The sequence below is a fragment of the Phacochoerus africanus genome, chromosome 11, assembly GCF_016906955.1.
Source record: "Phacochoerus africanus isolate WHEZ1 chromosome 11, ROS_Pafr_v1, whole genome shotgun sequence".
Taxonomy (NCBI): Eukaryota; Metazoa; Chordata; class Mammalia; order Artiodactyla; family Suidae; genus Phacochoerus; species Phacochoerus africanus.
The window spans coordinates 119,062,390-119,134,478 of NC_062554.1; the positions used below are offsets into that span (position 1 = coordinate 119,062,390).

General features: G+C 46.6%; 1 protein-coding gene across 1 annotated transcript; it reads right to left on the reverse strand.

The window, feature by feature from the left end:
* Positions 1 to 2,349: 2,349 nt before the first annotated feature.
* SEC16B (SEC16 homolog B, endoplasmic reticulum export factor) lies at positions 2,350 to 52,642 on the reverse strand. The gene is given in 27 exon segments (XM_047753201.1): positions 2,350 to 3,469; positions 3,472 to 3,508; positions 4,453 to 4,551; positions 6,476 to 6,555; positions 6,691 to 6,802; positions 7,189 to 7,287; positions 7,471 to 7,623; positions 14,251 to 14,321; positions 15,161 to 15,463; positions 16,748 to 16,820; positions 18,214 to 18,333; positions 19,520 to 19,660; positions 21,403 to 21,508; positions 23,404 to 23,515; positions 25,017 to 25,134; positions 30,161 to 30,242; positions 32,356 to 32,453; positions 37,432 to 37,662; positions 38,388 to 38,523; positions 40,084 to 40,145; positions 40,810 to 40,961; positions 41,609 to 41,753; positions 43,218 to 43,326; positions 44,386 to 44,497; positions 45,556 to 45,659; positions 47,244 to 47,600; positions 52,518 to 52,642. Coding segments are annotated over 26 exon segments (3,297 nt in total). The 5' UTR covers positions 47,540 to 47,600; positions 52,518 to 52,642; the 3' UTR covers positions 2,350 to 3,323.
* Positions 52,643 to 72,089: the final 19,447 nt, after the last annotated feature.

Here is a 72,089-nt window from a genome sequence, read left to right on the forward strand (position 1 = left end):
TCCAGAGAAAACTATAATTCAAAAAGATACATGTACCCCAATATTCATAGCAGCACTACTTATAATAGCCAAGACATGGAAATAACCTAAATGACCATCAACAGATGAATGGATAAACTTGCAGTACATATATACAATGGAATACTACTCAGCCATAAAAAAGAATAAAATAATGCCATCTACAATAATACGGATAGACCAAGAGATTATCATACTAAGTGAAGTCAGTCAAAGAGAAAGACAAATACCATATGTAATTTATACATGGAATCTAACATGTCACAAAAGAACTTATCTAAGAAACAGAAATAGGAGTTCCCTTCGTGGTGCAGTGGTTAACGAATCCGACTAGGAACCATGAGGTTGCGGGTTCGGTCCCTGCCCTTTCTCAGTGGGTTAACGATCCGGCGTTGCCGTGAGCTGTGGTGTAGGTTGCAGACGCGGCTCGGATCCTGCGTTGCTGTGGCTCTGGCATAGGCCAGTGGCTACAGCTCCAATTCGACCCCTAGCCTGGGAACCTCCATATGCCGCAGGAGCGGCCCAAGAAATGGCAAAAAGACAAAAAGAAACAGAAATAGACTCACTGACATAGAGAACAGACTTGTGATTGCCATGGTGGAAGCGGGGTGGGCAAGGATGTAGTGAAAGTTTGAGATTAGCAGATTCAAACTATTGTATATAGAATGGATAAGTAACAAATCCAACTATGTTCAATATTCTATGATAAATCATAATGGAAAGAATATAAAAAAGAATATGTGTATAGTGTATGTGTACATATGTGTATGCACATTTTATTTTCTATACATATATATATATATCAATTTTCTGTAAGTCGAAATTAACACAACATTGCAAATCAACTCTACTTCAATAAAGTAAATTTTTTAAAAAGAATGAAAAATCCGCAGTTTAATCTGGTAGGCAACAGATAAAGCAATTTTACTTATTAGATTGTATACTAATCATTTTTTAAAACACACACATATAATGCTTAGCACATCCTGGATTTTTCTTTTCTTTTTTTTTGTCTTTTTGCCTTTTCTAGGGCCGCTCCCACAGCATATGGAGGTTCCCAGGCTAGGGGTTGGATCGGAGCTGTAGCCGCCCACCTATGCCAGAATCACAGCAACTCAGGATCCAAGGCGCGTCTGCAACCTATACCGCAGTTCACGGCAACGCCGGATCCTTAACCCACTGAGTAAGGCCAGGGATTGAACCTGCAACCTCATGGTTCCTAGTCAGATTCGTTAACCACTGCGCCACGACAGGAACTCCCATCCTGGATACTTTTGTAAGAGCTTGACTCGTTTAATTCTTGCCCTGTCCCTACATGGTAAGTACTATTGTAATCACCATGCTCATTTTATGGATGAGGAAACTAAAGCACAGGACAGTTAGAAAATCTTGCCAGGATTACAAGGTGAGCTGTAGATGGGCCAGGTGCCTATGAAACTCACAAACTACTGACAGTGGGGGTCAGCATACCAACCTGATGGGGCTGCAGTCTTTTAAGGAAACTCACTGAAGGTCTTCTAGATCAAGACACTTGGGCATACACTTCCTAATCTAACCTGACAGATGAACAAAGTTTTTTTTGTTTTTTCCGTTTTTTTTTTTGTTTTTTTTTTTTTTTTTTTTTTTTTTTTTTGGCTGTACCCATAGCATAAGGAAGTTCCCAGGCCAGGGATCAAACCTGTGCCTCAGAAGCAAATCAAGACACTGCAGACACAACTCCAGATCCTTAACCGCTGTGCCACAGTGGGAACTCCAACTTTTTAAAGAAAAGAACATGCAGTGTTTAGTTAACAGAGTAACTAATTTGCATCAGCGGAACTTTTGTCCATATTTTTTTAATTGAAAAAGTAATAGTAGACTTGGAAGTTAAAAGGATCAGTCCCTGGGAGTTCCCATCACCACTCAGCGGGTTACAAACCCAACTGGTATCCATGAGGAGGCGGGATGGATCCCTGGCCTCACGCAGTGGGTCGGGGATCGGGTACTGCCATGAGCTGTGGTATAGGTTGCAGACTCAGCTCGGATCCGGCATTGCCATGGCTGTGATATAGGCCGGAGGCTACACCTCTGATTCGACCCCTAGCCTGGGAACTTCCGAATGCTGCAGGTGCAGCCCTAAAAAGAAAACAAATAAATAAAATATAAATAAAGGCTATGACATTCATTTAAAAAAAAAAAAAAAAGAGGATCAGTCCCTAGATCCTTGGTAACAAAAGGCTTTTTCCAGCTGTTAGCACCTTACCACACAATGAAACCATTATTAGAAAGACTTCAGGGAAGAGACCACTCAGTGTGCTCTCTCCCTCTGCAAAAATCAGCCAGAGACAAGCATCTGCTATAACATTTTCTGGTTTAATCGCTCTCAACATCAGAACCATAGTACATTAGGGTACAGAACCTGTCTGTACAATTACACATACAAAAAATGTTCTTTGTGAGGAGCAAATTTTCAGCAAATCTGACATACGGCAAGAGTCATTCCTACTGGAGGGTTTGAAAGGAGAAATGGAAATTTCCAAGCTGTCCCCCTCCTCCCTCTGGCTCCCATGACCCTCCAAACGTCAATTTGCAAAGGCCTGCAGGAGGAAGGGAGGTATTAAAAATCTCAGGCACTCATGCCTTCTCCCTTATGGAAGGGGTGAATTTTTAGGAAACGATTTCCATCCTTTATTATACTGATGTTCCATCCATCTGCATCATTAGGTTCAGCAGTTACCATGACAATATGATGCCTACAGCAATCTAACTTGATAGCCAGATGCCAGAATGTGAAAAAATAGGACCAGCTAAGAAAGGGAGAGAAATATAATTAATCTGAACCATGAAAAAAAAAAATTGTGCAGAAAACTAAAACCAAGAGGGAAACTACCAAAATGTCACCGAAGAGGGAACGAGGATGGGAAACAACGATTCACTTTCAGTATAAAAATCTTTCGCTCACTAGAGCCAGGAACTGGTCCATAACTAAGGCTGAGGACGGAGTCAAATTTAGTCTAGACTATTGGTCCCAGTGCCCCTCCTCCAACAATTTCCTCCTGCTGAACCCGGTGGTGTCATCGCTGATTCCAGCAGGGGGATTTTTAGGCCCTGACTTTTCCAGGGATCTGAAGCCACATCCTAAGTGCTGCTGCCATGGCGTTCTCCTCACCTCCAGTCTGCTCTTCTACCAGCTTTTCCGTCTGACGAAGTCATCTCCACCATCATTCCAAAGCCAATCTTAAGAGAGGGAACTGAGCTGTATCCTGGGAGACCCTGTCCCCTCCCCCTGTCCTCTCTGTGCCCCGTGGAGGTGATCGGGCAATGGACTAGCACAACCCTCTTGGGAGCTCCCATGTGACAGAGGGGCTGGGAGCCTGAGAAAGGAAAGCAACATAAAAGCTGTGCTTCAGGGAGACCAGTCTGGGGTGGGTGGTGATTCTCGTCATGGCTGGGTTGGATAGCGGCGCTGAGCTAGGCGATTTGGCCGGTTCAAGCTGGTAGCCATGGAGAGCTGGAAAAGAACACACGTGGCAGTAGGTTACGGCCCCAAGCCTGACTCCACCCAGGGCTGACTGGCTGGATTGAGCTCGGGCTTCCCGAAAGTCTAGAACCCTTCAGCTGCACGTGGCTTCCCGTGATGGGGTTCTCACTATTTCCTTTCACTCAACACCTTCACCTCTTAAATAAGGAGAAAGAAATTCCATTTTACAAAGAAGGGAGGCCAGTGATGCATCGGAGGGATCAGTCTGCCCCAGATCACAGGGAAGCAGGGAGTTTAGCTTCTCCCAAAGTTTGCAATGATCCCCTCACCCCCAGGACACAGCGCCATTGCAACCATACCGTTGACACCAACTGTCTCTCTTGAGTCTCAAGACTTATGAATGGTTGGGAGTTCCCACTGTGGTGCAGTGGAAACGAATCCGACTAGGAACCATGAGGTTTCGGGTTTGATTCCTGGCCTTGCTTAGTGAGTTAAGGATCCAGCATTGTCATGAGCTGTGGTGTAGGTTGCAGACGTGGTTCGAATCTGGCATGGCTGTGGCTCTGGCGTAGGCCAGTAGCAACAGCTCTGATTGGACCCCTAGCCTGGGAACCTCCATATGCCGCCAGTGCAGCCCTAAAAAGACACACACACGCACACACACACACACACACACACACACACACACACACACACAAAGACTTATGAAAGGTCAAGAGCAATATGAACAATAGTGACATTGACTGAGCCTAATCCAAGCACCAGGCCCTTCGCATACCTACTCCCACTTAATACGCACGACTACTCAGTGAGATAGTTACACTAGCCCCATTTTACAGATGCAGAAACCAAGACTTAAGTTAGTCAGGGCTCAAGAACTCATGCACAGTAAGTTGTTAGAAGTAAGTTATAAACCTGGATCTCCTTCATCCAGAGCCTGTGCGTCTAACCCCTCTCCCTCAGGGCCTCCTTACCTGGGGAACCTGAGACGGGTTGTAGAGAGGAACAGCCCCATTCATGGAGGGTGGAGGGAGCAGAATCCCAGAGCTGAAGTAGGGCTCAGAGGGAACACCCTGGGATGGAAAAGAACAGAAAATCCTATTAGGCATCATTTCACAGATGCCAGAAGGTCAAGGGCTTCCTTAAGGGTCAGCTTTGGTCAAGAGATGCTGATGTGGTGAAACTCAGGGAATCGCGAACAAACAAGCATGGTTCAAGGGGGCACAGCCAACCCCAGGGTGTGGGATGGCATTGCAGAGGCTCGGGTGCTGCCCGCCTGGAGCCCATGAGAAGAAGAGCCATAATAAATATATTAATAGCATCATAAAAAGTAACCTCATCCTCTTTGAAAGGCCTGAATCCCGCACGAGTGCTGTAACCAGGCCATAAGAAATAAAAACGTTTTCCTAGCAATTGATATGAAATCCATACTGGTGTGGACAATTGATTAAGAGTTTATTACAGCCCTTGCCAAGGATATTGGTGAACTCTGGCTCCAACTGGGACAGGAAAAGGGGCCATTGGCTAGACACCACCTAAGGAAGCAGTTATGGGCTAACTCATGCTCCCCCAAACTGCATATGTTGACATCATAACCCTAGTATGTCAGTATAGACTTGGAAATGGGGTCTTTAAAGAGGTGATTAAGTGAGCTCATTAGAGTGGGCCCTAACCCAATATGACTGGTGGGGTTTTCTTGTTTTGGGGGGGTGGGTTTTGTTTTGTTCCTTTGGTTTTGTCTTTTTTAGGGTTGCATTCTCAGCATGTGGAAGTTCCCGGGCTAGGGGTTGAATTGGAGCTGCAGCTGCCAGCCTACACCACAGCCACAGCAACGCAGTGTCCAAGCTTCGCCTGCAACCTACCCCACAGCTTGCGGCAGCACCAGATCCTTAACCTACTTAGCGAGGCTAGGGATCAAACCCACATCTTCATGGATACGAGTCAGGTTCATTACTGCTGAGCCACAACAGGAACTCCCAGTATTCTTATAAGAGGAAATTTGGACAGAGACACATACAGAGGAAAGACCATATAAAGACTCAGGGAGGAGTTCCTGTTGTGACTCAGCAGGTTAAGAACCCAACACAGTATCCATGAGGATGCGGGTTTGACTCCTGGCCCCTCTCAATGGATTAAGGATCCAGCATGACCAAAAGCTGCCACGTAGTTCACAGATACAGCTTGGATCCCATGTTCCTGTGGCTGTGGTATAGGCCAGTAGCTGCAGCTCCAATTCGGGACCCCTAGCCTAGGAACTTACATACACTGCACGTGTGACCCTAAAAAGAAAAAAAAAAAGACTCAGGGACTAAATTGCCATCTACAAGCCAAGGAGAGAGGCCACAGGAGAATCCCACCCACCAACACCTTCATCTCAGATCTCTGCCCTCCTGAACTGTGAGGAAGTAAGTTTCTGGTGTTTAAATGGCACAGTCTCCATAGAAACAACCTAAATGGCCATCGGCAGAGGAGTGGATAAAGAAGATGCAGTACATATACACAATGGAATAGTACACAGCCATTAAAAGGAAGAAAATAACGGCATTTGCAGCAACATGGATGGACCTAGAAATTACCATGCTAAGTGAAGTTAGTCAGCGAGACACCATCATGATACGTTATCACTTACATGTGGAATCTAAAAACAGGACACAATGCACTTCTTTGCAGAACAGATACTGTCTCACAGACTTTGAAAAACTTAGGGTTTCCAAATGAGACAGGTTGAGGGGCAGGGGGATGCGCTGGGGGTTTGGGGTGGACGTGCTATAAAACTGGGTCGTGATGATCATTGTGCAACTATAAATGTAACACAATTCATTGAGTAATAAATAAACAAACAAACAAACAGCACGGTCTCTGACATCTTGTCACGGCAGCCCTAGCCGTCCTCCCCATGAGCCAGGCCCTCACAGGGTGGCACCTCCAGCCCACAGGAAGGTTCACTGAGCATGCGGGAACCTGCTGGGGCCCAGGCTCCAATGGCAGGCTGCTCACCTCAGGCCCTGACAAGCCTCCATGTCCAGGGCCCTCAGCTGTCCCCTCACTGGATGCTGATCCTCGGACTTCACCCCCACCTAGAAAGCGATGAGTCAGAGGTATCTGCACTGCTCAGGATGGAGAAGATACCTCTCCCAGAAGGCACCCCCCTATCCCCCTAGGGAGCACAGAGAGGACCACAGGAGGCCCAGAGGACACAGGGTTGGCAGTACCTTCGTCGCTGGAGAAAACACTGGTGCCCGGCAGAGTCTGGGGCTCTGGGGCAGGTGTCGGTGGGAGGCCCAGGACAGGCTGGGTGGGGGAAGATGCCCGGGGGGTCTCCTGCTTGGTGGAGAAAGGAAGGTGGGACTGATGGTTAAGGATTCCAGGCCACCGCTTGTACCCCTGCAGTGCCCACGTGGCGGCCTCCGCCCAAAGGCAGATGCTGGGCTTCTCTCCCAAAACTCTTTATTTTCTTCAGGCCACTCCTCTGCTCAATAATCCGAATTACTCCTGGCCCTCTGATGTTAAAATCCTTCCTCCTGACTCTTAAGGCCTTTCATCATTCACCATTTCCCTCCCTGGACCAATTTATTTCCCACAGTCTCCCATCACAAGGCATCTGCTGCATCCAGACCAGGGTAGAGGTGCCAGCTCCGGGGCCTCCCAGGGCTGAGGACGCTTCCCCAGAAGGGCCCACGGAAGCTCCCGTGCCCTCCCACCGAGGTTACCTCGGAGTCGGGACTGTCAGATGAGTCTTCGTCTCCAGAGGGGGATGCGTTGTCGGTGGGCTTGGAGCGAAACCAGCTGAACCAGCCAAACCCCGAGCTCTGGAAGGGAAGGGGGAGCACTGTGGTTGGCAGGTCACCTCGTCCTCTGAATGTGAGGTCCACCCACCCACTGCGACAGCACTAAGACAGGAGGGGAGGGGAGGGGACAGGACCACAGCCCCAAGGCCCAGCTCTGCTCCACCGTCTGGGAAGGGAGCCATGGGAAGAGAAGAATCCCGCCACCTTCGTATTCTCCTTGGCCTCTCCGGGCCTTTCTCTCTGGGCAGTACTTTGGGGAGACTTCTTATCTGCCTCATCGGAGGACCCCTCCTCATCGTCCTTGTCTGAGACAGCTGAGCTCTCAGACACACGTCGTGCTCTGGGAAGCTGGGGCACCTGGAATGAACAAAAAGAGAACATTTTTATGGCACTCGCCAGGTGAGAAAGGCATGCTTACCTGGACTCCCTCACCTGACCTGCTCAATAAACCAGTGGGACAGCCTTGCATTTTACTGATGAGGAACTCGGGCCGAGCCATGAGAAATGATTTGCCGAAGGTCTCAGGAGAAGGCCTGGGCCCAATCCCAATCTTCGGATGTTTCCTAAGCCTACAGGGGGTTGGCCAATGTGCTTCTTCCCCCAGAAAGATCAGGTTTCCAGAACTATGACCAGGCCTGGAACAAGGGATGGAATGCTACTGCTGGTGATGAAGAGAGCCAGGGAACTCCCTCAGGGACCCACGAAGCCAAAGGACAGGGAGTGTGACAACCACCAAACAGGACAGGGAGTGGGACAACCGCCGAGGGACAGGGAGGGACAACCCACCGAAGGACAGGGAGTCGCCGAGGGACAGGGAGTGGGACAACCGCCGAGGGACAGGGAGTGGGACAACCGCCGAGGGACAGGGAGTGGGACAACCAAGAGGACAGGGAGTGGACAACCGCCGAGGACAGGGAGGTGTGACAACCGCCGAGGGACAGGGAGTGGACAACCGCCGAGGGACAGGGAGTGACAACCGCCGAGGGACAGGGAGTGGACAACCGCCGAGGGACAGGGAGTGGGACAACCGCCGAGGGACAGGGAGTGGGACAACCGCCGAAGGACAGGGAGTGGGACAACCGCCGAGGACAGGGAGTGACAACCGCCGAGGGACAGGGAGTGGGACAACCGCCGAGGGACAGGGAGTGGGACAACCGCCGAGGGACAGGGAGTGGGACAACCGCCGAGGGACAGGGAGTGGGACAACCGCCGAGGGACAGGGAGTGGGACAACGCCGAGGGACAGGAGTGGGACAACACGGGAAGGGTGTGACAACCACCGAGGGACAGGGAGTGGGACAACCACCGAGGGACAGGGAGTGGGACAACCGCCAAAGGACAGGGAGTGGGACAACCGCCGAGGGACAGGGAGTGGACAACCGCCGAGGACAGGGAGTGGACAACCGCCAAAGGACAGGGAGTGTGACAACACCGAGGGACAGGGAGTGGGACAACCGCCAAGGACAGGGAATGTGACAACCACCGAGGGACAGGGAGTGGACAACCACCGAGGGACAGGGAGTGGGACAACCACCGAGGGACAGGGAGTGTGACAACCACCAAGGGACAGGGATGGACAACCACCGAGGGACAGGGAGTGGGACAAGGACAACCGCTGAAGGACAGGGAGTGGGACAACCACGAGGGACAGGGAGTGTGACAACCACGAGGGACAGGGAGTGGGGACAACGCCGAGGGACAGGGAGTGGACAACCGCCGAAGGACAGGGGTGTGACAACCCCAAGGGACAGGGAGGGACAACCACCGAGGGACAGGGAGGGTGTGACAACCACCAAGGGACAGGGAGTGGGACAACCACGAGGGACAGGGAGTGGGACAACCGCTGAAGGACAGGGAGTGGGACAACCACCGAGGGACAGGGAGTGTGACAACCACCAAGGGACAGGGAGTGGGACAACCACCGAGGGACAGGAGTGGGACAACCGCCGAAGGACAGGAGTGTGACAACCACCAAGGGACAGGGAGTGGGACAACCGCCGAAAGGCAGGGAGTGGACAACCGCCGAAGGACAGGGAGTGGGACAACCGCCAGGGACAGGGAGTGGACAACCGCCAAGGGACAGGGAGTGGGACAACCGCCGAGGGACAGGGAGTGGGACAACCGCCGAGGGACAGGGAGTGGGACAACCCGCCGAGGGACAGGGAGTGGGACAACCGCCGAAGGACAGGGAGTGGGACAACCACTGAGGGACAGGGAGTGGGACAACCGCCGAAGGACAGGGAGTGGGACAACCACCGAGGGACAGGGAGTGGGACAACCACCGAGGGACAGGGAGTGTGACAACCACCAAGGGACAGGGAGTGGGACAACACCGAGGGACAAGGAGTTGTGACAACCACCACGGGACAGGGAGTGGGACAACACCGAGGACAGGAGTGGACAACCGCTGAAGGACAGGGAGTGGGACAACCACCGAGGGACAGGGAGTGTGACAACCACCGAGGGACAGGGAGTGGGACAACGCCGAGGGGACAGGGAGTGGGACAACCGCCGAAGGACAGGGAGTGTGACAACCACCAAGGGACAGGGAGTGGGAACAACACCGAGGGACAGGGAGTGTGACAACCACCAAGGGACAGGGAGTGGGACAACCACCGAGGGACAGGGAGTGGGACAACCGCTGAAGGACAGGGAGTGGGACAACCACAGAGGGACAGGGAGTGTGACAACCACCAAGGGACAGGGAGTGGGACAACCCACCGAGGGACAGGGAGTGGGACAACCGCCGAAGGACAGGGAGTGTGACAACACCAAGGGACAGGGAGTGGGACAACCGCCGAAGGACGGGAGTGGGACAACCGCCGAAGGACAGGGAGTGGGACAACCGCCAAGGGACAGGGAGTGGACAACCGCCAAGGGACAGGGAGTGGGACAACCGCCGAGGGACAGGGAGTGGGACAACCGCCGAGGGACAGGGAGTGGGACAACCGCCGAGGGACAGGGAGTGGGACAACCGCCGAAGGACAGGGAGTGGGACAACCACTGAGGGACAGGGAGTGGGACAACCGCCGAAGGACAGGGAGTGGGACAACCACCGAGGGACAGGGAGTGGGACAACCACCGAGGGACAGGGAGTGGGACAACCGCCAAAGGACAGGGAGTGGGACAACCGCCGAGGGACAGGGAGTGGGACAACCGCCGAAGGACAGGGAGTGGGACAACCGCCGAAGGACAGGGAGTGTGACAACCGCCGAAGGACAGGGAGTGTGACAACCGCCGAAGGACAGGGAGTGGGACAACCGCCAAAGGACAGGGAATGTGAAAACCACCGAGGGACAAGGAGTGTGACAACCACCAAGGGACAGGGAGTGGGACAACCACCGAGGGACAAGGAGTGTGACAACCACCGAGGGACAGGGAGTGGGACAACCGCCGAGGGACAGGGAGTGGGACAACCGCTGAAGGACAGGGAGTGGGACAACCACCGAGGGACAGGGAGTGTGACAACCACCAAGGGACAGGGAGTGGGACAACCACCGAGGGACAGGGAGTGGGACAACCGCCGAAGGACAGGGAGTGTGACAACCACCAAGGGACAGGGAGTGGGACAACCGCCGAAGGACAGGGAGTGGGACAACCGCCGAAGGACAGGGAGTGGGACAACCGCCAAGGGACAGGGAGTGGGACAACCGCCAAGGGACAGGGAGTGGGACAACCGCCGAGGGACAGGGAGTGGGACAACCGCCAAGGGACAGGGAGTGGGACAACCACCGAGGGACAGGGAGTGGGACAACCACCGAAGGACAGGGAGTGTGACAACCGCCGAAGGACAGGGAGTGTGACAACTGCCAAAGGACAGGGAATGTGACAACCACTGAGGGACAAGGAGTGTGACAACCACCAAGGGACAGGGAGTGGGACAACCACCGAGGGACAGGGAATGTGACAACCACCGAGGGACAGGGAGTGTGACAACCACCAAGGGACAGGGAGTGGGACAACCACCGAGGGACAAGGAGTGGGACAACCACCGAGGGACAGGGAGTGGGACAACCACTGAGGGACAAGGAGTGTGACAACCACCGAGGGACAGGGAGTGGGACAACCACCGAGGGACAGGGAGTGGGACAAACGCCGAAGGACAGGGAGTGTAAAAACCACTGAAGGACAGGGAATGTGACAACCACTGAAGGACAGGGAGTGGGACAACCACCAAGGGACAGGGAGTGTGACAACCACTGAGGGACAAGGAGTGTGACAACCACCGAAGGACAGGGAGTGGGACAACCACCAAGGGACAGGGAGTATAAAAACCACCGAAGGACAGGGAATGTGACAACCACTGAAGGACAGGGAGTATGACAAACACCAAGCCTAACTCACCCTCAACTTCGCTTCCTCGAAGACTTGCTCAAGATTACATGTGAACAGATGTGCCAGAGGGGAGAAAAACACACTCACATTCCTTTATGTTAGTGTTGTGTATACACTAAAATATACACAGCATAAAGCTTATCCGTGTAACTATTTAAGGGTGCAAATCAGTCCCTAGTATATTCAGGATGTTGTACAGCCACCACCACTATCCATCCATTTCCAGAACATTTCATTGGCCTCAACAGAAACTCTAGTCCCGTTACACCCACCTCCCCATTTTCGCCTCCTCCTGGCCCCTGGTAACCTCTATCTACTCTTTTTTTCTCTATGAATGTGTCAATTCTAGGTGCCTCATAGAGGTGGGATCAGACCGTGTTTGTCCTTTTATGTTATATATACATTTCGCCCTCCTTTGAAAAATAACCTTTGAAAAATCCTTTGGCAAACACAGAAAAAGCTTTATTGTTTTATTCTAATGAGGACAAAATGTACTTCGTACCACGTGCTATTTTAAACACTTTATATACAGTGATTCATTTAATCCTGACAACTGTCCTATAATGTAGGGACTATTATTATCATCCCATTTTACATATGAGAAAACTAAGGCACAGAAAGGTTAAGCAAGCTGACTGAGATCACACAGCTAGTAACTGGCAGAACAAGGATTCAAACCTAAGCCATCTGACTCTCCTTCTAGGAATTTTTCCTAATCAAGTAATTCAAGAAATAGACAAGGGCTTAAATACTAGAATGTCCATCACAGCATTTTACATGTGAGGGGAAGGGAAGAGTAGTGAGAAAGAATAGGAAAGAAAAGAAAAAGAGACACACTTGAAGGGTTTAGCAATGTGGGAAAGACAAATTAAAATCTGAGCTCCTACCAAGCCCTCCAGGACCCTGCCTCTCTCTGCCTCCCTGGTCTTGCTTCTCAGCCCCCTCTCCTGCTGCTCACTTGGGAGATACCATGATTCCACAGTCATCCTGACCGCACCAAGTCAGTCCCACTACAAGGCCTTTGCTCTTGCAATGCCCTCTGCCCAGAACACTTGTTCCCTGAATACTTGCCTGGCTCATGCCCACCCTCCATTCCGACCTCAGAGATGCCTTCCCTCCCACGCCAGCTAAAGTAACATCCCTCCAGACTACAGTGGTTTATTTGTAGTCACCTTGACTGAACAGAAGCCCCATGAGGGTTGGCTTTGTCTGGTTCCCTATGAATTCCCCAGCGCCTGCAACAGTGCCAGGTACACTGAAGGACCTCAGCATTCGTGAATGAAGAAATGCAAAAGGGATGGTGTTTTCCTACCGTGGATTTTATCACACCGATACAAAAACATCTTTAGGAACGGCATGGAAAATCTCATTTTATTGTACTAAGCAAATAAGAAATAAAGCTTCATCTACATGCTCTTAGCCATTTAAAAACACAGGCCTATGTATATACATTTATATACACACATATATACACAGACAGGTATCCCCCACTTTATGGAAGTTTGTGTTATGCCACTTTGCTTTTACCAAATACCTACATTAGTGCCTGTATTCACTAACCAAAAAAAAAAAAAATCCAAAGACGATTTTTGCTTTTACAAAAAGAGGCAAAAATCAAAAATAGCACTCAGTGTTTGTTTTGCAGGAGCCATGATAGAGGCAGCATGCACCCCAAGCAGTGAGCACGGCACCGCCAAGCTCCTTCCCGGAAACTACATTCAACAACTCAGCATCAAGCTGCCATAGCTTTGAACTGTGTCTGCAAGCATCTGTGCTTTATCTCGATTTATTTTGTGCATCATTAACAAGATGTGTGCTAAGGTAATTGCTTCTTCCCTTTATGCCATTTAAACTTATGAAAGGTTTCATAGGAATTCTCTGCTTTCAGAGAGCAGGAGCAATGTGTACATAGAAAAAAACATTAGAAGGAAAGAACCAAAATATTTGACTGTGGGCTTCTGAGTGATGTCTGTTTGATTCTTTATAGGATACTTTTTCTTCACTTTTCAAGTTTTCTATAGCAATACTGTACTGATTTTTCAGTCAGGAAAAAAAGTCAAGCATAAAAATGTTTTAAGGCTTGTAGCCCGGTTACTACTTGAGAAAGTTAATCACCCTCCACCAGGCAAAGCTAGACCACATCTGAAGTTCAGGACTAGTGATGCCCATTGTTGGAGGAAGGGATTCATTCATTCAGTAGCTGGATGGATGATTGACAAGACAGGGTCACCTCTAAGACCTTACAGCCCACCTGAAGAGGAGCGACACAGCTGCCATAGGTCCTTCTTGGGAATAAAGCAAGGGAAAAAACTAAAAGAAATATCAAGAGTCTTCCATGGCAGGGCATGGCAAGTGTTCGGTATGACAGTAGGAAGAGGGCATCAGACGGAGCAGATCTGTGAGACCAAAACTAAACCCAGCCCTGCTGCCCTTGACCCCATGGACACAGGTTGGTGGAATGGGACATAAACAAGAGCAAGCCTCCTCTCCACCTCTCAGAATCTGGTGCAAAAAGAAAGAAAGTGCATCACGGAGGAAAGGGCTGGTGCAAGGCACAGGAAGGCATCTGCATGTGGCTAAGTAACCAGGGCACCAGGAAGAAACCGCAGCTCAGAGAGGCACCCATATCTTCCAGGCTTGGTCCTCTCACCTGTGGTTTGAAAACAACCTTCTGACCATCAGGAGGCTGGAAGGTTTCTGGAGACACCACCGTGTTCTCTCCTACGGCACAAAAAACAACAGATATTGTGAGGCAAGGCTGTGCCTTTTCCATCTCTCCCGGAGAAGGGTAATGGGGACACAGTCGGCTTTCCTCATTGCAAAGCAGCTGGAGCTCCGAGCCCATAGCCCCAAGTGCATGGCAGTAAATGCAAAGTCCATTTGCACAGCCCTCTTAATTCCAGCCACCCCAGGACATGCTGCTAACCAACCCCCACCCCAAAGCAAGGTCATTCCTCAGAAATACTAGAAATCCGGGCCACGCTGAGCTGGCTCACAGGGCCTTCCCCTCAGTGTGAGTTTCCCACCTTGAACGGGACCTTATCTTAGAAAGTCTAAGACCTGATCCTTTTATTTGATTTCCAGCACTTCCCTGGCATTGCTCACCATGGCTCACTCACCCTCAGCCCCCCATGGTCAAGGCCTGATGCCACAGGATAAAAGCACAGGGCTCTGCCCGTTGTCCCGGCACTGATGATGTCAGAAAGAGGACTTGGCCCAAATTACAGCTGGAGGCACATGTAGCCTTCCCTGCCTTCGCCTGCCTCTGCCCTAGAGACTACAGACTCCAGGGGGAGAGTAGCAGAGGCTGCTGTTGGCCGCACTATGCCCATCCCAGTCGAGAGGCGGGCTGGAATGGACGAGAGGCATCCCCCTTGGATGTTCACGAAGGACCAGCCTCAGGCTAACACACAAGAGGCCCTCGATCATGTGCATACCCACCGGTCAGATCTTCACTGGCTCCCTCTCCCCACACGGGTCCCTACCCCTCGCTCATCTGCTTGCTTGCTCCTTTCCACACCTCCTCACCTGAGGCTCCCTGACTCGCTGGCAGGTCTTACCAGGTGGCGGGTGCATCTGCTGGGCTTCCTCCCAGGCCCTTTCTCCAGGAGCCCCTGTCACTGCCACACTGCCAAGAGTCCCTGGCAGATGGGTCTCTGGAACTGCGTAAAGAGGCACTGGGACCCCAGTCTGCTGGGAACCTCCTCCTGCTGCTGGGTAGGAGCTGGGCTGGAGGGCAAAGAGCTGCTGTGGACTGAGCTGGGCTGGGCCCGTCTGCTCTGGCGTTGGCCACTGGGCTGAGCAGCCCCCAAGGGCTTCCGAGTTGCCTTGATGTCCAGAAAGATCCTGGTAGAAAGTGTGTTCTAAGGACACAGGGCAGAGGTAGAAATGAGATCTGAAACGTGACATTTGTGTGGACTGATGACACCAGGGACATTCCAGCCCATGTGTTCTTTGAAAGCAGCCCCAAGGACAGGCCTGGTGTGGCTGCCACTCGTGTGATGCCAAGCACCACACAGCAGTGACTGTAACGCGTCTCACCACCCGTGACTTAGAGTTTACAAAACCATTTCCCTCACTACCTGGTGCAATCGCAGAGCCTTAAACCCAGGGGGGTGGGAGCGCAGAAACTGCTATCTCCTTTAACAACATATTTTTTGGTTTTGGATAAACTTTCTCCTTTAAGGATTTCCTGGTGGCCCTGGGCATCGGAAACTTAGAAAGTCTCCAGTTAAAAGCCACATCAGACTTCGGAAATGAGAGCTTTGCTTTTCAGGAAGCAGAGCACTAGCTCTAACAAGGGACCTTGGCAGGATTCCTTCTGGAGCTATTATTTTGCTGATGAGATGACCAAGGTGCGGACATGGACAATGTCTGGCCCAAGGTTGTGGGACTGGTGTGGTCAGCTGACCCCCCTGCTCAACTGAGTGAGAGGAGACACAGCTGCTTCCTAGAGGAAGTGGCTATTCAGAAACACCCAGCCTGGTGCTCCTGCAGCCCTTCGCCCTCACAAATCCTGAGACACAGCAGCAAAGCTGGGAAACAGAAACCAAGGCCTACACTTCCTTGCTGTCCCCTTGCTCATCCCTGAAGGAAGCACAAAAGGCTGGGGAACAACCGCAAGAGATGAGGGCCCGCCCTGACCCCACCAGGGGGCGCTGTTTGGGGAAAGGGCACAGAATTAACTGGGGTGATGATGCCTGCCCCACCCAACACTTGAGGCATCCTGAGAGGAGAGGAGAAATCTCCTGAAAACACTTTGAGACCTATTTCACGTGTGTGGCAGTTAAATGCTTCCTATGTCCCCACCACTGACGTGAAACACCGGACAACCCACCAGCTCTGGCCTCGAGAAAGGTATTCAACTGGGGAGACGCTACTGACACAAATGAAACAATTCGATAACCACACCACAAGCGTAACAGCTGAATGGGAAACAAAAACTCTAATCATGCCAAAACACGTGTCAGGGATGCTGTAGGCAGCAGACCTGTGTGGAGAGGGGGCCCGGACCACTGGGTTACATTGATATGGGCAAGGAAGGTGCTCCAGGAAGGGAGGTGGGAATGTTTTTTAAGTTGTGTTACCTCATGTAATCAGATCCTGAGAGTCAGAAATTTACACGCTCAGTTCATTGGTTTGGGTACCTGTTGTTTTTCTGGCTCCAGAAATATCCAAACGAGCAGGATGAGGATCCCCAGTGTCTCCGGCTCCCTTTTGCTATTAAGATAAAGTAAAAGCCTCTTAAACTACTCCATATAGAAGGGATGAACAAGAAGGTCCCCCTGCAGAGCACAGCAAACTATATTCAATATCTTGAGATAAACCTTTGTGGAAAAGAATATAAAGAAGAATGGGAGTTCCCGTCGTGGCGCAGTGGTTAACGAATCCGACTGGGAACCATGAGGTTGCGGGTTCAATCCCTGGCCTTGCTCAGTGGGTTGGGGATCCGGCGTTGCCATGAGTTGTGGTGTAGGTCGCAGATGCGGCTCGGATCCCATGTTGCTGTGGCTGTGGTGTAGGCCAGTGGCTACGGCTCCGATTCGACCCCTAGCCTGGGAATCTCCATATGCTGCGGAAGCGGCCCTAGAAAAGACAAAAAGAAAAAAAGAAAAAAAAAAAGAAAGTATTTTCATAAAAGCCTCTTAAGCAACACAAAGAAAAACAAAGACAGGAGCTCCCATCATGGCGCAGCGGAAACAATCCGATGAGGAACCATGAGGTTGTGGGTTTGATCCCTGGCCTTGCTCAGTGGGTTAAGGATCCAGTGTTGCTGTGAGCTGTGGCATAGGTCACAGATGTGGCTCGGCTCCTGTGTTGCTGTGGCTGTGACATAGTCTGGCAGCTGTAGCCCCAGTTGGACCCCTAGCCTGGGAACCTCCACATGCTGCAGGTGTGGCCCTAAAAAGACAAAAAGACAAAAAAAAAATGCAAACAATGAACCGTGGTTTAAAATTAAATCAAAAAGAAACTTGAGAGGTGACAAGATAAGGGAGGCTTGGTTGACTGCTAGGACTGGAGGCCGGAGGTGGTGGGGCTGGGGCAGCCTCCGGCCGTCCTACCCCCCAGCTCTGCACAAAGCAGGCAGGGACCGGGAGGGTCATCCTTTCCCAGAGGAAGGGACAAAAAGAAGGAAGTAAACCATGGGCCCCAGAGTGGGCCGTGTGTACCTAAAAAAAAATCCCCCTGTGCTTTCTCAGAGACACAGGGAAAAGAAAATAGAGGAGGCCCTGTTCCAATTACTGTTCCAATTACTGCCAGCCGCTTCTGTAATTGTCAGAACAAAAAAGGAAAGGCCCGGAAATCTTTTAAGCAATTGCCCTACAGTACATGAAAGTGACACGGGGCCACAGTGAGCCATCATTCCTCCCAGAGAGACGGATGCTTTGAAGGTCATAAAATGTATTTTCTGAGACGGCAGGGATGGGTGGCAGGGGGGATTGGGAAGAGGGCCCCCCCATCGCACACACAGACACAGGAAAATGAGGCAGCAGCCAGGAAGCCGAGAGCTACCCCTTCCCCGGTCAGGCTGTGCCTCGTGGGTGAAGGGACCCCATGGCCCTCCCTGGAGTTGGGGACTTGCCGGCTCCAGGAGCCACCCCCTCCCCGTCACCTGCAGCTCCTTGTGCCGCCCCCGAAGTTGCAGCAGCCAGTCTGGCTCCAGCTCCCTGTCTCCTGGGCGGCGGTGGCGCTCTAAAACCAGAGGGTCCGATAGCTTCAGTCTCTCTGCCAGCTGTGCCAGGTTTCCAGACCGTCGGGGCAGGAGGAGGAGAGAAATGAGAAGAGAAGTGGACAGGCCAGGGGGAGAGGCAGTAAGAAAGAGGAAGAAAGGGAGCCTTCACTCACTTGTAAACCACATCACAAAGAAGAATGGCCAGGTAGCAAATGCAAAGGTATCTCCCCCAAATCGCAACATAAACAGTCAACCCATCTTGGTGGTAGATACTTATATAAAATAGGAGGAGAAACTATGATTCTGCTTTATGTCTCTGCACAGCTGGCCTCAGGAACAGTGCTTCTCAGACTTCAGGGCTCCCAGGAATCACCTGGAACCTGGTTAAAAATGCCAATTCTGATCCCAGAAGTCCGTGGGGCCTGAGACTCTGCATTTCTAACAAGCCCCCCTACAAGGGGAGGCCCACGCTGCTAGTCGAAGGACTACTTGTATGGCAAGACTGTTTCATCATTAAGTCTCCAAACTTTCCTATACCTCTATTCTGGGTCCTGAGCTTCCCTCAACCATCATCCTACTGGCAGAAATTTGCCAGGGAAGGGGGCTCAGCACCACCAATTTTCTTGGTTATGGACTCCAATACTTGGGCCTCATCTGAAGCAAAGCAAAAACTGATATTAAGTTGCCTTTTACTCTCTGCTAATGGATTTTTCTTCAATTCATCGGAACAACTATTTGCCTGATTGTTTTCTTTCTTAGGAACTAAAAGTTGCCCTGTTTCTGTTTTCTTTTTTTTTTTTTTCTTTGAATGTATCTCACATGTAATCAAATATTCCATGCATTTAAAAGCGTTTTAATAAGGACCATCTCCTGTTTTAATCACTAAAATATATTTTCTAAACCCAGTTTTTATCATTAGAGCGGTTCACTGTTAACATGCAGTTTTAACTGTACCAAAACAGCAGATGCAAAAATGAATTTCCTGCATGGTACCCGCCTGGTTTCCAGTCCCCCGATTTCACTGCCTCCACACCCCCCACACCCTCCTGCCACAGCATCCTTCTTTGTGCAGTGTCAGGCCGCTGCTTATCACATCTGGGCATGCATATGTGGTCAAAGACAGCCATGGGCTCCAATTTTACAGCATGTTCAAAGGAGATGAAATGGGGAGTCTGAGCCGCTTTACAATAGTTTTCTCTGAACACTGAAGATAACACACCTGCAGAGAACCCTTTGAGAAGCTCACCTTGATGAGTTCCACTAATAGCAACGGGTGACTGCTCTCCCCCTGGCTCAGGAGGGCTGTGCTGATGGCTTCGCAGTAATGCAAGGCCTGGGACGCAAGGCCGTAATCTGCCAGACGGGAAGCATAAAGGAGTTTATACACCTGTGAAAGGAGCAGAGCCAGTGATGAGTCCATCCAGGCAGGGAATGAAAGAGGGACATGGGAGATAAGACTTCTTGGAAGTCAGCTGGCTGCCAACTTCCTCTAACTCTGGATCCAAACATTTCACGAGGGCCTTGTGCCACTGGGGGCATTCTATCTGTGTTCACATGGGGTTCCAAATCCAGCCCACAGTTCCTGCATTATAGAGAAAGGGATGGAAGGCACATCGGCTGAACCTCCCGAGGCTCTGGTCACCATGGCAATGTACCAGTCTTCACTCCTTATTGGCAGCCCACATCTCTAGGAAGCCTGGTGTATACCGGGCACAGGACAAGGCATGGGCCAGGGATGGGGGTGGGATTGTATAAAAAAATGAAAAAAAAATGACTCCAGTGCAGTAAGATACAAGTAAGGGTGCAGAGAAGCACAAGGGACCGAGCCAGATGGAGCATGAGGGCTGGGAATCAGATAGACCCAAGTTCAAATCCAAGCTCCATGCCAGGTATGGGACATTGAGCTACTCACCCCACCTCCCCTCTGTGCCCTGGTTTCCTCACTATACTAGGGGGATGATATACCATCTCCCCCTTGGTTGTTGTGAAGATGCAATGAGATACTAAGTCCTTGGAACAAATGGTACCCAAGAGATGTGAGCTGATAGCATGGAACACTTCTGAACCTCTTTTGAGAAAGGAGTGTAATCACACCTACCTCACAGGATCAGAAATCATTCAGTCAAACATCACAGCACAAAAAAATAAATGAAAACAAAAGTAAAAAACCTCTTCTAAAAAAGGGGGGGGGGGCATCATAGCACAGTGCCAGGCATGTAGAACTCATTCCCCAACACCAGCCAATCTTATTGCTTTCAGCACAAAGACAGCTGAGAGGTGGGATGATTAAAGAGAAATAAAGAGACTGAAGACCTGTGTGGATGCAAAGGAGCTGGTCGAGCAGGGCTTTGATGGAGGAAATGGGCCTTTGGTAAAACTCTTTAAAAAGATACTCATTGGGTCATTTCCCTACAGATGGTAATTCATTCATTTCCAAGCCTTTGTTTGTTTTGTGTTTCACTGTGTGTGTGTGCGTGTGTGTGTGTGTGTGTGTGTGTGTGTGTGTGTTGCACTCTCAATACAGACACTGAAGCGGGCTTTATGGATTTCAGGGGACAACAGGGCATCCAGTAGAGAGATTGAGATGAGAAGTTGGAACGTGGAGGCGGAACCACAGCTGCAGCCCTGAAGGGAAGAAAGAAAGGTGGGGGCCAAGGACAGACAGAGCAGGGAGGAAATTCCAGAACTGAAGATGGAGATATCCAAGAGAGATAGGCGAGGCAGGCAGAAGGAGAGGAAAAAGGGTAAGCGGCCCCGAGAGGCCTTCCTGCCCCCACTCCCTGCAGGATGGCCATGGAGCTGAGCGGAAGGTGAGGTCCTTTGGCGGAAGGAGCCGCAGGGCAGGCGTGAGGCGATAACGCCAGGCTGCCACCGATTCTCATTCACCAAGAGTGAGATGGGAGCCTCCAGCCAAGAGGCCACAGCAGTGTTCTGCCTTTCCATCTTAAAATGTAGACCCTTAGGGGGCCTAGAAAGAAATCCTAACCCTTCCCACACTCCAGCTAATGAGGAAAAGTCCAGGGGATGACTCAGCCCGGCCCCTGTGTGCCAGATAGCAAAGCTGAAAATCCAGCCGCCCATGGCCAAGGGGGCGCAGCCAAAGTGGTGGCCTGGCGAGGGTTCAGTTACCTGGAAAGAAGGGATGAAGGATTTGGGGCGGCCCAGCATCTGACAATATTCGAAGATTTCCGTCCTCTGGATGGCCTCAGTTGTTGCAAATTTCAAAAACTCTTGACTAAAATCAGGGAATAACAACAAAAGAGATTGAGGTGGGGGCGGGTAGGGGGCGGATTTCAATCCTAGCAGAGAGCCAAACACCAGCTGCACCCATTCGCGGTAAAGCTTCTGTCCTGGGCTGATCCCTGGGGCAGCTCCAAGAGAGAAAGAGAATCTGTGGCCCCATAGGCTCTAAGGGGAGGGAGGTCCCCTGCCTTCTTCACTGGAGGGTCCCTTAAGGCAAGCTGCCCTCCCTCTTCGCTGGGTAGGGCACTGGGTCGGGCACTGGGTCGTCCCCCACCCCCACCCCCATAAGCACGCTGAGGGCCAGACTCAATGCAAGAGCCCAGAGTGGGCATCTGCGAGAGGCCAGCCTGCAGAAGAGCAGAAAAGATGGAGCGAGGTGAGAAGGTGACGTTTCGGAAAGAAGGCCCGGCAGGCAGAGGGCGACACTGCTGAGCCAAAAGTCAAATGCGGGTCCCTGTGTTGGACGGTCCTTCTAGTGAGGAAGCCAACTGGGTGAACGTGATCAGAGGGCCCTGGGAGTCCCCACGGGCCCCCAGACAGCTGCCTGGTTTGAAATCATAATCACATGGGCTACCCCTGTGGTCAGGACTCTATCTCCAGAAACATCCTTGTACAATGTAAACCTAGGAGGGAGACATATTAACCCATTTCTCTTACTGTCACATCTGGCCAGGATGAGCTTCTTTGATAAGCTATGTCCCATCGGAGAAAATGACCTTAACAACAGGCCCTGGGATGAGCGTTTCTACAAAGAAGAGCCTGACAGTCTGGATGCCAAGTCCAACCTGAGCCCACACTAGCTGTGCTATCTTCGACAGGTTACTCAACCTCTCTGTGCCTGTTTCCCTCCTCTATAAAGTGAAGATTAAAAATATGCCTTCTTGGACTTGGAACGCAGACTTGTTTGCTGCGGGGCAGAGTGGGGGGAAGAGAAGGGGATGGACAGGGAGCTTGGGGTTGGTAGATGAAAACTATTTCATTAGAATGTATGGGTGACGGGGTCCTACCCTACAGCACAGGGAACGAGTGTCGAGTATCTTGGGTTAGAACATGAAGGAAACTTTGAAAATAATGCATGTGTATGAGTGGCTGGTTCACTTTGCTGTGCAGCAGAAATGGAAGGAATATTGTAAATCAACTATACTTTAATAAAAAAAATTTTTTTAACTCAAAAAATATATATATGCCTTCTTCCCAGGATAAATGCGTGATGATAAAAGGAAATAGTGCAAATAAAATGGATGGCTCAATGTAAGAGCATAGGAATTCTTAACTGTTACAGGGAAAGAGAAAGACCCAGAATGCGGGCTGGCTAGAGAACAAACAGGTCTATTGGTCCATTTAGTCGCTCTCTGAGAGCTTATTAAGATCCTTCCGCGTGAAAAGCCTAATGCTACGGCCAGCAGGGAATAAGCGACAGGCAGGACTGAGTAGTTTGTGTTAGTCAGTGCAGGTTGTGGCGACTCAACACAAACTTCTTCCACTTTCGGGTTTGGCCCAAGGCAGGCTCTGAAAACAGTCCCGGGGCGGCCTAAAGCAAAGAGCCTCCACCTGCCCCAATCTCACTAGCGTTTCGCAGGAGTCCGTCTCTGGTCGTGGAGTCAGGGCGCCACCGAGTGGCCAGAGCGGCACAATACAACTCACAGGCACCGGCTCGCCGCTTCCCCGAGCAGCGCCTGGGCTCGACGCCCCCTGGCGATGTGATGCGGCACCCACTCGGCAGCATCTCACCCAGAACCCACCTGTGCCCGAAAATCATCCCAGGGGAGGGGACCAGCAGTAGCTGAAATTCACACAAGACGATGGAAAATGGAACCATGAAGGCCCTTCAAACAATCCCCGGAATGACGTCCTTCCCACTCCCTTTCCCCCCAAATTATGACATACCTGTGGCTACTGCCCAGCAAAGCCAGGTGGTCTGTCTTGACGGTGTAGTATCCGAAGGGCACGTGAGCCATGAGGTAGCAGAAGTGAGCTGCCTCCACCAGCCCCTTGCCAGCTGCAGGAGGAGAACAAGCCTGGGTTATGGGACATGCCCACCACCCACATAGGAGGGAGAGGGCTGGAGAGGGGGCTCTGAGGTCCTAGCGGAACCTCATGAGAACAAAGCCTCGAGCTTTCCACACCACGAGTCACGGACTCCAAACCCCACTCCCTCTCCGACCACATTTTTTTTTTGTCTTTTGTCTTTTTAGGGCTGCACCTGCAGCATATGGAGGTTCCCAGGCTAGGGGTCTAATCAGAGCTGTTACTGCCGGCCTACACCACAGCCACAGCCACAGCCACAGCCACAGCCACGCCAGATCCAAGCTGCATCTGTGACCTACACCGCAGTTCACATCATCGCCGGATCCTTAACCCACTGAGCGAGGCCAGGGATCGAACCCTCAACCTCCTGGTTCCTAGTCGGATTCGTTTCCACTGCGCCACCACGGGAATTCCTCCCACCGGATTTTTGACTTCTGACATTACATTTCACTTCGCCTCTGCCAGCATAAGGCACTATTTCCCATTCTCCCTAATGGATTTTTGATGAGGAAGTTTCTAAGCCTCTGAGTCCTTCCGGAGGGGAAAAAATGAGTACAGATACCTGCACCTGAGCCGGGAAGCAAGCGGGCCGTTGGGGGTGGCAGGTTTTTAACTAGGCTTCTTGGGGCACTAATGCCTCCCCTGCTGAAATCCAACAATAGAAGGCTTTTCCCAGCGCTCATAAAAAATCACATTCATTACCAAACCATTCCCAGTTTTAAAAGGTTCTCCCATACATTTTCCATTACCTCAACATTAAATGAATTCAAATAGATAAAGCAACAAGCACAGTGCCTGGTGCCCAAGAAGGTTCCACAAAAGTTAGTCCTCTTTCTACCCAGGTGCCCAAAAAGCTGCCCTATTTGAGGGGGCACCACCTCACACGTAGCTATTTTAAGTTTCACAGAGCAGCAGTTCACCAAGTTCCACAAAGTGAAGATTTTCAGACGTTCTTCCAAATCTTGACCAAATCGGAGGACCACTGATCTGGAATATTCAACAGCCCCTAAGTGTTTACAAGGCCACGTTCACAGAGAGATGATAGAAATAAAGACGACACAATTACCCAGGGTAGGTCAGGCAAAAATAGGTTTTCCTATTGGGTTGAGCTGGGTCAGGGCTGGACTAACAGCAGCAGTGGGGAAGATACCCGTGGGTTAACTCTGTCTGCAGGGGAGTCTGACCCGAGGCTGGGAAATCAATGACTTAGGGCAGCCTCGGACAGCAGCAGGACTCCAGAGTCTCAGGAGCCTGGCCTGCACTGGCTCACAGCAGAAATCGGGGAGATGGCAAGGCAAGGACATTCCTTTCCCTGGAGTTTCTTCCTCCGAACACTGAAGCTACTGGGGGAAAGGAAAGGCTGAGGCAGAGACTGGGGCCCAGCACAGATCCTAAGACTCTACGCCCAGTGTGTTTAAGGCTGGCCTGAGACACCGGAGAGGAGAGGCGGGCGCGGGCTGGTTTCTGCTTACCCAGGGTGTCCCCCATGGTGACGATCGTGCGCTGATACAGCTCCGGGTCCCCACCCTGATTCGACAGAATCACAGCCAGGTGAGGTCTCCAGTCTCCCCACTGCTTGTCCCCACAACACTGAAAAGCAGCAGAAAAATTGAACGCTAAGTATAGGCAGCCCCGACGAGAATGTAGGTAAGGAATCTTGTCTATTTCCTGGTTTGCATGAGACACGCATTATTCTGCCAGTGATGCAGTCATTCGTTGATTTTGAGTTCTCTTTTTATTTATTCTTTTTTTTTTTTTTTGGTCTTTTTGTCTTTTTAAGGGCCGCACTCGCAGCATATGGAGGTTCCCAGGCTAGGGGTCTAATTGGAGCTGTTGACACCGGCCTAAGCCAGAGCCACTGCAATGCCAGATCTGAGCCACGTCTGTGACCTACACCACGGCTCACAGCAACGCTGGATCCTTAACCCACTGAGCAAGGCCAGGGATCGAACCCACAACCTCAGGATTCCTGGTCGGATTGGTTTCCACTGCGCCACAATGGGAACTCCAGAGTTCTCTTTTTAAAAAAGAAGAGCTCCTAGAAGAATGATAGGCAGACAGACAGAAAGACGGACACACACACACACACACACACACACACACAGGGATATCGGTAGGTAGATAAATAAAATGACACTATTGGTCACTAATTTCTTCCTGGTGGTGCCCCTAACCCCAGTACCTAGGGACAATTTAAAAAACAAAAAAAAAATGATGTTTTGATGGGAGAAGTAAGATCAGTACCCTTGGTTCATGAGAAGAAGAGCTCACATTAGCCAATTAGAAGCAGGGGAGCACTGGGCTCCTGATACCTTACCAAATGGCTAACATTTTCTGGTTTTACCATGTCTGGTCCCACACATCTCCTGTAATATTGACAACAACCCTGTGACATTTAACTCCTATTGCCCCAATAACAGTGAGAAAACCAAGCCAAGTGGCCCAGCCAGCACGCAATCCCCATTCATCTTCCTCTGGCAGAGGGCTTTGTCCCTCCCTCGTGCGACAATGCAGGAGCAGCAGAGCTCCACGAGGGGGCGGTAGAGGTCAAACAGAGACCTGGGGGTGGGTAGAAGCTCAACACAAAGGATGGTCCACTCTTCTCCAGAACGAAGGGGAATTTGAGGGCAGGAAAGATCCACAGAGAAACAATACAATGTCACAAAAACAACATGGAACCTGGATCCAACTGGAGTCCTGCCTCTTGGGCAAGTTTCTTTGTGTCTTTGAACCTTTGTTTCCTCATCTCTTAAACCGAGATCATGCTATCTAACCGACAGGATTATCGTCGATAGATAAGAAGAGAGGTGAAGCACATAGCACAGTCCCTTACACTTGGTTTGCACTTAATACACTACTTGTAGGTTTAAATGCACACGTGTGCACACACGCGTGCACATGCACACGTGCACACAGGGAAGCCCAGCAAAGGAAAGAGGTGATCTGCAGACCATCTCCAATTTGTTCCACAGAATGGGTAGAGCAGGAGATTGACAATAATAGCTAAGATCTCGAGGTCAAAACAATTCACAATTACTTGGTATTGTCTTTGTATTATCCCGCAGAACAAAAGATGCTTTATCTAAGTCCTTATCTGGGCAATGCAGTGGGACTGAGGACAACGATGATAACAAATCACAATATCAACAGCAATTGTCACTTAGGGCGCTCTGACCATGGACCATGCCCCAGGCTAAGCATTTCTCCCCGCAACAATCACATGCATTGGGTACTATTATTATCCTCATTTTAACATCTAAGCCAGGCTCTTTCTTGTTGGAACTAAAGGAACTAGCAAAAGAAAAGCCTTGCTAAAAGAACAAAAATCCAGAAGTAATTCTTCTGCCTCCTGCCCAGATGATTTGGAAAAAAAAAAAAAAATCACTGTAAAGCAGATCTATGGAGAGAGGGAGAAAAAGAAAGAGAGAAAGACAGAGAACACTTATTAACCAATTTCAATAGGCCAAGCATGGTGGTTGACATATTTAGATAATCTCTCCCCTCTAATGTTTACAGTAGCTCTGTAAAAATGCCCACAAAGATGAAAAGCTAAGGCTCTGAGATTAAGTAACAAGGCCCGGTTCGCACAGCAGTGAGGAGCAGCATCTAGGTTAAGCCTACGACAGAAGCCCACGTCTGTGTTTTCCAGCTGCCATGCTTTTTCCACTCCACCTCTTGGGGCAAGTACTAAAGACTAGCCTTTTACTGAATGCTATGATGCTCAAACACTAGGGTCAAAACCTGTACTGATACATCCACTCTGGTTCCTCAGTTTTCTCACCCAAAAGTGGGGAACAATTAGCAAACTCTCCCACTGCAATGAGACCCAATGGACGATGTGTTGATTACATCATTTCCTGCATTTAGTGCTTTGCAACATGATGCAATTTCACTGCAGAGCACCGGCACTTAGCAGAATTGTGAGGTGTGCCCCATGTTCCAAAAGGGCCACTTGGCTTGATGACAGGGCATGACAGTCATCATTTCTCTTTTCTTTTCTTGAAATTGTCCACAAGGAACAAGTACAACAAAAAAACAAAAGCATTTAAAAAAAAAAAAAGTCCATGTTCATTAAAACTAGATGTCAGCAAAAATACAAGCCTCTAAATACAAGGAAAGGCTTCTAAAAGTAATGGAGATTGAACAGCGGTGAGTTTAGGAGGCAGAGAGAGAGAGAATGTATGACAGAGGGGATCCCACAGCCACCTCTGTTGACTGGGAACCCAGAAAACCCAGGTCCTGTGGAAATGCCAGCTGACCCCTCCCCAGCTCAAACCTCCCGTAAGTAACAGTCCAGGGAAGACTCAAAGCCTGTGAAGGAACAAGTACAGAATCTGTACAGATATACCATCAAGATAAAAGGCGGGGAGGACTTCCCATTAGGGCTCAGCGGGTTTCAAATCCAACTAGTATCCATGAGGACACAGGTTTGATCCCTGGCCTCACTCAGTGGGTTAAGGATACCGCATTGATGTGAGCTGTGGTGTAGGTTGCAGACATGGTTCAGATCTGGTGTGGCTGTGGCTGTGGCTGTGGCGTAGGCTTGCTGGAGCAGCTCTGGTTTGACCCTTAGCCTGGGAACTTCCATATGCAGCAGATGCAGCCCTAAAAAGACAAAACATTTAAAAAATAAATAAAAAGAGGGGGGGGAGGTGAAGAGACCAGAAGAATGTGACTGCAACACAAAGAATTGTCACCAAACATTTCACCATAAATTTAAGTAAAATAAAGCAATGAAGCATTTTCCTCTATGAAGCAAAGGCCTAAGGCTAAGTTATAGGAGCAGAGGAAAGAGATGGTGGACAAGAGAAGGAGGTAAATGTGACCAGCAGAGCTCAGGAGAAAAGTGGTAGAAAAATCAATGAAATAAAGACAAAAATTGAGACAGCCAAGAGACACTGATGAAAATACAGTAAGGGACACACAGGATGGAAACAGGGAGAAAAGCAAAAGAGAAGAAAGAAAGAACTGGAGTTCCCTGGTGACCTAGCAGGTTAAGGATCTGTTGTCACTGCTGTGGCATGGGTTTGATCCCAGGCCCAGGAACTTCTGCATGTTTTGGGTGTGGCAAAAAAAAAAAAAAAAAAGAATGAATTAAAACAAAGGTGTTTTTAATTAAAGGGAAAATTATGTACATAATTCATATATGTATATATGTAGAGTTCATTCATATATATATGAAATATATTATGTACCAAGGGAGCTTCTGAAAAGAAAACCAAAATAAGAGGGAAAAAAAAATACACAGCAGAAATGAATCTGACTAGGAACCATGAGGTTGTGGGTTCGATCCATGGCCTCACTCAGTGGGCTAAGGATCCAGCGTTGCCATGAGCTGTGGTATAGCTCACAGACGAGGCTTGGATTTGGTGTTGCTGTGGCTGTGGTGTAGGCCGGCAGCTGTAGCTCTGATTCGACCCCTAGCCTGGGAAACTCCATGAGTACAGCCCTAAAAACCAAAAAAAAAAAAGGGAAAAAACAAATATTAAAGGATATAACCCAAGAAATTTCTCCCAAATTTTAAGATATGGATCCACATATTAAAAGTATGCTATATCCCCAAAAAACTGACACAGGCGGTCAGAAACAGATATATCTTAGTACAGTTATTGGATGTCAAAGAAAAGGAAGGAGGAGTTTCCACTGTGGCGCAGTGGGTTAAAAATCCAACTGCAGCTGCTTAGGTCACTGTGAAGGCACAGGTTCAATCACCAGCCCAGTGCAGTGGGTTAGAGGGTCCAGATTGCCACAGGCGCTTCCACACCTGGCCCAGGAACTTCCATATGCCATAGGTGTAGCCATTAAAAAAAAAAAGGGAAGGAATACCTTGTGGCAAAAAGATCAAGTCATCAATAAGTAACAAGGACCTACTGTATAGCACAGGGAAATCTACCCAATATTCGGACAGCCTATATGGGAAAAGAACCTGAAAAAGAAAGGTTATAGTATATGTATACCTGATTCACTTTGCTGTACACCTGGTGCTAACACATCACTGTAAGTCAGCTATATGCCAATGAAATTTTTAAAATAAACAATTAATAAACATCTAAAAAAGATCGAATATCTTATCAAGTTGGCCTCAGAATTCTCGGGAACCCATGCTGAGGACACATAGAATCTAAGGTGACCCCCTTTGAAGGGTCCCGGGCAGCGGTGGGAAGGAAGGCAGGCTGGCTTGTGGGAAAGAGAGAAGCCGCCTGGGGTTGTCTCACTATTGGCCACACAGCCGCCTGGGGTTGTCTCACTATTGGCCACACAGCAGGCAGCGGTGGGACTGTGCAAAGGGCATGAACTTTGAAGTCAGACAGACCTGCACTGATCCTGACTCCACTAACTCCTAGCTCTGTGATCTTGGGTCCTTTTACACCTTCGCCTCTCAGTTTTCACGTCTGCAAAACAGGGATAATAGTTTCGATCTCTCTGTGTTAAATGAAATAATACACATCACAGCGCTTTGCACAGGGCCAGGCACGTGGGAGGTGATTAACGAACAGTTATTATTGACTTTTCATCTCTAAAGCCATCAGCTCATTCCTGAGCAGTTCCCACCCCCTAAACCTTTAAGGCGGGGACAGGTGTTGGTGTTGCGGGGCGGGGGGGGGACCGAGCTTACCGTGGCCGCCTGGGGGATCCTCCCCGACATGAGCTGGAAGAGGGTCTGCAGCGGGTCGTTGAGCGCCAGCGTGCTGGTGAAGCTGCAGAGAAAGGGGACCTTCCGTGGGACCCAGCCAAGACAGCCTTCTCTTCGAAGATGACTTTGGCTTGGCTCTTTGGGTTTGCCTCTGCTCCATCCCACTTTCGGATCTCCGTTCCACCCCACACACCCCCCAGAGAACTCTGTTGCGGGCGATCTTCTGCATCTTGGCACGCATGCCCCAGCTCTCGAGGAACCCTTTCTAGAGAGGCCTTGCTTCATCACAGAGATGAGCCACCAGCATTTCAAACACCCCTCGAGGGCCCGCCCAGCGGTTAACCGAAACCTTGTCTCTGTGGGCCCCGCCTCCCCAGCGCCCCTCCCCCTCCTCCAGCCAAGCCCGCAGCTCTCAGCGCTGCTGCTCAAGCTCATCGCCAGTCTGGGTCTGTAGTGCTTTTACTCACAAGCACGGAATAGTCATTTTCAATAACCAAAGAGGCGTAGAGCAGGGACCAGAAATGATCCTGCTGATGACGAACCATGGGATCTGCTTAACAAGGACATAATGAGCTGGATGGCTGATTTGGGACTTAAGCATTCTCAGCAAGAGAGATTTTTCACGAGTCACTGGGCCCCGTCAAACATCAATGGCCCAGGGCAAAAGTCTGTAGCGGAGACTGACGCTAGCTACAGTGCCTGGCTGTGGGATGTCCATATCCAAAACCCAAGGGAAACTCCTCAAAACACCGTTTTGTTTGTTTGTTTGTTTTTTGCCATGCCAGTGGCATGTGGAAGTTCCCAGGCCAGGGATCAAACTACCACAGCAGTGACAAGGCCAAATGCTTAACCACTAGGCCACCAGGGAACTCCTGAACACTGTCTTTTTTTTTTTTTTTTTTAACAACACCCTTCTGTCTCTGAACTCGATGAAGCACGGTGGTGTTGCTAGTTCCCAGGAAAGCCGAGGATCACAAGACCGGGCTCGCCAGGAATGTCCCTCCCACTAAACTTAAAGGGAGGGTGTCCATCTTCTCATCCAACTCTGCCCAACTTCAGGGACGACCCATTTAAATATAAGATAGGCAGAGAAGGTAGCGTCACAGCTCTAACCAACAGGAGAAAGTAAATGCTGAGATAACATTCTTCTCACTGCTCCTTACAGGACGGCGCCTGCCCGCCCCCATCGGTGCCCGACAACCCACGGATGCTAAGTGCAGCCTGAAGGGCTGACTCCAGCACCCCCGTAGCCACCACCTCCATTTGATTCTGAGTCGCTTTCACTGTTTCATCGCCCTTGTTCTAAATTCCTGCCCTTGTACTCACACCTCCATTCCTATCCCGTCCTGGTTTGGGTCTTCTTCCGGGTCCCCCCACACCCTGGTCCTAGATGCCAGCGTGTTTCTGACTAAAGGCGTCCCTTCAGTCTTGGCATTGCCCACTAGTCGAAGACTTCTGGCTCTAGTCCCCAGGACTACAAACCCCTTTTCCCACCACAGCTCATGGTCCTGCAGCCCCATATCCCTCCCTACTTAGCACCCACACCCCCACTGCAGGACTAATCAGTAGACTCTCAGTCCTCAGGCTCTGTAAGCTACCCTAAGTGATCACCTATCCTCTCACTGATGGAACTCTCTAGAACAGACCATCCCAAAGAGAGAAGGCTAATGCAATGTAGAAACCCACTTAATTTTTAGAAACTCTGACCCTAAGAAATATTAATAAAATGTTTTATTCAACTTAGTAACGAGAAAAAAAAATGTGTCTGTATCTACGTTGTAAGAATCTGGAGAAGGAATTGTGGCTCAGCGGGTTAAGAACCTGACATAGTGTCTGTGAGGATGTGGGTTCGATCCCTGGCCTCGCTTAGTGGATTAGGGATCCAGCATTGCTGCAAGCTGTAGCATAGGTCACAGATGTGGCTTGGATCCTGCATTGCTGTGGCTGTGGCATAGGCCGGCAGCTGCAGCTCTGATTTGACCCCTAGCCTGGGATCTTCCATATGTCACAGGTAAAAAGAAAAAAAAAAAAGAATCTGGAGAAGAGAAATGCTACATCCAATTTAGAATTAGAGTAGACCTTCTCAGAACATCTTGCGTTTCTCCCCACCCTCATCCCTACCTTTAGGGGTAAGGACCCTCTGCTCCACTGGTGTCCTTTGCAAGCCCCCAACTCACCTACTCATGACCCAGCTGTAGGTCCTTGAGTCCATCTTGCTGGCAAGGAACAAAGCGTGGCCCCACAAATGGTTCTTCATGGCCCACTCCAAGGCTTCCTGAAAACACAGACCTCACCTTCAGTACCGCCTTACCTTCTCCTAATAACAGCAAATGACTGTGCTCAGGTACTGCTGTTCCCTGAGTAGTAGAGGCTGGACCTCCAGGAAGACTTGCGGAGCCTCGAACGTGAATTTGAGAAAGGAATAGCAGGGAAATGGCTTCAACTGGCATGCATTTCTTCCTAAGTTGTCCCCTTCTCCAGCCTTCACTTTATCAAAACCCACTATGCAATTTCATTAACTCCCCCTCAAACATGATTTCCACTTTATCTCTCCAGAAAAAGTCACACAATACTCTTATGAACCTAAGCACCAAAAACAAGCATCTCAGTCCAAGGATTACGTCAAATCCTCAAAAGGCAAGTTGCAAGATGGCACTCATGAGGGTAGAGGAAGTGTCTTTATTATGGACTGTGGCAGAAACCACCAATTCCTCACCAAATCTAAGCTCTCCGTCCTGGACCAAGAGCTTAATGGCATTTCCTACCTCCCTGGCACCCAGGTGTGGCTGAGTTCTAGGCTATCTGATGGAAACAGAAGCGATGCTTCAAGATCTGGCCCACGGAACCCCCCTTGCTTAATCTTCCATGGCCTCTTCCCCAACTGGCTAGAATGAAGATGGCATCTGGAAATTTTAGAGCCTCTGTGTTGAAGATGGTGGGGCCTCCTACAGCTGAGTCCCTGAATGACTGCATGGAGGAGGCTGCCCCATCTTGTAATCACCCGCCCAGGACCCTTGCACAAAGATAAAGAGGCTGCTATGATGTTTATGCCAGTATAGACAGCAGATAACTTACCCCACATCATACTGTAACTAACTGCTTGCTATCAAGTACTTGTTAACTATCAACTTCATAGGGCCAGTTAATGACACCATTAACTTGGTGACATGGGTTAGAAACTGCAAATTTTAAAACATACACATACATATTCACCTCTTCATTGAATTTTCAGAACTACTTAGTAAGGACTTAATTCATATATGAGGTTTTGACCTGGTATGAATAACTTCCTTTGTGCCTCCCAGATAATGGGATTTTTGGACAGGAAGTCACTAAAGAGATTTTCCACCTCTGAATGAAAATTTATTTGATTATCCCAACATCTCCCATGTTATCTTATTTGAAGAGAGAATACATACTCCGCCATTAAAAGGAACGAAATACTGGCATTTTTAGCAACATGGATGGACCAAGAAATTATCATGCTAAGTGAAGCCAGTTAGACAATGAAACACCACCATCAAATGCTTTCACTGACATGTGGAATCCGAAAAAAGGACACAGTGAACTTCTTTGCAGAACAGATACTGACTCAACAGACTTTGAAAAACCTGTGGTTTCCAAAGGAGACAGTTCGGGAGGTAGGTGGTGCGCTGGGGTTGTGGGATGGAAAGCCTATGAAACTGGATTGTGATGATCATTGTACAACTATAAATGTAATAAATTCATTGAGTAATTTGAAAAAAGAAGGAAATTCAGCCTCACATACAGTACAAGTAAAAATGATATTAAGCTTTACTTTTTTAGAAAAAGAAAAGAAGATTTTTTTTTTGCTATGTTAAATTATTTCACAATGGCGTTTTTTCAAAGGAGTTAAATGATTGGTTGGGAATTACTAGTTAAAAATCTGTGTCCCTAAAAATATGATATAGGAATAAGAAATTGAGAATTTATATCATGAATAGCAGTCCCACACAGTGCCAGAAATCCCAATCAAGTATTAATAAAGGTTTTATTTATTTATTTTATTTTATAGTTTGCTTTTTAGGGCTGCATATGGAGGTTCCCAGGCTAGGGGTCTAATCGGAGCTACGGTTGCCGGCCTACACCAGAGCCATAGCAATGCGGGATCCAAGCCACGTCTGCAACCTACCACAGCTCACGACAACGCCTGATCCTTAACCCACTGAGGGAGGCCAGGGATCGAACCCACAGCCTCATGGTTCCTAGTTGGATTCATTTCTGCTGCACCACAACGGAAACTCCAATAAAGGTTTTAAAGATGGGTGGTATCCAGCTCCTCATAGATCAGCCTGAGCTCCTTGTACCCTATCTATCCATCACCTACCTTTGGGTCAAGGTACTACAAGTAATACGGTGGGTGGTTACAAGCCCAAGCTCAGGCACCAGGCTGCCTAGATCTAAACCCTGGCTTTGTCACTGACTAATTTTCCTCATTTGCAAATACAAAGAACCTAACAGACAGGGTTTCTACCAAGATAAATGAAATAATGCATGTAAGGTGTTAAGTGAGTATCTCGCAGATAGAAAGTATATTTCTTTGTCTTTTTTTTTCTTTTCTTTTCTTTTGTCTTTTGACCTTTTAGGGCCGCACCTGCAGCATATGGAGGTTCCCAGGCTAAGGGTCACTCCAGAGTCACGGCAACACCAGATCCGAGCCGTGTCTGCAACTCGCCACAATGCCTGATCCTTAACCCACCGAGCAAGGCCAGGGATCGAACCCACAACCTCATGGTTCCTAGTCGGATTCGTTTCCGCTGCACCCCAATGGGAACTGCATTATTTATCATTCTTAAGGAAACGTAGTATCACTGATTTATCTCTGTACCCCCCCCTGAGTTCAATGCCTTAGAAGTAGTGGCTGCTTAATAAATGTCTACTGGATAAATGAATCACTGGTGAAATAGCAAGTCCCTATTATATAATGAATATATATATATATATATATATATATATATATGCTGTTAACACACTATAAATTGATCTCAATAATTTTCACTAAGTATCACATCTAGCGCTTATTTAAAAGATAACATCAGTGGGGGAGGGGAGATTGGAAGTTTGGGATTAGCAGATACAAATATATAGAAAAGATAAACAAGGTCCTACTGTAGAGTACAGGGGATTACATTCAATATCCTTTGATAAACCATAATGCAAAAGAATGTGACAAAGAATGTGTGTGTGTATGTACACGCACACACACACGTACATAATATATATACACATATACATAACTGAATCACTTTGCTGTACAGCAGAAATTACCACAATATTATAAATCAATTCTTCTTCAATAAAACTTTTTTAAAAGTAAAATAAAAATAAAAGATACAAACCCATACCACAATTAAAGATTTAAATGTAAAGGTGAAGTCACAATAGCGCTTCAATTTTATTCTCACAAGTTAATTTTGAAACAGGAAAAGTCTTTCTAAATATGTCCCCCCCAAGAAGCAATTTTGGACAGAAAAGCCTAAAACAAGGAAAGAGCTCCTAGAAATCAGTAAGTGCAAATTAAAGACCCAACAGAAAAAATGTGGAAAATCCATGACAAAAAAATATTCAGAGATTAAAGGCAATTCAGCTTCACTTAAGACGAAATGCAAATAACTACACTATTTTTTTTCACCTCTCGGATTGGTACATAGCAAAAAGTTTGGAAACACACTGGGCTGGAGAAAGTGTGGGGAGACAGGCACTCTCCTACATTGCTAGCAATCTGTACAACCTCTGAAAAGGTAATTTTTCAATAATCTATCAAAATTACAAACCACAGACCCTTTGACCCAAAGCTTCCACTTCTAGAAACTTTCCAAATATACATGCTCTCCGACAGCACAAAATGACAATGCTGCAACATTCACTATAACAGCACAGGACCAGCAGTGATCTAGATGTCAATCTTTAGAGGTGTAGCTGAATCAATTACCATTTATATATTTGTCGTTTTTATAGAAACCTATACAGCCATAAGAAATAATAAGGCAGCCATTTATAGATTATAAAGAATAGGAGTCAGCAATTTGTGGCCTGAAGACAAATTCAGCCCACTGCCCATTTTGGTATAGCCCAGAAGTTAAGAAGCATTTTTACATTTTTAAATGATTGGGGGAAAAAAAAGAAAAATAATGTTTCATTATACATGGAAGTGATTCATTATTCACATTTCTGCCCATAAATAAAGTTGTATTGAAACACAGTCACATCCATCTATTTACAGATTGTGGCTGCTTTCACCAAACAAGAGTTGAGCAGAGACCCCCTGGCCTATGAAGCCTAAAACAGTCCCTGTCTGTCCTTTTACAGAAAAACACTGCCAACCCCAACATGGAGTGTTTTCTAAAATATTTTGTTAAACTGATAAAAGGAAGGTCAAGAAATGTATATAGTATGCTCTAAGGGAAAAAGGGAGAAAATAAAAAACTTTTGACTTTTAAATCAAGTTGATTCAAATTGATTTCAATCATATATTCAAATATACAAAGTTTAAGACTTTTGTAAAATGTGAATTCAAAATTAAACAAGACATAAGATAGGTAAATATGTAAGGTGATGGATATGTTAATTAACTTACTGGGGGATATCCTTCATAATGAAATCTTTTCATAATCCTTTCAAATCATCACATTTTACACTTTAAGATTTTATTTGTCAAATATGCCTCAATTTGTTGTTGTTTTGGTCTTTTTAGGGCCAGGCTCATAGCATGTGGAAGTTCCTAGGCTAGAGGTCAAATCAGAGCTACAGCTGCTGGCCACAGCAATGCAGGATCTGAGCCACATCTTCGACCTACACCACAGCTCAAGGCAACGCCAGATCTTTAACCCACTGAGCGAGGCCAGGGATGGAGCCGCATCCTCATGGATCCTAGTGGGGTTCCTTAACCGCTGAGCCACGACGGGAACTCCCTATAGTCCATTTTTAAACAGTACATTTTAATGCATGAGACTATTTCACCACAAAATCTTAAGTGGAAAAAAATGCATATGTAATTTCATTTGATCTTTAATATATATGCATAGTAAATATTAGAAGGAGAGCAATTAAAATGCTAATGGGTGTTATTTTTTAATGGTAGGACTGGGGGGTTTGGTTTTGTTTTTGTTTTCTTTGTACTTTCCTGAACTTCTTAAGTGCTATAAAACGAGTATGTTCCCCACATAATCGGGGGAGGGGGAGGGGGGGGGATGCCGATCACTTTTTTAAGCAGGAGCGGGCCCCACACTTGCCTTCTTCCTTCCGTAGTAGAGCAGCTTCGTGAACTTCTCCACGATCTGCGCAGGCGTGTCCATGCTGGGCGGGATCTCCCCGGTGAGCAGGTTCCGGCTCCCCGAGCTCAGCACTGGCCAGTCCTCATCCGTCAGGCTGATGAGGTTGGCCACAGGCGGCTGCCGCTTGTACTTCTCCAGCTTCGTGCAGTCTTGCATCAGCAGCTCCGCGATGTCAGACCCCACCATGGACTGCAAGGCAAAAAGGGCGGTCCTGAGGAAGAACCCTATTCCTCCGCTTGTTTGGCCGCCCAGGCCGAGGAAGGAAGCCCCAGGGCACCTGCCCTCTTCGGGAGGAGGCAGACCTGCAAACACAAGACGGTCCCTCGTGTGTCTTTTCTGCTGCCTGTCAGGAGCCACGGAGATGACCAGAAATGTGCACGCTCTCATAGGTGAATTATCTGCCTGGCGCAGCAACCCAAGAACTGGCCGGTCACCCCAGGCTAGTGGACAAGGACACTAACAAGCCGGCATTGCCATCTGAGTTGCCATCTGAGCAGTTTTTCCTTTGAGGCCATTTGCAGCTTCTTTCATGTTACTTTTTTTTTTTTTTTGGTCTTTTTTGCCTTTTCTAGGGCTGCTCCTGCTGCATATAGAGGTTCCCAGGCTAGGGGTTGAATCGGAGCTGTAGCCACTGACCTACCTACGCCAGAGCCACAGCAACACGGGATCCAAGCCGCGTCTGCAACCTACAGCACAGCTCACGGCAACGCCGGATCCTCAACCCACTGAGCAAGGTCAGGGATCGAACCGCAACCTCATGGTTCCTAGTCGGATTCGTTAACCACTGCGCCACAACGGGAACTCCTCATGTTCCCTTTTCTAATCGTGCCTTACCTGAATCTTCTCTCTCCCAAGAAAGACTTAAATTCCAATCCAGCCTGCACCTGCCCACCCACCAGCGCGGTAATACTGACCCCGTTCTGCCGACAAAGGAGAACCAACAGTTGCCACAGCAGAGCCGAGTCTCTGCTCCCCTGTGTCTCAGATCTGCGGCTCTGCGCTGCTTTCTGCTGGCAAAAGGTCATGATGTCCACCTTGTGTACATCTTCCCTGTGGAAAGATTTCAGGGAGCCAAGAGTGAGGGGCAGACTCCTCCCCTCTGTAGGACCACAGGCCCCTCCCACAGTGAGGGGCTGGGGCTGGGACAGAAGCCTGATGACCCAGGACCCGGTAAGGAGTCTGTAGCTACAGGAGGGTTGTTTTCTTGTGGAGCACAAAGGGACCTCCCAGTCCCTTGCCCACCCTCTCCATTTTACAGAGGAGGAAACTGAGGCCCAGACACCTGAAATCACTGTTTGGGTGGCAGAGGAGAGCACAGACTTTGGGGTCAGACAACCCTGAGTTTAAATCTAACCTGCCACTTCTCAGCTTACCCAGGTTTATCTCCCCTGATCCCTGCTCTTTCCCCTAAAATAGAGATATTTTTAAAAAATCTACCTCCATGCAAAAAGAAATTAGCCAATTATGTAGGGTATATAAGTGCTCAATAAACAGGAATGATTAGGAGTTCCCATCATGGCTCAGTGGAAACGAATCCGATTAGGAACCATGAGGTTGCGGGTTCGATCCCTCGCCCCACTAAGTGGGTTAAGGATCTGGCATTGCACTGAGCTGTGGTGTAGGTCGTAGATGTGGCTCAGATCTAATGTTGCTGTGGCTGTGGTATAGGCCAGCATCTGTAGCTCTGATTCGACCCCTAGCCTGGTAACCTCCATATGCCACAGGTGTGGCCCTAAAAAGCAAAAAATTTTAAAAAAAAATTTAAGTACCCTAGTGTCCAAATATTCAACTCAGGGTTCTACCCCACCTCTGTATAGCTGTGTGTGAGAAATAGAGACACTCATTTTTACATGAAGGAACTGTCAAAAGACTATAGAGTTTTTCTCGGAGGGGGAAGCTTGGGTGAGGATACATTTCCATAGCAGTGATGATCTTGAAAGGACTGAGATGTGCAGCATCTCACATGAGTCTCACAGAGCCCACCTGAGTAGACACAGCTTATGTTAAAGCATTTTTAAAAGGAAAACGAATGCTCAGAAAGGGCTGCCTAAGCTGCCTGCCATGGACGCCTGGGCCTAAAACCCAGGTCCTCTGACCCCAGCCTGGACTTGTCTTTCCACAGCAAAAAGCACCTTGACCATTTATCAGAAACAGACTAGGAATGTGGAAGCAGTTCCAGCTCCATCCTGCAGAGGGCAGACTTGCACACTGTCCAGCAACAAATGCGGCCCATGTTCCTTATGGCTCCAGAAAATTTTTTTCCATATGATCCACTTGCCTGTGATTTCCCAGGCTGTGCTCCACTTCTCTATCAGCTTCAGTAGCATTAAGTACACAGGACACTAAAACCTCCTCCCATGCAGCCTTTGTAAAATAGAACTGATTTCAGACTTTTAAACATTTCATTTCTCTTTCTGCCTCTCCACACTCAAATTGCTTGTCAAAAGGACTCCGGCCACATTTGGCTCCAACGTGTAGCACAGAGAAGCTACTCTGATGGGATGGACCTTTTCTTTCAAGGAAGCCAAGAACACATCCCCAAAATGCTGACTCAGATCAGAGCAGGAAGATTTCAAAAGCCCTTATTTGGCAGCTCTCATGGTAATTTACCTGACCAAGGGTCCCGGGAAAGTCCTCATCTCTTCTTGCTCCTCAGAATCATTAAGAATAACCTGGAACAAAAAACTCAAAATTGGTCTTTAAGACTACGTCCACCCGGAGCTCCCGTCGTGGCGCAGTGGTTAACAAATCCGACTAGGAACCATGAGGTTGCGGGTTCGATCCCTGCCTTTGCTCAGTGGGTCAAGGATCCGGTGTTGTCGTGAGCTGTGGTGTAGGCTGCAGACGCGGCTCAGATCCCGTGTTGCTGTGGCTCTGGCGTAGGCTGGCAGCTACAGCTCCGATTAGACCCCTAGCCTGGGAACCTCCATGTGCTGCGGGAGCGGCCCAAGAAATGGCAAAAAGACAAAAAAAAAAAAAAGACTACATCCACCCAACGCCCCTTTGGGTCTAGTCCCATATCAGAACCCAGAGCCATGGTCCCAGGACATGGCTCAGGGCCTCCTGGAGAAAGCAGGACAAAAATGAGTTCTCTGGTTGCTGAATCTGAGCCAAGAGTATCTCAGGAAAAACATGAAGTCTAGCATCACTTCTGTCAGAGAGGAGGCCCATTCATTCCTTCACACACACACACACACACACACACACACACACAGAGACCAGTCCACGGAGTGTATGGCCCAGGTCTCCCACCCTATTCCTGAAGATGCCTGGTCTTGGGCAAAGGGAAGCAGGGAGCAACGTGCCGGCCCTTCGGGGACACAGAATCTTGTTTACCTCCATGCTGTGCAGTTCAACAAGGGCCGTCTCTCCATCCCCGGGACAGCTGGGACCCACACACACCAGCTGACCCCCTGGCCCAAAACTCACAGGCATGTGAGGGACGTAGAACTTCATGGGTGCCTTGGGACCAGCCGCCGAGACATCCTCTGACCAAGAGACACAGGAGGGCACTGTTAGCATAACTGCCCCTGCTTTGCTTTACTTGAGAAATACCCCATAAACACATTTCTTTCCAAATTCCACCTGGGTCCAAGCTAAGAATCTAACTGAACTACAGCATTAGAAGAAGCCCATGCCCGAGGCCAGCGTGGAGCCTCTGAGACTATGTCCGAATGTAATGCAAGCAGTCGATGGTTTGGTCCAAATGACAACGCACCGGGCCCAGAGACCGTGATGGGGACAGGCCAGGGGCTCTGGCTCTCACGGCCCCAGGACTCAAGACAAGCCTCCTACATCCAGACCTTCGTGATCTGCCTTCATGCTCCCAAAGTGAGCCTGGCCTTTACTTTCGCCACCTGTTACCTAACAGCTCCTCTGAGTGCCTCCTCTCCCAGCCTGCTGATGGCCAGGGGCATTGTTCCCTTCCAAGAACCAGCTGTGATGCAATCTCCAGGGCTAGAGAAAAGGTGGGGAAGGGAACCAAACCTTGGCCACACCGCCCAGGAGGCTTACGTCCGCAAATGAGGCAGACAAATAATCTGCTCTTGGCAATACAGGAGAAAGGTGACTTTCCAAGAGATGTGCCCTCTTCTCATGGGAGGCAGCCAACTCCTCTGACCCCTCCAGTACCCACCAGCCTGAACTGGACTCCAAGCTGTGGAAGCCGTGGGGTCGTGCGGCTCGAAGGCGTCGGCCATGTACTGGCTGAGCTCATAGCTGCTGGAGCTGAGACCAGACTCGTGCTGTCGGAGAAGGTTGGACTCCTCCATCAGGGATGGCTGAAAGTTAAAAACAATGAAAACCTACATGAAGCAGAAGCACTTTCCGAGAGACAGTCTGCCCAAGTGTTTCTTCCAAGCAATAAAATTCAGACTTTATCAAATAAATTTAGTGAATGTGGATGGTTTGAAAGGAAAAGAAGGGATCATGCAATTGACAGGTGTTTGCTAAAGGATTCATTCTGGTCTGGGGGGAAAGCGCAGGTCCTGGGGTAGGGGGTGGATTCAAATTCCAGCTTTGTCAATACCTAGTTGCTGTGACCTTGAACAAGTGATTTAGACTCTCTGACCCCAGTACCTTCATCGGTAATGGAGATAATTACATCTACCCTGTATAGTTCAAGAACTTGATCTTGCATTCATTTACCAACTGTTTTTTGTTTCTGTTTGTTTTTTACAGCCATACCTGTGGCATATGGACATTCCCGTGCTAGGGGTCAAATCAGAGCTGCACCTGCAGGCCTGCGCCACAGCCACAACAACCCTGGATCTGAGCCACGTCTGCACCTATGCCACAGTTTGCAGCCATGCCCAGTCCTTAACCCACTGAGCGAGGCCAGGGATTGAACTCACATCGTCACGGACACTATGTTGGGTTCTTAACCCACTGAGCCACAGTGGGAGCTCCTCATCGCCAACTGTTTAATGCACAATTACCATGCTCCAGGGGCTGGGCTTTCCCTTAGGGATACAGGTGACTAGAAATTCACAGAACTTACATCCTGGGAGGATTGGAGAACAAGGGATGTAAATCATGATGCAAAAGCTCTTTGTCCACTGTAAGGTGCCGCACGTGTGTATGGCTGGCTGTTATTTTGTGTTGTGTTACTGTTAGTCACACTAGGGGCCCTGGCCTGTAAAGCTCAGGTATACAGAAGAGAGGGTGTCCCCAAATCAGACAGATCTCATCAGGGAAACAAAATTAACACACGACCGTCGAAACTTAAGAGCTTGTCTTTGTAGGATCTTTGCAACGTCTCCATAGATTTCATATTCTTCCAAAATTTAATGTTTATTTTGAAAAATTCAAGAGCTTCATTTTGTAGGCCGGCTGGTATACACAGTAAGGTTTTAGAAGAGAGATGGTGGAGTTAAGAAAGACCTGAATTAAAAGATTCTAGCAACTTCCCTCTTCCTGAGTAAAAGAAATCGCTAGTCCTCTGGGGTACTGGTGATAGCCTCGTCTCCTCTTTCCAAGCATCTTGGAGTGGCTTGGGTGACACTTCCTGAGCCAGCCGATTGACTTGGCAAGAAAATGCAAAAGGTTCAGATCAGGACTCCAGGCCCAGAAGACGGAAACAGGAAGCCGGGAAAGGCTCTGCCAAGTGGGGAGGAGTGGGACCCCTTAGAAATGCTGGCCACTGGGGACTCCCACCCCAACCCAGCTCCCTGCCCTGCCACTGTTGACAGTGGCAGTTGTGATGCACTGTCACAGACCACCAGCCTCATGTCACTTCAGGTTACCTTGTTTTTCTGGGCCTCAGTTAACAGACTCTCTGGAAGTAAGTCCCCAGGCTCCTCCTGTCCAGAGTTTGAAGCAGGACTGTCTTTATACGGGTTCTGACTCTTAGATCTGCAGCGAAATGACAGGAGCAGGTGAGAGGGGGTCTGGGCCAGGCCAGCAAGGCTGAGCTGCTCTCTGCTGGAGGCTGTTCTATTGCAAAGTGCGGGCAGGGTTCAGGTTGGCTCATGTGCCTCAGGGAAAAGCCTAGTCCTCCCTTCTGCAACCTCGATCCATTAACCCCAGAAAAACAGGAGCTCCTGGGGTTCATAATACGGTTGCTAGAAGTGGTCCCAAACCCAGCAGAAAAGGCTCAGTTGCTGCAGCCTGACATCCAGAATGACTTAAATCAGAGCAGTTGGGTTGCTAAGTTCCAGGCAGGGAAAGGCCCCAGCCCTAAGGGCATCAGGACAGGTGCTTGCACCAAATGCTCTTCCCCACTGGCCTTCTCCCAGGGCAGAACCCATTCTCAGAGCACAGGAGTGGGCAGAGAAGCACCACTGCCCAAGGCAGGGCCCAATCATGAGAACTTTTGCAAGGCCACATCTGTTCCAAGGCCAACACAGATTTAAGGCCCTCCTTTAAGAAGGACCTCAGGAGTTCCCGTTGTGGCTCCACAGGTTCAGAACCTGACAGTGTCCATGAGGATGCAGGTTTGATCCCTGGCCTCACTCAGTAAGTTAAGGATCCGGCGTTGCCGTGAGCTGTGGTGTAGGTCGTAGATGCGGCTCGGATCCCGAGTTGCTGTCGCTGCGGCATAGGTCTGCAGCTGCAGCTCTGAATCGACCCCTAGCCTGGGAACTTCCAAATGTCACGGGTGTAGCCCTATTAAAAAAAAAAAAAAAAAAAAAAAGGACCTAATGTAATCTCACAGTTGGGGGAACTCACGGCAGGTATTGGAAACTGCCTCTCAGAATTAAGACTCCCTCCTCCAAGAATCCATGTTAACAGCTGGCCCAGCCATCCTGGGCTACTCCCACATCCCTGGGGCCAGAACGAAAGCAGACAGGCTTCCAAAGGTGAGGGACGAGCACCTGACACCATGAGGTTTGTTCAGCATGGCCTGGGTTTGGCCAAATAAGGCTGAATCAGCCTCTCCTTTCACACTTCCTGGAACTGGGGCTCACTTACTGGAACTGCGTCTCAGCAAATGGACTCTTCTGGTTTGCACGCTGATGTTCCTGGAGGTACTTTTGATCTCGATAATCTTCGTGCCAGACGTAAGGACTCCCTTGCCTCGGCACTGCACCCTCAGAGAAAACAAAGACAAGTCACTTTCCACTCCCAAGAGTTCAGAAAGATACCAGCAAGCTGTGAAGCTGAGTTGCCGGCAAACAGCAGGTATAAAAACACACAGTCACCCTTCACTATCCATGGGGGAACTGGTTTCAGGACCCGGGGAAGTTCAAGTCCCTGCGATAAAATGGTGTCACACATCCTCCATTTCCTTGCAATCATCTCTAGATGACTTATGATGCCTAACAATGTAAATGCTATGTAAATAGTTGTAAATGCAATGTAGGTGCGATGTCAATTGTTGTCTGCAAACAGCTTTTTGGGATTTTCTGGAACTTTCTTTTCTTTGAATATTTTCAATTATCAGTTGGAGCCAGACCCACAGACACAGAAGGCGGACTGGATTTGCCAAAGTGAATAAAACTGGTAAGTGAAAGCTGACAATGAAAGTCTGTCAGCTGCATCTCAGTCCTCTCTGAACCCACTAGCATGGCTCGATACAACTCTGCAGCAGCCGGCGTGCACAGACGCTTGTGTTTTCAGCGTTGAAACAGGTTCCTCTTTGCTAGCAGGTCGGATGCTGCCACTAGCACATACCTAAAGCCTTACTATTGGTATAGAGTATAAGTTCCTTTGTGTGTGTGTCCGCCACCCTCAGAGTAAATGATGGTCAGACTCTTCACAGCCCAGCCACATGCTTGATGACCTCCCTGTTAGGAAGTGACTTCACTGTCACTTGGCCAGAGACCACAGTCTTGGCTATAATGAGGAGTAGAAGAAAAATATGCATGATGTACAAACTATCCATAACACTAGGAACAAAATGATGGCAGTACCATCATCTCGGGTACAAAGAAAAATGGCTCTTTTCTAACTCTTCTCGAGGCAGCGAGCAGCAGCGTCTTTGCTGTGACCTCATCTCGCCAAGAAAGAAGTGGGTGGGGGCGGGGCTGTAGCTCAGCCAAGCAGGAAGCCCTGGGTGAGGCTCCCAGCCCGGCGCCTTTGGCTTCTCCCCTGTCAGACCCGCCGCAGCATCCCTAAGGCTTCTTGGAGATTGTTGCATACCTCTTTCTTCCTGCAGGTGTCGGTGGTAGTAATAACTTCCATAAGCATATTCTTCCCTGAGGGCTGGAGAGTGATAGGTCTGATACAGATCCTCAGTCCCCGGCCTACAAGGTCACAAAGAAGGTCAGTCGTTCAAGCATGAGCATGGGGAAGCGAGAAACCAATGGAGTGCTTGACAACCTAAACTTCAGAGAACAGAAACGGGACCCCTCTCTAGATCTGCTCTAATGCCACAGTTCATTCTGGAGCTTATAACCAGAAAGTCCAGAATCTGAGCAGGAAGAGGACTTCTGCGTCATAAAAAGGCTGTGATTTTTATAGCAAAACCAGAGCCAAGTGTCTCATTCTCCTCCCTCGTGCTCCCTCTTACTCCCCAAACACACACCTCCAACAACATAGGATGGTATAAGAAAACCCTCCCTGATATTATCCGAGGAAACTCCTTCTCAGGTTGACTGTGGACGTACCCAATAAGCCACGGTAATTCCCATGCATGTTACAGATGGAAATGAGATGAAAAAGGCAAGTTGGCCCATCCTAAACCTGACTGCTTTCATTGCCTCTGTCCTTAACCGAACGTTCTTCGAGAAGTCAACAAAGAAACGTCATGTTGTAAGTATTTTTACCAATTAATAATTCTATACTATTTCATAGGGGCAAAATTCTTTATAATAATTGTCCTAATTTCAACCCCAAATCTGGAGGCAGGCAACCATCACCCCATCTGAAAAAGCTAAAGTAGAAAAGAGATGGTTTGCAACATTCCATAAAAGATCAAGTCCAAGAGCAGGAGCTCCAGATTCTCCTAGAATTACCTCACGGAGACCTCTTCATTCTAAACTTGAAGCCTCCAAGCTTAAATCTGCATTCTCTGATTTTAAGTTCCCATTCACTCACTGGATACTTATTTTTTTCCCGTGTGCCCACCACACTCTACGTGATGTTCTAGGCACTGGGGCTCTTCCTGGCGCTGGGGGTGTCGGTGCTGATCCAAGGCAGGGTCATCCAAAGAGGACAAGGAACTTGTTATAGGAAAAGCTTTTCCAGGGTCTGCAAATACTGCCTTTTGTCATCCCAGAGTGAGAGGGTCTCATCGGCTGTCTTGAATTTCACCATTCTTCCTACCCTCTCCCCTGCCCCCAACACCCAGTCACCTTGGGAGGGCTTCTTGAAGAAGCTCCCCTAGGAGATAGAGAAAGGAAAATACTATATTTTCAGTCATTCAAATCCAGTTTGGGAGAGGAAATGGTTTAGCTACGCCGATGCAGTAGGGTGGAAGAGGAAACAAACAAACAAAAAAAAAACAGGAGATTAGGAGTTTAGGATAACATATACACAGATACGTAAAATGGATAACCAACAAGAACCTACTGTATAGCACAGGGAACTATACGCCATCTTTTGTAAAAAAGCTATAGGGAAAAGAATCTGCAAATTAGATAGATAGATAGATAGATAGATAGATAGATAGATAGATAGATAGATAGATAGAATTGAATCGCTGTTGTACATCTGAAACAACCACAATGCTGTAAATCAACTACAATTTTAAAAGAAGAAGAAACAAAGAAGAAAAATAAATAAATAAAAGAAGAAGAACAAAAGAGGAGACATCAAAGGAAACAGGAAAAGAATCTGTTCGTACGCATTCAGGACCAGTGGGTCAATTCCAAGCTCTAACACCATACCTTAAGTAGAATTGACTGGGATAGCCACCTTCGTAATAGTCAGCCTCGGACCCAGGCTGATGCCATTCCCCAGGCCTGGATGCATAATGAGGCTGCTGCTGGTCTGCCCTGGGGTCCTGCTGTGGCTGGGGGCTCCTGCCCAGGTCTTGCCTTTGATGGACCCTCTCTCTATTGTACCAAGAGTAAGGAACAGGCCAATAGTAGCCATCTCTCCGACGCCCTCGGTCTGGATCCTTTGATGAGCCTGGGGGCCTCCCCCGGGGTTGAGGTGGCCGCTGAGGAACCCAAGGTTCCATCCCTGACCCTCAGAACTTTTCTTGCGTTTTGAGTCAGTTCTGTAGTTATTTTCTCCTCCTACTGACAAAACAAAAAGACAAAAAAAAATGATCATCATTTTAGGCCTCTATCCAAACATGATGGTTGATTAGATTTTGTGAAAGAAGGACCTACGTTCCTCAGAATCTTCTATCTAAAACAAACCACAGGAGTTCCCATCGTGGCTCAGCGGAACTAGGAACCATGAGGTTGCATGTTCAATCCTTGGCCTGGCTCAGTGGGTTAAGGAGCTGTGGTGTAGGTCACAGACACGGCTCGGATCTGGCATTGCTTTGGCTGTGGCATAGTTCTGCAGTTGTAACTCCAATTCGACCCCTAGCCTGGGAACCTCCATATGTCACAGGTGTGGCCCTAAAAAGCAAAAAGACAAAAAAGTAAAAAGAAAACAAACCACATGGGCATTGATAGAGAGTTATCTGAAAAAAACTCAAGCAGATACTTGGAATAAATAACAGGCGAGACAATGATATTGATGTTGCTATAAAAATTAAAAGGTATATTTGGGGCAACAATAGATGTGGGAGGCATGGGAGATGAACAGTAACAGATAAAACTCCAAAACACTATTCAAGTGTTCCAATTAAATCCATGTGTGCTCACATATTCTACCAGCAAATATTTATTCAGCACTTGATATACAGGCCCTATGCTGTCACGGAAATAGAGTGGGCCTTAAGCAGAGCTGGACCACATTTCAAATCATAACTCTGCAACTTAATAGCTAGTTAAATTTTTCAAGCCTTAATTTCTTTGCCCATTAAACAAGGACCACTAGCTTGCAGGGTTACTGCCAGAGTCAGAGATAACTTAAAGTGCCAAACCCACTGCCCGGTATATACAATTGTTCAATACATAGTAGTTAATGCCATCAGAGATGAAGCGTAGGGTAGTAGGAGAGTTCCCACTGTGGCACGGTGGGTTAAGAACCTGACTGCACAAATTAGTTTTTCCAAATGATTTGCATGTAAAAGTACTTTCAGAAACTTGTTGGAGTCAAACGAGCATCTTTGACTGCCTACTTATGTAACTGAGCTGCTTACCAATCCATGCATCACTAATCAAAATATAAAAACAAATTATCTGGCTCAAAGTATACTTTAATTATAGTAGTGTATATGATTTAAGCCAGCTGTATGATAAAAAATGTTCTGTGATGTATCTTAGTCTTCCACCTTGGAGTAAGCGCAAATATATTTGTAAACTAAAAATGTTAGTGTCTTTGATTTTTTTTTAATAAAACATGGTAAACTGTCAGGATGAAAAAAAAAAAAAAGAATCCGACTGCAGCAGCTCAGGTTGCTGTGGAGGTGTGGGTTCGATCCCCAGCCCAGCACAGTGGGTTAAGGACCCAACATTGCCACAGCTGCGTATGGGTCACAGCTGCAGCTCGGATTCAATCCCTGGCCCAGGAACTTCCATTTGCCGTGGGTGCAGCCATTTAAAAAAAAAAAATTAGTACGGGGTGGCTGGAGACATTTCCTAAACAAAAAGAAGCTTAAAGTGACCTCGAGAGACATCTTTTCTGAATCCTTAAATTCTTAGAACTAGGCCCTATCATCTGGCCATGTCTGCACCTCCTCCTGGGGAGGTGATGAGATGAAAGTTTGGAATTGTTTCCAGGACAAACTAGAGAGCCGAGTCTCAGCAATCTTCCTGGCTGGAGATTTTAAATCCTGGAAGTCTCTCCAGCAGCAAACTGACCTTCCCCACTTATTCTTCAAAATGAAATATAGCTCCAGAAGACAAGTTACCTTCCAGGCTTCTCTACTTGTATCACAGAGCCACACCTACTGCCAGCTGCCTCCAAAGAAAAAGCACACATCAGACCGGACTGCTGCTCAGGAGTCCCTTGTGTCCAGAGACTGCATAGCACAGTCAGACCCCATGTTTCTTCTCCCTTGGGAACTATTTTAGGTTGAAAGTTTCTGATCGAATCCAGTTAACTCCTGAAACTCCCAGTCCAATATAAAAATGAATATCAGAGGAGTTCCTGCTGTGGCTCAGCAGGTTAAGAACCTGACTAGTATACATGAGGATGCAGATTGGATTTCTGGCCCCACTCAGTGGGTTAATGATCCAGTGTTGCCACAGCTTCCACGTAGGTCACAGAAGTGGCTCAGATCTGGCATTGCTGTGGCTCTGGTGCAGGCTGGCAGCTGCAGCTCCGATTCAACCCCTAGCTCCAGGAATTTCCATATGCCGCAGGTGTGGCCCAAAAAAAAAAAAAATATCAGAACAAAAGGTCAAAGGAGTCAAAGGGTATGTGTTGAAATCAAAATGTCACTCTGTTCGAATGCCATGGAGCCAGGGTCCACAGCTATGAGCCGAGAGCTGTAAGCAGAACATACCAGAAGAGCCAGGAGAGAAGTGCCTTCATCCTCAAGAGCAATCACAGCTCAGGAAAACTTGCTCCTTCTTTCCCATGTCTGCCCACTCCCCTGATAAAGCCAGGAGCAAGGAGAGCCTTCTCCAGCAAATCCCAGCAAAGGCCAAAGTCCCCAGACACAGCGAAAGGGGTAAATGGGTCTTTCCTGAAGGCCCATGGAACTTGATGGCACTTGGACACAAGGAAGCTCAACAAGAAGAAAGCCTCTTCCACTTTGTCCCCAGATATTGTCACTAGACAGCCCTTCTCCCACTGCAAAGGCACTATGCCCAATCTCTTCACCAAAGTCCCCTCCGATTGATTTTTGTTGCCAAGATATCAACTCCAGCAGGTTAGACCTCAGGTTACAATCAAGTACCCCCAATGAAAAGCACCTGAGATTCTCCGAATGACAGCATTATACCTACAGTGACAAGTCACACTCCCACGCTCACACGCTTCCCTGGCCCCAGGAAGGGCAACGTTGCGTTTCTTAATCTGACAGCACAGCCAAGAGAAAGCAAGACAGGGCGCTAGCGTCCCCACACACCTGCTCGGATGGCTGCCACCTTCCCTCAGCGCAGCTCCAGGAATGTCGCTCTCCTCCTGGAGACTGTCAAAGTCCAGGTGCCACATCTACCAAGACTTACCTGGCCCTCAGATCCACAGCCTGCCAGCTACCTTTGCAACCGCCAGGCCTCCATGGAGCTGATTCACCAGGACAAAGTACAGCCCAGCTCTGTCGGTTGGACAGACCCGGCCTGGCCTATTTGCTCAGAACCCCGCCAGAGGCGGCTGCTTCTGTTTGCCTCCTCGGGGGCTGAGCCACGGTCACTCACAGGTGAAGGCATCCAAACCCCCACAGCAAACAAGGAACTGAGACAGAGGCAGAGGAAATGCAGAAAGCCCTGAGGCAGCCTGGCCTGGGGAGGAGAGCACCAGCTATGGGTTGTTGACTCCTGGCTCAGGCCACGGGCGGCTCTATTGCTTAACCTCTCGCAGTCCCAGCTTCTCCTTCTCTAAAAGGGGAATGACAGTAGTTAGCTTATGACAGTCTTTATGAAGATCGCAGGTGGACCTCAGCGATATCTCAGGTCCAGTTCCAGACCACTACAATAAAGCCAAACAAGCCACACGAATGTGCTGGGTTCCCCGTGCATCTAAAAGTTATGTTTCAAACAACTCCATTAAAAAATGGGCAGAAGAGGAGTTCCCACGGTGACACAACAGGATCAGCTGAGTCTCTGGAGCGCTAGGATGCAGGTGTGATCCCTGGCCTGGCAGAGGAGGTTAAGGATCCCGGGTCACCGCAACTGTGACATAGGTCGCAACGGTGACACAGGTCGCAACTGTGATCGAGTTGGACCACTGGCTCAAGATGTCCATATGTTGCAGGGCAGCCAAAAAAGGCAGGGTGGGGGGTGGTGCAGAAGAACTGAATAGACATTTTTTTTTTCCAGTGAGAAATGCAGATGAGCAACAGGCATATGAAAAGATGTTCAACATGGCTAATCATCAGGAAAATGCAAATCAAAACCTCACACCTGTCAGAATGGCCATCGTCAAAAAGAACTCAAGTCACACATGTTGTCATTGGAGTTCCCACTGTGGCTCCTCAGGTTAAAAACCTGACATGCCGTCCATGAGGATGAAAATTCAACCCCCAGCCTCACCCTGTGGGTGAAGGATCCAGTGTAGCCACAAGCTGCAGCGTAAGTCACAAATGTGGCTCAGATGGTGCTGCTGTGGCTGTGGCATAGTCTCCAGCTGTGGCTCCAATTCAACCCTAGCCCAAGAACTTCCACATGCCACAGGTATGGCCATTAAAAACAAACAAATATTGTCGAGGATGTGGAGAAAAGGAAACCCTTGCACACTGTTGGTGAAAATGTCAATTGGTGCAGCCAGTGTGGAAAACAGTATGGATGTTCCTCAAAAAAACTAAAAATAGAGCTACTACATGATGCAGCAATTCTACTCCTGGGTATATATTTGAAAAACACAAAAACACTAATTCAAAAAGATACATGCACCCCAATGTAAATAGCACCACTATTTATGATTGCCAAGGTATGGGAGCAGCCTAAGTATCCACCGGCAGATGAATGGATAAAGAAGATGTGGTACTTACACATACAATGAAATATTACTGAGCCATAAAAAAGAAAGAATTTTGCCATTTGCAGGGAACGTGAATGGACTTGGAGGGCATTATGAAATAAGTCAGACAGAGAAAGACAAACACTGTATGATATCACACATATGGAATCTAAAAAATACAACAAATTTAGTGAATAAAATGGAAAAGAAGCAGACTCATGGCTCTAGAGAACAAACCAGTGATTACCAGTGGAGAGAGGGAAGTGGGGAGGGAAAATACAGGAGTAGAAGGAAAAAAGGTTATTATAGGATTATATGAAATCATGTGTGTGAAGCTTTGGAAAATTTTAAAGCACGTAGAATTTAAAGAATTTTCATTTAATACATATATAATTATTTAAAAATTTATGTTTATACTATACCGTACTTTATTAAGCATGCAACACCTGTATATCTAAAATAAATATACTTACCTTAATTTAAAAATACTTTATTGCAGAGTTCCCACCACGGAGCAGAAGGTTAATGATCCAGAATTGCCTCAGCTACAGCATAGGTCGCAGTACCAGATCAAATTGGATCCCTGGCCGCAGGAACTTCCATATGCTGTGGGGGTGGCTGGAAAAGGGGGAAAAAAATTTTTTTAATTAAAAATACTTCATTGTTGAAAAATGCCAAAACAATTACAACAGTAACATCAAAGATCACTGATCACAGATGACCACAGCACATATAACAATAATGAAAAAGTTTGAAATATTGTGCAAATTACCAAAATGTGACACAGAGACATAAAGTGAACAAGGGCTGTTGGGAAAATGGTGCTGAAAGACTTGCTCAATGCAGCGCTGCCACAAACCTTCACTTTGTATTTAAAAACAAAAAAGAAGTATGCCTGTAAATGTTTGTAAAGTGGCACATGATATATAATTATGCATGCTCTATAAATAAGCACTATATTTTCCTTTCAAAAGAGATGAGCAAATCCCATTGGTTGAGACAGGCAAAGTACTCACTGATGGGTAATAAATGCCTGGTTTGAGTTTTTCTCTCCATTGGATTCTGGTTGTGTACCAGTTATGTTATGTAGAGGGGAGGCAAATTTTTTTTCATTTATTTATTTTTTTAAGGCTGCACCCGTGGCATATAGAGGTTCCCAGGCTAGGGGTCGAATCAGAGCTACAGCTGCCAGCCTACACCACAGCCACAGCAACGCAGGATCCAAGCCACATCTGTGACCTACACCACAGCTCACTGCAATGCCAGATCCTTAACCCACGGAGTGAGGCCAGGGATCGAACCTGCAACCTCTTGCTTCCTAGTCGGGTTCATTTCCGCTGCACCACAACAGGAACTCCTAGAGGGGAGGCAAATTTAAATGCCCAAGATTGAACACTGAAAAGTTTTCTGTTACAAGAAGGAGATAATTTCTCTTGTTTGAAAAATACATTTTTTCAGGTAGGCACAAAGAAGCTAAGTCCACTTTTAAAACTGAGCAAGTCATACACCTTAAACTTTCATGACATAATATGTCAATTTTATCTCAATAAAGCTGGTGGAAAATATAAATGAAATTCAGAATTTATACTAAAAAGGCCCAAATAATTTATTCTTTCTTTTGACAAACACTTACTGAGTCTCTATTATGTGTCAGGAGTTGACACACATAAATATGAAAGACAGAGCCCTTGCCTTTGAAGGGCTTTAAGCAAATTAACCTCTTGCATCATTGCTAATCCAGGGAAGGTGGCCACAGTGGGTCTCATGCTCAATTGGGTAAGGTACCTAAGCTAGCAGATTTTGTCTCAGCCCCTCAGCCTACTCCTAGGATACATCTGACTCTGGCTCAGGGCTTCTTTTATTTATTTATTTTATTTTTTTGTCTTTTTAAGGCCACACCCAAAACACATGGAAGTTCCCAGGCTAGGGGTCAAATCAGAGCTGCAGCTGCTGGCCTATGCCACAGCCACAGCAATTCGGGAGCCAAGCTGTGTCTGCAGCCTACAACACAGCTCACAGCAATGCTGACAACTTAACCCACTGAGCGAGACCAGGAATCAAACCCGATCCTCATGGATGCCAATCGGGTTCACTACCACTGAGCCACGACGGGAACTCCCAGCTCAGGGTTTCTTATCCCACCAGTGAGCCAAGAGGTTTGGCTCTCTAATGGCCAAGCTGCCATTTTTAATCCTCCTGGGAAGAGGTATTGGAGAAGGATACACACATTGTCAGCAAGAATCAGATATTGTTAATTATGACATAGACTCAGATATCAAATTATGTATTTTAATGTCTCATAATAACATTCCTAAAAATCTGATGTAACTCTTTTGGCTTATAACATGATGTTAGTCCTGCCCTGTAACACCAGCTACATTACTGAAATGTTAATTTTGGAAGGAAACTTATAGGTTTTTTTCAGCAACCTCACTTTATAGATGTTAAAACTAAGATCCAGAGAAAGGAGGGAATTTACCCAAGGCTAACTAGAACCTCAGTCAGGATTATATTGATATATCAGGCTTACAAGAGCTGATTAGTAAATATTCAGGAATTATGTAGCCAGTAGTGAAATGATTGGTACTTTGAAACCCACCACAGTAGGAGTATTTACACCACAGAAATTGGCAAATGCAAACAAAGCCAGAAAACTGGTTATCTGTTTTTTTCAGATAACCAGTTTACCAGTATAAGGATTACCACTCCAAATGCCTAGCTCTTATCCCAGTGTTCTTGCAACTACAGAATTGTTATTCTTTTATTAGCCTTCATTGCACATCTCAGGTTTAAACATCTAGCCCAGTTATTCCAAATGCTCCTTTTGTGACATCCCAAAGCATCTCTAATTATCTCAAGTTACTATGAAACTCTTCAAACACTCACCAACCAAAATTAATTTTAATTAGCTTTAATTATTTTATATAGACATATGGTATACTCCAGTTATATGGGTCATGGAATGAAATAGATCATATGGGATCTCACCACTCCAAAAGGTTTGGGGTTTATCCATCCCTGCCTTCCCCAGCCCACATATCTACAGTTACTAAGTCTTTTCGACCTGGCAGCTCAGGTCTTCCTGGTTTCTGACAAAATTCACTCCATTTGACAATACATAGAAGCTCATCTCCAACAGGAGTTGGGCTAAACTTACCACTCCAAGTCCTGGTTGCAGAGCCCTTGCATGATTCCATAGGCTTCCACATGCTGGAACAACTAGAGACTTCACATTATCCCTTCCCCAAGCATCCTGCCCTCTTGCCTGATTCCTACTCTGCATTTCAACTATCCACTGGAATGAGAGCCCTGGCCAATTGTTAACTGTTGTGAATTTTCTTCCCCAGTCCTTGTCCTCCTTTCCAAATGCTGGACCACTAAGCAGTTGTTGCTTCGACCAGGAGTAACTACCCTGGTTTGATATCTGTGTTAACAAAAGCATCATCACTGCTAATATGCTACTAATCTCTCTTCCCACCAGAATAATGCCGATAGATGCAAACGCCTACCTAGATCCAGGTCAGGTGTGCCATGAGTCCCTAAGCCCTGTGATTTAGTGACTGGTAAGCCTTGCAAGAGAGAGCTCAGAAGCTGAGACATCCCCTGGCTTGACCCCATTTCTTTACTGAAAGTAAGATTTTAGGAAACAGGAGCTCCTATTGCGGCTTAGTGGGTTAAGAACCCGACTAGTATCCATGAGGATGTGGGTTTGATCCCTGGCCTCACTTAGTGGGTTAAGGGATCTGGCGTTGCCATGACCTGTGGTGTAGGCCACAGATGTGGCTCAGAGCTGGCATTGCTGTGGCTATGGCATAGGCCCACAGCTGAAGCTCTGATTTGACCCCTAGCCTGGGAACTTCTACATGCCACAGGTGCAGCCCTAAAAAGATTAAAAAAAAAAAAAACAAAACTAGGAAACAAACTGAGAGGCCCTATGTCAACAGGAGAGCAGTAATTATTTGTCAGGGCAGTGGGGTTGTGGCTGCTTTTATTTTCCTCTTCTTGCTTGTACATAATTTCTAACTTTTATACAATAAACATATATCATTTTTAAAGAAAAAATCAACTAACATTATTTTTAATCAACGCTATATCCAAATATGGTGCCATCACATCAGTAACTGATTATTCACCCACGGTGCTAAAATATAGAGCAGTCGACCATCCAAGATTGGTCGACTGTGCTCAGTCTGCTCTTCTGCAAAGACAATTCTGGAGGTCATTCATTCACTAAGCAAATGTTTATTCAACACCCACTATATGCCCAGCATTGTCACTTGCACTGGGGACACTGAGATAAATAACATATAATTCTTGCCCTAAAGAAGCTCCCAGTCCATTGAAGTAGCAGATATTTAAAAATTTGATTGTAATGCAATGCAGTCATTTTCTAATGGGCATATCATTGGCTTTTTCAAATGGTACAAGACTAGAAAGAGGGAGATGTGGTATTCAAGGTCATTCCACAAACAGCCAAGACCAATGAATACTCAACTAGAGCAACTACAGGGAGCTTGGAGGAGAAGGGATAGATAAGAAAATACATATATATCAATTGGTACTCTGTTGAATGTAAAAAATGAAGAAGGAAAAGTCAAGGACAATCCCAAGTCTCTAAGCTATTAAAAACAAAAACAAAAACAAAAAACCCAAGTCTTCAGGCTCTAGAGACAAGACCACAATGCCCCCTTTTTTGGATAAATGGAAGAGGAGCCAGTTTGGTGGGGGAAGATGATGACTTCAGCTCTAGACATGCTAATTGTGAGAGGCCTGTGGGCAGAGGTAAGTGGGGTTAATGAGCAGTTAGTTATAAGGGTGTAGAGCTTAAAAAGGAGGTCTAAGGAGAGAGACGTGATGACTGAAGCCACAGGCATGGGGAGTGCTGCCTAGGAAAAGCTTGGAGTTAGAAGACAAGTCTCAGGAAGCTCTGAGGAATACCACCATTGATGAGCTGGACTCAGAAAGAGGAGATTGTGAAAGACACTGAGGAAGTGCCAGAGGGGGGACAGAAAGCCAGGAGAGGACGGTATCCCAGAAGCCAGAGGAGATGATGGTTTCCAAAATGGGACCGTAATCAACAATGCCAAATGTGGGAGAAATATTGAGAAAGGCAGCAAGTGTGTCAGTGTCCTCCACAGCACTGGGTTGACCAACAAGGTTTGATGATCACAACATGAAGGATTTCCGTGGAACTATGGTTAAGGGAGTGAGGAGTTAGATACAGAAGTCACTTATGCAGTGAAAGGAAAGTAAGAAAAAGGAGACAGCAAGTAGAGTTACTCTTTCAGAAGCCTGGACGTGAAGAAAAGGGACAAGAGCTGAGCCTGCTACGAGGCACTCGGGACTGAAGGATTGGTTTAGGGTGGATAAGATGAAGGAGAGTGAAATGCTGATTTGTATGGAGATTGGGGGTATGGAAAAGGAATACAGTTACTGAAGGAATAAATTTCAAAGGAGGCTGGTCACATGGGATCCGGAGTAGAGGAGCAGAAGTTAAGCCTAGCACAGAGGAAGAGCATCCCTTCCTCTGAGAAAGAGATATGGGGGAGGGGAGGAAGATGGATATAGATGGAGGCAAGGGACATGGATAAAGGGACTGGATACTGAGACCTCTCTGTGGAGTAGACTGCTGGACACCAGGATGAGCATCTGGCGAGAGACCTAAGCAATGTTATGAAGATTTGGATTGGCCAGTGTCGAAAACGGGAGTGGACTTTAAGTAGGAGCATGTCCTCAGAGGAAAGCAGGCGGTGAAGCTATTATTGGACAGATTTGAAGCTCCATGGGATACTGACTGTCTGTGGTTTGGTCCATACCATCCTGACAGTGCCCAGCACAGCACCTGATGTACGACGGCATGAGCTCAATAAAGTTTTATTTATAAATGGACATGTAAAACGTATGACAGCAACAGCCTTACTGCAGATTGTATCCAATAGCCTTCACAGTCTGAAAACAGAATTAAACTCTGATGAGGGGGTCCCTAGAGAGAGTAAAAGGGAACGATGAGGCAGTGAGTTAAGGGGACTGATCAGAAAGTGTTAAAGAGATGCCATGTGGGATATAAATGAGACAGAAACACACGAAAATCATCCGCAAACCTTGTTAAATTGAGGTCCCTAGAGATACTTAGGAGAGAATGTAAGAAAAATATTCAAACACAAGTCCAAAAAACAAAAGCCTTAGTCAAAGTGGGAGGGACTGGATCATAGCTACACCTGCATTTCCAACAACATCTGGTACATTTCAGTGTTTTGAGGCAGCCAGCATCTCATAGCTCTAACTCCAGGAAGGAGTCGGGGCTGCGGGGGAGGTCTGTGCAGCCAAGTCGGCACCTCGAGCCAGCCTTAGAGATATGAAGCTCTAAGTTTTTAGCCGGGGATTGGCCACCAAGGCTCTGACCCCTTCCTTCAGGTGAGCCAGGTGCCAGGCAAGAGGGAGAGCAACGTGTGCCTGTCAACAGCTCCAGTTATCAGGCAGGAGGCATGCCAAGAAAACACGGTCTAGGGGCCAGAGACAATTAGCCTGGCACAGGCACTGTAATGTGATTGTCCATGTCAATCCACAGTCCAAGTGACGCTTTGGCCACTTTATTGGTTTTCAACAGGACCACGGAACCCTGTGGATGAGCCCTGACAAAAGGGCTCCTTTAGAGCCCACCCACGTGGCTGCCGGCAACCTGCCCTCCCTGCCGCCACCTCTGCCACCAGGAGCCGGAGAAGGAGGGAATCACCAAGAAGGATGCCTCCATTCTTCCTTATCAGCCCTGGGCGGGCAGAGGGGCCTCACTTTCTCCTCTCTCCCCCTCCCATTTTACTGATGTCCCTCAACCAGGATGAGGAGGGTGCTGCTGTGACTTACAACCACACGTCAGGCTCCATCAGGCAAAGGGGACTCACTGCACCTTTTAAATGAAATAAAAGGCTATTTGATATGCTGGGAGTGTCCTCCCAGCCCCGGAGGCCAATTAGAAGTAAGAAGAATAAGGCTCCCTAGGTATGATTCTCAGCTCCACTGCCTGCTGGTTTCGTGGACTTGGACAAGGTACTCGGTATCTCTTTTTCTTCATCTGTAAGATGGGGAGACTAATAGAACCTTCCTCAGAGAGTTATCGTAAGAGTAAAATTAGATTAAAACTTACAAAGTACTGGACAGATAGTAAGCACTCAATAAATGTTAACTGTTACCATTTCCCTGAAAAAATGCTGGAAAGTGCTTAGGAAGCATTCTGCACACGTCATCCGTCAGGAGTTAATTGATTATCCATTACTGTTCTGAAATCCACGGCTCCTCCTCCACACTTACCCTGGGGTCCCCACTGAACCATGAGATCAGGGGGAAAATGAGAAATGATATCGCATGATTACACAAACCAAAAAGAATGGGTGAAGGTAAGAACGTCATAATTAGAAACTTCAGGAAAATGCAGTTCTATGCTTCTCACATTGGAGTCCTTATAGTCCCAGGGACAGGGCAGGATGTCACAGGATCAGCACCCGTTTTATTTTGTAAGCAATTTAAAATATTATTTTAAATAAACACAAACATTGCATTATTGGATATTATGGAATAAAATTCAAATTAGTGTTAATTTTTACAGCAAAGCATGAAAAACTTCAAAAATTTTCATACTTGGGGGAGGGGGAAGACGTGGGATGGACTAGTAGTATAAAGTTAATAAATGCAAACTAGGAGTTCCCGTTGTGGCGCAGCAGAAACGAATCCAACTAGGAACCATGAGGTTTGGGGTTCGATCCCTGGCCTTGCTCAGTGGGTTAAGGACCCGGCATTGCTGTGAGCTGTGGTGTAGGTTGCAGACATGGTTTGGATCTGGCATTGCTGTGGCTGTGGTGTACGCCGGCAGCTACAGCTCCGATTAGACCCCTAGCCTGGGAACCTCCATATGCCGTGGGTGTGGCCCTAAAAAGACAGAAGACAAAAATATATAAATACATACATACATACATACAAACTATTGCATTTGGAGCAGATAAGCAATGAGATCCTGCTGTATGGCACAGGGAACTATATCTATTCACTCATGATGGAGCATGATGGAAGAGAAGGTGAGAAAAAGAATATATATGTATGACTGGGTCACTTTGTTATACAGTAGAAATTGACAGAACACTGTAAATCAACTATAATGGAAAACGTAAAAATCATAAAAGAAGACAAAAAATTTCATACTGCAGTGGGGCACATACCCACAAGTATGCATATGTGTGTGTGCGCGCACGCACGCCCACCCACAATCACAAACACATACCCCCAGGAATTACTCGCTGCCGTTTGGTGGACATGTTCAGAGAGACACCTTCTGAACAAGAGCAGACATTCAGACACATAGCTGATGAACTGGAAAGAATCTCTGGAAGGAATCAGCCCTGCAGGTGAAGCAGTGTCTAAGCCAGCGAGACTCAGGGCAAGGCAGAGAGCTCCGTGATTTATGGACTCACAGCATGTCACGCTCCCCAGTGCTGGGTAAAGAACCCTCTGTTATATAAGACTCTCAAGGGTACCCAAGAGGCCAGTGACTCTCAGTTTACCTGGGGCAGGAAGCACTTGTTCTGCAGTTAAGGTAAGTCCTCAGACTCCTTCTAGAAACACACTCCAATAGTTGAGAGTCAAAACATTCTTCCTTGGTGGTAACATACACATGCGACTCAGCCTCACTGGAACTCTCTGAATGGGGGTAAACGTCCTGCCCCTCAGGCACCTTCTCATTTCCAGGTTACATCGTCCCAACCCCATTTATGTTTCCTCATACAGTTTTCTTCCCTCAATCATTTTGGAGTGTAGCTAAAACCTAGGGGAAAAAAATAGAAATTGACACCTGGATTGAGTTTTAACTCTGCCGTTTCCCAGCCGTGTGCCTTTGGAAAAACATCACTCATTCTCTATGAGCCCCAGTCTGTTCATCTTTAAAGTGAAGTCTAACAAGTGCCTCACAGGGCTGTGATGTGGATAAAATGAGATGATGCATGATGAAACACCAAAGTGTCTATTAAATAGAGGTTTTCAATAAATCTCTGCCTCTCCCTCTTCCAGGTTCCTTACCTGCTGTTAAGGTGTGACAAGCTAAACCGTATGCAAAGCTCATAAGTATGATACAGGTTAGTGGGTAAGTGCTCTGGCTTTGAGGTTCCTAATTGGATTTGAGTTTCAGAGCCTCCCCTGATGAGTAGTGAGACTTCAAGCCACTTACATTACCTCTCAAGCTATGTCCTCATTTGTTAAGTGGAGCTATAATAATGGATATCTTCTCAAGGTGTCTGTGGGATAAATGAGGCAGTGCACTGTTTGCAGCATGTGATAGGTGTTCAACTAATATTTAATGGTTAGATAAATGCCCGATCTAGGGAAAGCACTTGGCATAGTGCCCACGCAGAGTAGGTGTTCACCAAGTGGTTGTCACCAATGTTATTGTGTAAAAGAACATAGCAGGAGAGTTCCCTTCCTGGCTGTTCTGGGTGTATGTTCTTATGCTCTTTTATCATGCAAATTCATTTTTAACTTTTATCTTAGCCATTCTTTATTTCTGACTTAGAGTCTAATCTCAAGTTATTTTTTAAAGCTTTTCTCTCATCATCATAATCCATTGCATTCATAGCTTGTCCTCCCCAGAGATGGGCATCTTTGGCTCTTTATTTGCATTACCCAATGTAACAGCCAAGTTTATCCATTTAGGGGGCAATGAAAGTGAGACCAGAAGGGTAAGAGAGTTTATCAAACTCATGCAGTGTCAGTATCAGTCATTAAGTGGAGGAAATGGATGACAGGACTTGGAGTCAAAACTTTGTTCTGAAAAGTATACTGGTTAGTAATAGCAATGTGATATATTTAACTCAAAATGCAATTATTTGAAAATCCAACCCTCCTACACTGGTGGTGGGAATGTAAATTGGTGCAATTACTATGGAGGACAATATGGAGTTTCCTTAAAAAAACATAGAACTACCATATTATTCAGAATCCAACTCCTGGGCATATATCCAGAAAAGATAAAAATTCTAATTCAAAAAAATACATGCACCCCAATGTTCATAGCAGCGCTATTTACAACAGCCAAGACATGGAAGCAACCTAAATGGCCATTGACAGATGAATGGATAAAGAAGATGTATATACTCACACACAAACACACACAATGGAATACCACTCAGCCATAAAAAAGAGTTAAACAATGCCATTTGTGGCAACATGGATGGACCTAGAGTTTATCATACTAAGTGAAATTAAACAGAGAAATAAATATCATATATTACTTACATGCAGAATCTAAAAAACGATACAAATGAATTTACTTACAAAACAGAAATAGATTCACCAACACAGGAAACAAACTTATGGTTGTCAAAGGGGAAAAGGATGGGGAATAAATTAGAAATTTGGGGTTAAAAAATACACCCTACTGGAGTTCCCATCATGGCGCAGCGGAAATGAATCCGACTAGGAACCATGAGGTTTCGGGTTTGATCCCTGGCCTTGCTCAGTGGGTTAAGGATCCGGCATTGCCGTGGGCTGTGGTGTAGGTTGCAGATGCTGCTCGGATCCCAAGTTGCTGAGGCTATGGTATAGGTAGGCGGCTACAGCTCCAGTTGGACCCCTAGCCCAAAAACCTCCATATGCCACAGGTACAGCCCTGACAAGGCAAAAACAAACAACCAAACAAAACACAACACACTATTATATAAATAGACTAAACAACAAGGACCTACCGTATAGTACAGGGAATTATATTCAATATCTTGTAATAACTTGTAATGCAAAAGAATCTGAAAAAGAATACATTTATATGTCTTACTATATACATTTCAATGTATTCTTTTCATATATATATATAAAACTAAATCACTTTGCCGTACACTTGAAACATTGTAAATTAACTACTTCAATAAAAAAAAAATCCATTCCATAATCTTCAAAACTATCAGTCAGTGTAGATAGATTCAATAGATTCATTCAACTTGACATGTGTGTGTATATATGTACATATATATATCCATAAAATAAAAACAAAAACTCAAAGATTTCTGTATTTCCTCCTATCCCACCCATCAGTCAGTCAAGGTACATGCCACTCTGCTCACACTACTCCTCTGCTCACAGCTCCTCATACAGAAATAGTCCATGTGTGTGCACAGCGTGAGTGCATACACTTATTTTAGCGGCACTCACATCTTTGTTCTCTTGGCCTGGAATTAGTGACTGCAGACATAGCAAAGAGCCCCAGGAGTGCTGTTCTAATGCTGAATTTAGCACATCAGGGCAATTTCCATAGAAGCCACTAATGATGCCAAAAGACAAAGTTCAAACTTCAGTTTCTGGAGGACACTGAAGGGCAAGACAAGCTGATGGAGAAGTTTCTTTTCTAAGCACAAATGCCTGCAGTCATCCCAGGGAGATGGCCAAAGTTCATTATTTTCAGGAAGCATCCCCATAAATGAACGCTACAGATCCTCTGCATGCTAAGTATAGACTTACTGCCTATCCTGACATTGCTCTGTGATGCAGTTTCCATACAAGCTTCCTACGAATATTTCCTTTTCACTAAGGAGGCGATCATTTCTAGGGTCCACAACATCATGGCTCTATGACACCCCACCCTAGTGCTGGCCAAAATGTCATTCATTGGATGGATGATGTCACTAAGTCTGACTGAGGCATATAGCCTCACCCTGGGAGAATTTTTTAAAATTACCTCCTTCAGTCAACAAATAATATTTTAGACAAATATTAATTCATTATTCATTGTAATGGGAATCTTTTCTCCTGGATGGGCTGGCCCTCCATAGTTTCTCTAACAAAGCTGCTAAGCCCCAGGGCTACGGGGAAGAAACCCGAAAGAATCCTGATCCCTACCTAACACCCATGAAATAGGTGAGAATCTGAGTACTTCATTCACTGTGTATTTATTGAGGGCCACCAGGTGCCAAGCAGCATCATAGGTGTTAAGTGACCAAGGTGAGACTGTTCCTTATCCTCTTGGAGTTTACTGCAGACAAAGTAGCAGGCAATTCCAGGGATCAGTGATAGGAGAGGATGGCAGTAAGTGATGGATCAAACATGCAGCAGAGGTGCCAAACCTGGTCAGAGAAGACTTCCCAGGAAAAAAAAAAAAGATGTCTCAAAAGCAAAAATAAACAAATGGGACCTAAAAAAACTTAAAAGGTTCTGCACAACAAAGGAAACCCTAAACAACACAAAAAGACAATCCACAGAATGGGAGAAAATCTTTGCAAATGAATCAACTGACAAGGGATTAATCTCCAAAATTTATAAACAGCTTCTGCAGCTCCATACTAAAAAAACAAACAACCCCACCAAAAAATGGGCAGAAGATCTAAACAGACAGTTCTCCAAAGAAGACACACAGATGGCCAAAAAACACATGAAAAGATGTTCAATATCACTCATTATTAGAGAAATGCAAATCAGAACCACGATGAGGTACCACCTTACACCAGCCAGAATGGCCACCATCCAAAAGTCTCCAAACAATAAGTACTGGACAGGGTGTGGAGATAAAGGAACCCTATTGCACTGTTGGTGGGATTGTAAACTGGCGCAACCACTGTGGAAAAAAGTATGGAGATTCCTCAGAAAACTAAAAATGCAACTACCATTTGATCAAGCAATCCCACTCCTGGGCATCTATCCAGAGAAAACCATGACTCGCAAAGACACATGTACTCTGATGTTCACTGCAGCACTATTTACAATAGCCAAGACATGGAAACAACCTAAATGTCCATCAACAGAGGAATGGATCAAGAAGAAGTGGTACATATACACAATGGAATATTACTCAGCCATTAAAAAGAACGAAATACCAGCATTTTTTGCAACATGGATGGACCTAGAAACTATCATGCTAAGTGAAGTCAGCCATACAATGAGACACCAACATCAAATGCTTTCACTGACATGTGGAATCTGAAAAAAGGACAGACTGAACTTCTTTACAGAACAGATGCTGACTCACAGACTTTGAAAAACTTATGGTCTCCGGAGGAGACAGTTTGGGGGGGTGGGGGGATGTGCTTGGGCTGTGGGATGGAAATCCTGTGAAATTAGATTGTTATGATCATTATACAACTACAGATGTGATAAATTCATTTGAGTAATAAAAAAATAAAATAATAAAATAAAGATACAAAAAAAAAAAAGAAGAAAGAAAGATGTCTCAACAGAGACCTGAAGGCTGTGAGTCCATCAGCTTGGAAGGAGGCCAGGGGAGCAAGAGAGAAGGTGTTCCCAGCCAGGGGATGGATATGCAAAGGGCTCAGAGGGAAAAGAGGGCCTGTGTGTTCAGCACATCATCTGTGGGTTTTAAGTTCAGTGTGGCTGGAGCCTAGAATGCAAAAAGAAGTTGCTATACACTGAATATCTGAGTCCCCCACAATTCATGTGTTGAAACCTAATCCCCAATATTAAGAGGTGGAGCCTTTGGGGTGATTAAGTCATTAGGGCAGAGCCCTCATCAATGAGACTAGTGCCTGTATAAAAGAGAGTGCGGAGAGCTCCTATGTCCCTTCTGCCACATGAGGACACAGTGAGAAGATGGCCCTCACCAAACACCACATCCGCCAGCACCTTCACCTGAGACTGGCCAGCCTCCAAAACTATGAAGAACAAATTTCTGTCATCTCTAAGCCAGCCGGTCTATGGTTCTGTGTCATAGCAGCTTGAGTGGATAAAGACCGAAGTGATGAGTGCTGGGACCGCAGAGACCCTCCTAGCTGCCTCAGTCAGCAAGTAGAACAGAGTGTAGCCCCAGCCTTCCCACACCCAGACTTTGCACACAATACAGCAAAAGTGTGCTATTTCTGCCTGTCCTGCATCCCATCCTAGAGCTTCTGGTAATCATTAGTTTTCCATGGATGGGCTTCCGTGCCCCTCTCCCTTTCTGTAGCATGGAAGGGACTGACTCCATCCCTTATTCTAAGCATGGACACAAAAATTCATACCTGACAGTGAGAGTCTTGCATCTCCCTGGCCAAAGTGACTAATTTGGCAGTTAGCACATGCCCAGGGGCATGTCCCAAAAGCATGCTTCCAGAACTTTTGCTTGAACTATTGGGAAAGAAGTATGCTTCCCACTGCGTTGACTGAGATAACAGAATATCAACCTGGAGCTGCAGGCAGCCATCTGGCCATCAGTCATTCATTCATTCAGTAGCAGCTTATTGAATAACTAGCGTGGACCTCACGCTGTTGTGGACATTAGGGACACAGAAATAAAAGACGATTCTGTTTTGTAGGTTTTCACCATCAACTGGAAAGGCAATTAAAGTAAATCAATCACTTTAGTAAAATGTGATACGTGTTACACAGGGAAGAGCAGCCAATTCAAGCAAGTCTTCCTAGGGAGAAAAAACACTCGTTAAATTTTGTTGGATAATTAGAACTTAATGAGGTGAACTGGAACATGGGGGTATTTCCAAAAGACGAATCAGCAAGTTCAAAAGCATGGAGAGGAGGTCCAGCTGGGCAAGCCCTGGTGACCCACCACATTCAGATTGAAGGGTAATGCCCACTCAGAGGACTAAGAGAAAGGAGGCCAGGTGGCCGAACTGGGACTGAGCTGTGAAGGCCTTGGATTTTTGCTGAAGATTTCAAGGGGCTTCTTTCTGAAAGACCCAAAGCAGAAGGGACACATTGAGTTGGCATTTAAGAAAACCAGACAAGTGACAATGTAGAGAAGGGCTTGGGGAGTGCCAGTTGCAGGCAGGGTGAGGTAGTGGCCATCGTTCTCCTTTTAAAGTCAATGCAAACCAAACTAAAGCACCGGGGGAAGGGAAAAGTAAGCGAGGGGTGGGTGTCAGATTCAAGAGAGAACCCAAAAAGCAGAATAAACGGGATTTGGAGGTTCACTGTACTTACGGAGCTCTGGCCTGGTAATGATAGATGGTGATGTCCCTGATCAAAATGGAAATGCATTTTACTTGAAGAAGCAGGTTTTGTGAGGAAAGGTAACTTCAGTTTGAGCCATAGTAAGAGGAATTGCTGTCTGCAGGATAATGTACTCAAGGGTATCTCAGGCAATGAATATGAGAAAAGAGCTCCTGAGAAAAGTCTGCAGGGACCACTCACATGTATGGTGGGTGGTGTTCATTTGTGTATACATTGCTTCTTTCCTGAAGATTTGTATGTGCTTTGATTAACATGCTATCAGCACATGTTTTAACTAAAATCATGGATAGGAGTGAGATTGTCCAGGAAAAACACCAACTTCAGAAATTTTTAAATAATAATAATTAAGGGTAAAAGGCAGAGAAAGAGAAGTTCATGAAGACTAGGAAGGCAGAGTTGGAACAGCATCAAGGAAGCCAAGGGGTCCAGAGAGAGGAAGACTGAGAGAACAGAAACAGATCAAGTTATCAAGAGATCAAGTTACTTACATAGGAACCTGAAAATGTTCACTGATAGGACAGACAGCAGGGAGGGACCAGGAGTGGTTGTTCATTGGCTCATTGGTTAGAATAAAAATGGGAGACTCTCAAACATGTTTTTACCAATGGTAAAAAGCCAGTGTAGAGGAGAGGCTAAAGAGATGAAGGAATAAGGGAAATGAATCCTGAATACGGTCCTTTGGAAGGCCAAGGAGGACGGAGATCAGAGCCAAGAGAAGGGATTACTCAGGGGTCAGGAAGAATACTCTTGCCATTGAGAAGGGAAGGCGGCACCAAGGGATATACAAATGCCCGTGTGGATAATTTTGTGAGCTACACTAGGCAAGGCTGAAGGAAAATGTACACATATTAATTACGTTGAAGAAATTGACTTTATCCATCATTCTATTAAAACCTGTTAATGAGATGCCACCAGTTTCCAAAGCTAAAAATGACTGAGCTGGTGCTAAGTTTCAGGAAGCTAAGGCGATTTCACACAGTCACCAGTGATGGGTATTTTCTACTTTCTTTTTTCTTTCTTTTTTTTCTTTTTTTTTTTTTTTTTTTTTTTGGTATTTTCTATTCTATTTGAAACCACAGCCTGGCTTATTTTTGACTCATTTAATTTCTTTCAAGCTGTAGCCTGTGGGTCACACCTATTTTAGGAAATTTCATTTTCCTTAGTGTCAGGCTCTTGTATCTCTGCCCCTCAAAAATCAGCATTTGGAAAAGTACTTGTTCCAATCAATAACCATTTGAAAGAAGATATCTGAGTCTATGTAGAATCAGTGCCTTTAGGACATCTTTCTCAGCAACAATATTTTCTCCTAATAATATATTACACATGGGCCCATCCAGAAGGTTCCTTCAAGTTTCTGTTACAGAAAATCACAGTTTGATGAAACCTGGTTGGTGACATGTGAGATCCATTTCATAAATAAAACACCCATTCCCAAAATGGACATGGAGCAAATTCAAGGCCGTGTGAAAAGCTGTTCAGCAAAGGAAAAACTCACATTTTCCTTTGAGATGAAGGCTCAATTACTTGTGGGGTTAGCCTTCCCACCCATTCATTTTATAGCACATAAACTGAAGCCCAGAATGCCATATGGTTAATAGGATCATTGCCAGGACCCAAATCCAGATCTCCTGACTCCCCACCCACTGTTCATTCCTCCTCTCATAACATCTGTTTTTCCTGCTGGGCAGCAAACTCCGCAGGGCCAGAGGCCTCTTCCATCTTTTTCAGTTAGGTGTCCCCAGCATAGAGGTGACAATCAAAAATATCTGTTAGTAAGTTAACCACACTCAGCGTGGACCACTGTTGGTCCTTTGTGAGGTTTTATGAACAGGTGAACATCAGAGCAAAGACCTCAATAGAAAAGAAAAAAAAAAGAAAAAAAAATCACTCAACCTATAAACACATAGTTTAGAAACTCTGAAAATATCAGAAACTCAAGATATGATCTCCAGGGCTTCAGGGTGGAAGATTTGGGAACAGCAGCTCAAGCTAAGGATCTTTGCCAGGGCTTCATTTGTCACTGGGTTGGCAGGCACCACACCCCTAGTCATCTATATAGCTTGAGAGCAGAAATTTCCACCATTGCCTCTAAGTCAGCTTTAACTAGCTTGAATCCACCTTAAAATATTTAACAGGCTCCCTCCTCCCCGCCTAGCACTGTAAAGCTAAGCCTCCTTTCATCTTCCCATAACCGAACCTGCCTAAAATTTTTATATAAGTTGAAATCACATGTCCTTTTGCACGTTAGCAATGCATTCTATCCCACAGGGGACGGGCCCCACCAGAGTATGCAGGTACTTCAAGGAGTTACGGTTTGAAATAACATTAGCCACAGTTGAAGTTTATTTTTTCAAACAGGACCCTGTGAGGTTCTTCGTTTTGCTGAAAACCATGTGCCGGTTTGAAAACTTTCTACTCTGGTTAAGACCAAATGTTTCTCAAACAGATCTGCTAGAAGGGTCTCTAGTGGGAATTATATTCCCTCTTAGCATTCTTCAGTTTGAGTTTGGTTTGTGTTAATTGGTTAATGGTGAAAATAAGTACTTACTTACATCTTTTGCCCCTAAATCAGGAGTTGCTGTTGCTGCTTCTGCTACATCCCATCATGACAGCCTGCTGTTACAACTAGAACACTGTAAACCGTGATGCCACGTCAGCCGCCCAGAACCTTTCTGCTTCGGCAGCAGTTTCCCAACGGAAGGATTTGTGTGTAGCTCCTGTGGCTGGAAACATGATCTGACCACCATATTGAGAAGGTCTGAGTAAAAGAGGTCGCTTTTATTGCAGACTTAATATTACAGAATTACAGAAAGAAACTACATACCCCTTCGTGTACATAAATGAGAATTCCAAAAGGAACCTAAATATTATGTTGACAGCAAGGTAATAACTGACCAAAAAAAAAAAAAAGAAAGAAAAATCAGGATTAAAAAGTGAAAAAGTAAAATTTAGAATCTCATGGTAAGCATTATAGATTTTAGTTCATTAAAAAATTATGAGCTTGAGATGACAAAAATTATGAGCTTGGAGTGGCAGAAAACTAAAAAGTGAAAGCTCATGAATAGGAAGATTTTTGAATAGATTATGAGACATTTATGTCATGAAATATTCAGATAACTAATGACAAATAATAAATTAGAGCTGTATCAGCTGACTTGAAGAGGTTTCCAAGGCACATCAATGAGAAAAATTGGTATAATATTGGAGTTCCCATCGTGGCTCTGCAGTTAAGGAATCTGACTAGCATCCATGAGGACGGAGGTTTGATCCCTGGCCTTACTCAGTGGGTTAAGGATTGGGCATTGCCATGAGCTGCGGTGTAGGTTGCAGACGAGGCTCAGATCTCGCGTTGCTGTGGCTGTGGCATAGGCCAGCAGCCACAGCTCTGATTCAACCCCTAGCCTGGGAACCTCCATATGCCGCGGTGCGGCCCTAAAAAAAGAAAAAAAAATGATATTATTCTATGATATATTAGTAAGTGAAAAAGTATATTATCCCATATGCTATCATATATGCATATATATGATTATATGTGGCTATACATGACTATTTATGTACTATATAAATAAAAGTATGCAAAAGATATATACCTGGCAGTTAATAATACCTCCTTTGTTTGACAGGGAGGATGTGCGGGCAATGAATAGGGATGGAAGTAACTTTTTTAAAGTCTTCACAATAAACAGCATTTATGCCATCCCATTCCTATCAAATTTTCTGTATGTGAATGGTGTGTATGCTTAGAGAAGTATGTGTCTGTTTACAGAAGTGTTAATTAGATATCTTAGGGCGATGGGCTTCCAGATGATTTTTATTTTATTTTCTATAATTTTATGTGTATTTCAATCTTTTTCAAAGAAAACATTTTACTTATATAATCAAAAGAAACAATGAAGCTGCTTCTATTCTGTGAAAATGATTGACACGTGGTAACTTGCCCAAGCTCTTATGCTTCTGAAGCCCTCTGCTGAATCTTAAATAGAGTTAGGTTTTTTCCTTTGTGTTCCAAATACACTCAAGAATTCTAAAGATGCTCTTAGGCTTCTCTGGGACTGGCTTTAAAATTAGATGAGAAATGTAAAACACTCTGCTACCCAGACCTCACACAGCCCTCCTCTCCTTTGAGACGGATGTCAGAGGTGGGTCACATCTTCACACCCTTCCGTGATGTGTGGTGCAAAGGGCCCCACAGGACAGGCACACACAGAGATGCTGCTGACAGGGCTGTAATCCATATTGCCTCTGACAATGCCACCAGGGGTGACTCAGGAATCATTTGGGAAAATGCCAATTGAGGAAAAGGGAGTTGGCATGGACCAACCAAACCTTACTTTCAGCAGCAGAGCCAGAAATCAGAAAATAAGCTCTAATTGATCAATGACCAAATAAGCAGTACATTTTATAGAAACACAGGAAATGTCATTCTGTATTCACTGGCCACATTTTCTGAATTCAAATGAAGTCAAGTATATGAATGCACTTGGATATTAAATTGTTTACATAGAAACACCACAGAGTTGTTTTTAATTGGGGCCATCATAGAAAATTAAAGATGTCCCACCACCATAAAGACTGCATATTAAGTTGATATGTGTATGAATCAGAAAGCATATATCATATGTATATATTTATTACTCTGGAATGGAGGAAACACTTGGCTTTAAAATTAGATGAGAAAAGGGCCTGATTTAGGTAAAGTTTCTAACTTATAGAATTAGCTTAAAAATAACTTTTGAAAATGAAATGTTGTTTTTTCTTTTCAACCACGAAAATAATCCAAAGTAGAGTCTAAAACTTTTTATCCTAAAAGGATCTTGAATTCAACCTATCATTTTAGATAAACTAGAGATTCAGAAAGGTTAAATAACTTACCCAAGGTCACACAGCAGAACTTAGGGCTCTAGCTCTCAGAGATCACCTCACAATATTGTGCTGTAAATATTTAGACCTGTTATAACTAGAGAAGACACTCGTAATTACCATATTCTTGCTTATGTGCAAAGAGTATTTCCTTGGATTTATGCAAAAAATACGAAAACATGACCTGCATTTGCCATCTTGTTTTATGATGAGTTTACTCTCTGCTACCTTGTATTTTGTTTTGTTTTTGTCTTTTTGCCTTTTGA